Source organism: Anastrepha obliqua, chromosome 5, assembly GCF_027943255.1.
Source record: "Anastrepha obliqua isolate idAnaObli1 chromosome 5, idAnaObli1_1.0, whole genome shotgun sequence".
NCBI lineage: Eukaryota > Metazoa > Arthropoda > Insecta > Diptera > Tephritidae > Anastrepha > Anastrepha obliqua.
The window spans coordinates 82,137,460-82,198,546 of record NC_072896.1 but is presented as its reverse complement, the minus strand read 5'-3'; the positions used below and the strand labels follow the sequence as shown (position 1 = coordinate 82,198,546).

General features: G+C 37.9%; 2 protein-coding genes and 1 long non-coding RNA gene across 9 annotated transcripts; 2 read left to right on the top strand and 1 right to left on the bottom strand.

Moving 5' to 3' along the window:
* Positions 1–579: 579 nt before the first annotated feature.
* LOC129247729 (bridge-like lipid transfer protein family member 1) lies at positions 580–50,916 on the top strand. Of its 7 annotated transcripts, none has more exons than XM_054887003.1 (40): positions 580–1,218; positions 7,739–7,874; positions 7,939–8,082; positions 8,142–8,269; positions 9,215–10,647; positions 10,710–11,472; positions 11,542–11,910; positions 11,976–12,433; positions 14,321–14,542; positions 14,602–14,934; positions 14,988–15,213; positions 15,286–15,575; positions 15,649–15,766; positions 16,276–16,371; positions 20,608–21,185; positions 24,143–24,281; positions 24,360–24,557; positions 24,617–25,569; positions 25,635–25,824; positions 25,909–26,073; positions 26,133–26,334; positions 27,295–27,397; positions 27,663–27,772; positions 31,665–31,976; positions 32,063–32,400; positions 35,156–35,288; positions 35,373–35,502; positions 35,579–35,700; positions 35,762–36,181; positions 36,266–36,497; positions 36,572–37,136; positions 37,216–37,302; positions 37,365–38,066; positions 38,126–38,248; positions 38,316–40,186; positions 40,329–41,490; positions 48,585–49,245; positions 49,304–49,510; positions 49,585–49,715; positions 49,782–50,916. In XM_054887003.1, exons 1-40 carry the CDS (start codon positions 1,108–1,110, stop codon positions 50,472–50,474), a joined length of 15,354 nt encoding a protein of 5,117 aa, XP_054742978.1. In that variant the 5' UTR covers positions 580–1,107; the 3' UTR covers positions 50,475–50,916. The 7 variants fall into 7 exon arrangements, with proteins under 7 accessions (XP_054742978.1, XP_054742979.1, XP_054742977.1 ...); XM_054887004.1 differs by having other exon boundaries at positions 26,133–26,385; positions 27,717–27,772; XM_054887002.1 differs by having other exon boundaries at positions 26,133–26,385; positions 36,572–37,130.
* Positions 2,136–3,376, top strand: LOC129247732 (uncharacterized). The gene is made up of 4 exons (XR_008582573.1): positions 2,136–2,181; positions 2,257–2,390; positions 2,821–2,994; positions 3,100–3,376. It is a non-coding gene; the product is annotated as an uncharacterized LOC129247732 (long non-coding RNA).
* On the bottom strand, positions 22,776–23,684 carry LOC129247731 (uncharacterized). The gene is made up of 4 exons (XM_054887009.1): positions 23,554–23,684; positions 23,326–23,492; positions 23,037–23,253; positions 22,776–22,963 (listed from the first exon to the last, which is right to left on the bottom strand). The coding sequence occupies exons 1-4, from the start codon at positions 23,647–23,649 to the stop codon at positions 22,847–22,849; spliced, it is 597 nt and encodes a 198-aa protein (XP_054742984.1). The 5' UTR covers positions 23,650–23,684; the 3' UTR covers positions 22,776–22,846.
* Positions 50,917–61,087: the final 10,171 nt, after the last annotated feature.

The window sequence follows — 61,087 nt, the reverse complement described above, 5'->3', positions numbered from 1 at the left end:
AATAATTATTATATTATTATATTTATTATTATTATTTTTTATGATTTAACAATTAACAATACGCTTCTCAAACATCCTGATAATATTTTGTAATAACGACGTAAAGGAACATATTGACAATACCTGCAAACGAAATAAAATTAGATGCCAGCCCAAAAAGAAGTTCTGGCGGAATTTATTCAGTGGGGTTTATTTTTTAAGATCTGGCGAAAAGCTACCAATTGCTAATAATAGACTGACGAATTTTTCAAAGTTGCAACTTAATGTTAATTTCAGTAATAGTGTAACAGTTTTGATAAATGTTGCCTCTTTAATTTTTGACATTGTAAATATTTCGACAATTTTTGTAGGGACTCTTTGGGGAACTAAGGATTTGGGGTTGCATCGTTGGATATGACGGTCCTTACTAGTTTCACAGTTACCCACCGTCCACAAACATTGACCTTTATTGTTTCTTTGCAGGTTCACCATTGTAATCTTCCGCTATGAACTTTTTCATGAAACACAGCTAAAAACGAATTTTTTTGGCAATGATGACAGCTAATTGACAGCAGTTGTCAGTAATTTTCGCAAGATGTCGTCTAGTTGTAGAATTACGCGAGATTTTCTAATTTAGTTTTAATTTAATTTGTCATATTAATTGTAAGGGAATATTTAACGAAAAATATTGGAAACGATAGTTATAGAAAAGATCGAACGGATTGTGATAAATGAAAAGTGTTAGTTACAAGTTAAACGAAAAAGGCAGCCTTGAAGTTGCAAATTATAAAACGACAAAGGCAATTGGGCGCAGCCCCAATGCCAAAGGTTGGAAAAATCGAAGTCCGGATATCAATTTGGCTGCATTCGCTAATAAGGGTGTGGATCCACTGCTCTGCAAAAAATATTGAAAATTCAATAATTTAAGTGCATAATTATGTGAAAAATCAGCTCGGATTGTTTGAAATGTATAGACTAAATAGTGATTAATGGAAAAAAGCTACTGCGAAGTGATATGTGCGGTGCGAATGAATATTGTGATAATTCTTATCTATAATTTTTTCTTTTTTGTAAAATTGCGACTGATTCACGGATAGTTATAGAAAACGGATATAAAGCAACTTCAAGATGGAAATGGTTGTCGAAGAATCCGATAACAATTTTGGTTTCCCCGAAGCGGGTAACTGGAACAATACCAGCCACATACCACTAGAAAATATGAAAATCGATGCGCCGATGGTAAGGAGATTAACCTATACATTTATATTTATACTTATGTATGTATATACACAAAAGATCGCTCAATGATTGCATGATTATTAGTGTATTTCGGATAAATGCAACAATAATAAATAATATAATATATTTTCGTTGTTGTGATAAGCGCGTTGATGCAGCTTTCAAAGGGCACATAAAATGTTTCATAATTCAACTTTATAGCGTTAATGCAATTTCATTATAATTTATAATCAAGTATGCAAATCACAATATTTTATGATAAGAAGGTTTCTATTATTATTGTTAAGGTGACTAATTGGATTTATGGTGAACGCGTACTTGGTATCACCCGAAAATTTTTTCGTATCTGAAATATTTTTGGGGAGTATTTTATGGTAAAACAACAACAACGAAATTAATTCTTAACAGCTTCTATTGTTTACAAAATTTAAAATCCTTCAATATGATTATTTCCTTATCTCTAGACTATTGTTGGGAGGTCGATGCCTTAATTTCCTTCACAAACGTATGTATGTATGTATGTATGAACCACATGTGCATATGTGTACTTACAATATATATGTATTTGCAGAGTTGAGTGAGTAGTTATTAGAATTCTACGAGATTGTATATTCCTGCTAGACATCCAATAGCTTCCCGAGCAGAACAAAAATTGATTTCCGAATTTTTCAGAAATATTTTATCCATACATATGCACTTATATATAATCCCTGCAAACCAACGTTCACCAGTTTTTCCAATTTTACCAACACATTCACTCAATTTTTCCAATAATACCCACACAATCACATTTAATTCTGTTGTCATTTTTGATGGGTTATACATATATTTATCTCATAATTTTCGTGAATACTTATTAAACTTAACTATAGTGAGTGCGAAAGTGACAGCAAAAAACAAGTTGCAAATGTCAAATACAAAAATGAATTGCGTTTAATTCTGTGAAAATCTCCAAGCGAAAAGGTAAGTTCAACAATTTTTATTAAATTTTCCAAATATATATATATTTAAACTAATAAAATGTATTTTTATTTTCAGAAAAACATATTCACAACATCAAGAGAGTTGATATCAACAAATCCTTTACAGCTAGTGGATGTGCCGGAGATGCAGTATTTCGCCAGTCAAAACAATGGGGAGGTGTGCGTGCGCGGTTCTAACGTATTCCACGGGTAGGTGTTGATAATTTCAGCAAATAATGGTTTCTTCCTGTGCGAACTTGATTTCTGTGACTAAAACTAGGGCACTAAAAAAGGCACTTGAATGATAATTTCTTTCTCTGCCTTTGCGTCGCAGTTATTACAAAGATCCCGGAAAACTGCTGAGGCTGTTGACTCTGAAGGCTGGCACCACACGGGCGATGTGGGCACGTGGCTTCCAAATGGCACGCTGCGCGTAATCGATCGTCGCAAACACATTTTCAAGCTAAGCCAGAGCGAATATATTGTACCGGAGAAGATTGAGAATATTTACATTCTGAGCCAATATGTAAATCAGGTGTACGTTTACGGATGGAGCCTTAAGGTAACTCCATTTTTTGACATAATTTCTAGCTTTTCATGTTCACGGCATATTTACATACAACCCTTAACGCCCACTTAGAGCTGCATCATAGCCGTCGTCGTGCCTGATGTGGATGTTCTCAAGCAGTGGGCGAACGACAATCGCGTCAAGGGCACACTTTCGGTGCTATGCAATAATCCATAAGTAAAAGAACTCATCAGGAGCGATATGCTGAATTGGGGTAAGCAGAGCGGACTGAAATCCTTCGAACAGGTAAGTAGCCCAGTGCATATCTGCTTATACTAGTAGCGTATGACGTGGTAATAATATCATAATTTAAAATTAATAATAATTACAAATTTTGTATTTATTTACCAGGTCAAGGATATATATTTGCATCCCGATCCGTTTTCGGTACAAAATGGACTACTCACACCAACATTCAAAGCGAAGCGGCCACAATTGAACAAAACAGTGCGAGAAACCCCGTAGAGGAGTTAGAACTAAAATGCGAACAATTTTAAACTTTATGCGAAAATAGAAAAAAACATGCAATTGCTATTTATTTAATTAGGCATCAATTTAAATTTCTGCAAAATAGATATTTTAAATACCGGCATAAAAGCAAACTATTACCATTTTAGCCAAAACTATTCTTCAGGTACTAAATAAAATTTTATTAGAAAAGAGTAATCAAATGTAAATATTATACTAATTTATGTCAAATTACTTTAATTCGTGTTCACTTTCTAACACCAAAACCTAATTTAAGAATGTAAATATTATACTAATTTATGTACATTAAAACTAAAACGTAAACTTTTCTAATAACTAAACTAATTCATGTATATAAATAACTAAAACTAAAATTTGTTTAACAACAAACCTAATTTTATAATGTAAATATTAAAATAAATAACTAAAACTTAACGTAATTTTATAATGTAAATAGTAAATTAATATAAATAGCTGTACATAAATAGAACATACTAAAAAAATTATTGTATATTGTATTAATTTTCTTTAGAAACTAAAAATTAATTAAATAAATATTAAAATAATTCATTAAATAAATAATATTCAATAAATAACCATTTGTTTCAGTAATTTTGAAGGATTATTGTATATAGGATCCGTAAGTATTACCTACAAAATTACCCAGTTGAAGAGATTCTGTTAACTACATGTTAACAACGAAATTCACTTATTCATCAGATTCTGTTAGCTACATGTTAACAACGAAATTCACTAGTTTATGAAATTCTGTTAACTACATGTTCACAATAACATTCACCAGCCCAAAAGATTCTGTTCACTACATGTTAACAATGAAATTCACTAGTTTATGAAATTCTGTTAACTACATGTTCACAATAACATTCACCAGCCCAAAAGATTCTGTTCACTACATGTTAACAATGAAATTCACTAGTTCATGAAATTCTGTTCACTACATGTTAACAACAACATTCATGAGTTCAGAAGGTTTTGTTCACTACATGTTACCCACATCATTCACAACTTGAATGTCAATTAGAGCAGCACAGCAGTATTGAAAAATTTCTGTTAGTGCGAGCGAATAAAATCATCACACGTATAGACTGGAAGTAGGTAGAAAGTGCACGGCGTAGAATATAAAATTACTACAAAGCTCACAACTTCACAGGTGAACGATACCCACAAGTTAGCAGTGTAAATAGCAGGTAGTAGGTTTGCAGGGATATTTTGCGAGTATTTTTATTTATAAAAACATATGTATGTATACGGGTTGGTGTCGAAATTCTGTATGTACAAAATTCTGCTTTTTAAAATTCTGCTTTTTTAAAATTCTGCTTTTTTAAAATTCTGCTTTCTAAAATTCTGCTTTCAAAATTCTGTATTACAAAATTCTGTATTAAAATATAATGTTAACAATGTTAAAGAGGTAATGTAATTATTTAATTCATTATTATTATTATTTTTTATTATTATTCGAGATATTAAATAAAAAATAATAATAATAATGTTTTTTTCAGTTTCGATAGAATCCACAGTATTTTTGCGTAGAACTCCTTTTCGCGTTGGCGGCCTTCGGCCGCGCTTCAAAAAAATAACCCTCATAAGTCCAACTCCGGCTACGCAATCCACAGTATTTTTGCGTAGAACTCTTCTAAAAAAAACGAACAGCTGCGAAGAATCATTAAGAAAAGAAATGAATTAAGTCACACTACATATTTAAAAAGAATCCAAAAAAATATTGTAATTGGCCAAACTAAAATATTGTTATCGCTTAAACATATACATATGTATATTTATGGAATAAATGTTTATTTTGTTACTTCTTGTAAGACGAAAATCACAAAACTTGAATAAAGCAGAATTTTTCGCATTAAACATGCAGAATATTGAAAAAGTAGAATTTTAAAAAGCAGAATTTTAAAAAAGTAGAATTTTAAAAAGCAGAATTTTAAAAAAGCAGAATTTTAAAAAGCAGAATTTTTTTGCAAATTACAGAATTTTGTCATCCAGAATTTTGTAATACAGAATAATGACACGCTCCCTATGTATACATATATTATTATGCAAAAATTGTAATTGTTCTTTTAGTCGTTGAGCCAAAGGTTGGGTAATAATGAACGTCCTGATTGGAGCTGGTACGTAGGCCAAAAATACAACACCTAAATCTACGTTATTTGTAGGATTCTGTGAAACGTAGTGAAAGCTTCGGTTGTAGGTTAAGTTTATAGGGTTGCAGGGTAGGCCCAATCCACGTTAGAGTAAGATGTCTGTCCGAAACACACGGTTAAGTGAGCGAAAGACTCGTTTATTTCAATATTTCAATATTATTTTCAACTGAAGTTTTGATGTAGATTAGCTATGCAAAAATGTAAATCGGCATAGAATAGAACTCTTGAGCAGGTTTTGAAAAATTTAATTGAGCCTGTGCCAAATGAACTTCCTGCACGTCACCGTTTTGCTGATTGGGCTCTTGAAAAGATTGAAGAAGATCCGCTGTTTTCGAGCAAAATTTTGTTCAGCGATGAGGCGCATTTCTGGCTCAATGGTTACGTCAATAAGCAAAATTGCCGTATTTGGGATGAAGAGCAACCAGAACAGGTTCAAGAGCTACCTTTACACCCAGAGAAAACAACGGTCTGGTGTGGTTTATGGGCTGGTGGAATCATCGGTCCATTTTTTTTCAAAAATGATGATGGCCGCAACGTAACTGTGAATGGTGCTCGCTACCGTACCATGATATCGGACTTTTTGCTACCTGAAATTGAATCTAATGATCTCTACGACATTTGGTTTCAACAAGACGGAGCCACTTGCCATACAGCTCGTGAAACAATGACTTTATTGAGAAGTCATTTCGGAGAGCAGCTGATTTCACGTTTAGGACCTGTGAGTTGGCCACCAAGATCTTGTGATATCACACCTTTGGACTTTTTTCTTTGGGGATTCGTGAAGTCCAAGGTCTATGCTGATAAACCAGCTACGATTGAAGCTCTAGAAGCCAACATTACGCGTGTTATTCACGACATACCAGTCGAAATGCTCGAACGAGTGATTGAAAATTGGACCTTCAGAATGGACCACCTTAAGCGTAGTTGTGGCCAACATTTGAATGAAGTCATATTCAAAAAGTAAATGTCAAAGAATGTCCTTTCAAATGATAAATAAAGGTTTTGAACATAGTTTACATTTTTTTTTTTTTTTAACTATTGAAAAAAGCCCCTTATGATTGATCACCCGTTACAAGAAACCAAGGCGAATTAATACACGGTTGTGGCACTAGAGCAGTTGATATTGCGATTTTGTGTTTTGCTTGTGAAAGGGGCCTACTTTTTTGTTTTTCCTTTGTTTTTTTACATTCTCATAGAAATTTGACATTCAGAACACAAAATTGCAGAAACCAAATTCACGCATTTGTTATTGGTCTAGTACCACTACCATTAGAGATTTGACTCACAAGAAACCAATATATTTTGTTTTAATTATAATTTTATTGTGGTTATAAACCAGAATTTTGACTTTAAAAACAGCGACTATCTCAACAATTCGTCTGGAATGATAATTCTTCGCCGAATTTTTTTAAATAAGTGATTTCTAGAAACTAAAAAAAACCTCAAAGGTTACAGTCGGTTCTACATTACCGAAACTACCGGATTTATACCCAGTCAAGGAATGTCACTACTTTCCCTTAGTTATGCAAGTAAAATAAAATAAGAAGCTGATCATGACAAAAGCAACAATAAAATATTTGTATAGCTAAAATTCCTGTTGTTTTTGTCGTTGTAGCAGCATAAACCTTTACGGAGAATGCTGCTGAAGTGACAGTGCTTGGCCGGATATAAATCCGGGTCGTTCCGGTTATGTATAACGGACTTTTTGTGTTGTAGTTATGAGCCACCAACATCATTAAATTAATTAGAAATACCAATTTTCTATAAATGTTCTAGTTATATTTAATCGAGTAGATTTTTTCAACTAATTTAGTGCATTTTATTTCAAGAACCAATTCTCCCAGATTACGTAAGAAGGAAACCATGTATTTGCGCTCTAATGTAGTCGTTAGTTTAGGGTTTCGTTTATAACCTAAAAGGGGCTTTAGGCCCCTAACTCGTGCTGTGTTTAGCTAACGCACGAAGAGTCAAATAAACACAGTAGATAGCAAGTGTTTGCAATCAGCTGACTTTGACAAAAGCAGTGCATGCGTAAAAGCTCTGTTTTGATTTGGGGCGCTTTGTTTGTTTACATTTTTGTTTTTGGGTATGCAAATCAACAAGCTGTTTACTATGTTGCCGTCGGTAATTGACCTCAAACAGAATAAAAATGAATGGCATACTGAACGTGGGTGTGAAATAAAGCCGGTGGCATGCAACATGTTGTTAAACAAAAGTGGGGTGGTAACGATGTACGTAGGGGTGAAAAGGCAGGTAGCTTCTAAGGGCATATTGTATGATAATAAAAAAATTACAATAACAAAAATACACAAACACACAGAATAGTGATAACTTTTATTGTCTTTCGCTAGATATGGCTTCTTTGCTCTCTACTGACATCTATTACTTGGGTTACCTACATAACATTCTACAATTCACGCCTAGTTGGAGTTTTCATAACGAAAATTGTCAATCGCTGGTATATAAAAGGCGCATATTTTAAAATTGGTAAGTTTCCTTAGACAATTTGGATCGCTGAACAAAAATAAATTAATTCTTATTAAATTTATAGGTTCCGTAGCATTGAATCCGTTGGCGGGCAAAATTATGTTTCGTGATTTTGTCTATATAACATTCGATTATTCAGTGCGTGTACAGGATGGTTATTTCATATTTCGCTGGTGGCGATCATATGTTCCCAAAGATGTTTCCGAAGGTATTTTCTTTTTGATTTTCATTATTATATGACTTATTTGGCACTTTTACACATTTCAGATCTCTCCCATTCCGATACACGCCTCTCCGTACAGTTAAATGGTTTTGAACTGCACACATACAATCGCTCCGATCTCTATGATCAGCTTGAGAAAACCTTTGGACTGAAACCTTCACTTCTAATACCGGTAAAATGAAATAAAATACAATTTTGAGTAATTAGGCTACTACGTAATAACTAAATGAGTATAATTTGTTGGGTGTAGACAATATGATAGTAAAAAGCACGATTCGAAAGGAAGCTGATGTTTTAAAATGACTGTTTTTCTACTACTACTACTAATACTTCTGGAACGTTAGATACATCATTGATGCTTACTTAATTAATCAGCACGGAAAGGGATCATCGATCAAAGAGCTCAACAAATTTTAAGAAAGTTTATACAAAAACAAAACGTCAGTTTCGTCTACGCTACCGGAACGACTTGGATTTAAATCCAGTCAAGGGCTGTGTTCAGCAGTATTTCCAAAAGATATAAGAGAAATATTCTATACTATTACAACAATAAGTGTTGTTAAACGTTTCAACTTTCACAATAGAAGAGTGTTATTCGGGGTTCAAAACGGTTGTCAAAGAAAAATTAAAAAAAAATGACATACCGGAAATTGTCGATTCGGTTTGTCATATGAGCACATATTGAGTTGTATAGGAATTGAAGACTAGTCGGAGAACTACTTGTAATAATCGGCAGTTTTTTTTTAATTAAAGATTTTTTTGGGGCAGAAGCCATTAAACAGGTTTGCAAAAATATTTTGTTGTTGTAGCAGCATAAAAATTCCCCAGATTTACATACGGGGATTGCTGCTGGAGTGATAGTCCTTTGCCGGATATAAATCCGGGTCGTTTCGGTAACGTAGAACCGACTGTCGTGGAGACGAAAAAAAAAAAATATATATTGTAAATCTTTCGAAATGTTTTGAACCGTGGAAATGAATTCGAGTATTGGGTTAAACGAGTCTAGTTTGAAAAAAAAACAATAGAGTTTATCTTAAAATTTTTTGTTTTTAATTTCAAAAAGTCCTTTTACAATTTTACTAGCAATTTACTTATGTTTATCTTCATACTCCCACAGACTGATAATCTAACTGCTGAAGAGCGTTCGAAACTCAAAGAGCACACCATGAATATGGAGAATGCGCGACAAAGCAAGCGTGAAAGCGTCAAAAACTCAGAAGCCATGAAAGCAACTACTTGGCGTGATTTAATACCGGTGATAAAGATGGATATTTGTTCTGGTCGTTTTGTCTTCGGCAATCGATTGACACCTACAACTCTGTCCATTTCGGTGGAGGAGGCGCATTGTACGTACAGTACTAAACCGGCTGTTTGTCGGCTCGATAATTTTATGCATTTCGTCAAAGCAAATATCGAAAATGCAAAAGTTATGTTCGCACCCAGTCCAAAGTATACGGGCTTAGTAGATGAACCGCCTCGTTACATGGGCGAGGGATTCGTGGTTATGATGTGCAATCAAATGGAGTTGTACTTTTACATGGATGAACCGGGTGTGGTGCCAGAAGAGCCAGTGTTAATTATACTTGCTAATGGCGATGTCGTGGAACCATCTCCACCGGTGTGGGGTATCAATATCAAGTGTTTGAAAGGCACTGATTTCAGTTATGGCCCATGGGCAGATCGTCAACGTGATCACCTGTTTAAATTCTTCTATCCACCTGATTGGCAGGAGATGAAAGTTACTCCCACCCCGAAGCCAGGTGAGCTGCGAAGTTATCAATCGTTCGATGTAACACTCTGTGTGCTGAGCGAAGCCACAATCGATATACTCTTTTCGAAAGATAAAGAGACAAATGCCATGCATATCACTGTGGGTCCAGCCTCATATGTGGAGGTGACCATACCGTGGGTAACACACAGCGATGGTTATATGTCTAAAATTCAAGGGCAACTATTTCATGTCGAGGCCACCACTTCGCTGCAGTATCGCAGCCTGGCCGAGCTGGAATCGCTCGAGTACAAAGTGCGCATACACTATCCAACGCGCTGGAATGCACCGCAGGACTGGAGCATCGCTTTGACTGGTTGCAAGGCTACGGCTTTTATCGTTTACAAGCATAAATGCTTCTTTCAGGATCTCATCGAGGATTGGGCCAGCAAGGCGCGACCTGATATACTCGCCTTTGTGCCGTATACGTGCAAATTCAATATACTTTTGAATGAGTTTGAGCTTTTAACGCTGTGCAATGAATACAATTGGATTGACTGTTCCAGTGCCAATCAAGAGAATAATCATTTGGCCTTCTGTGGTGATGTTTTCGACATGAGCTTTGCGCTGCCGTTCGATGATTTCCTGCCCAAAACAGTAACCTTAAAATTTTGGATACATGGCGAGGGTTTGGATTTGAGTTTGTATGTGCCAGAGGTGTCTTCTACGCGCCCCATTGTATTGGCTATAGATGAAAATGCGCGTCTCTTGACACGCGGAGGTAAAGTCAAAAGTCGTCCTGAATTGTATACAAAAAAATGGCGAAAAATATGCCAGCGGAGGTGAGTAATCACGAAATTTATAAAATATATTAGTTTTTTTCATAATTTGCTTTTCGTTATAGTGCGGGTTGGATAGACTGCTGGACTGTGCCGATAGTAGCGCTCTCTATACAGTATGTTTATCATCCAGTGCCACCATTAGGCCCAGATCCGCAAGCTGATATAACTACGCCGGAAAAAGAAGAAATATTATTAAGTCCCATGCGCATCCCTAAAATACGGAAATCACCGGTTTCCAACTGGCAAAAGCCGGAGCAGCATAAATTCGATCCAGCAACTTTAGCGGCCGATCAAGTCACCGTCGAGCTGGAAATAGGCTCCTCGGTACTCATGTGTTACGGCAACGTATTGCGTAATTTCATAAATTTAAAAGAAAATATCTTTGGCGAAGATCAAAATTTCACCGACATGGAGCAATCAAATGTACAATTGAAGGAGAGCAATACAACGAGCACAACGACAAACCCAAAGGATCAGTTGCTATCGAAAGAAAAAGATATGGCGACAAAGTCCATATCAGAAGTAACGGTGCCGGAGGAGAAACAAAAACCGTTCGATCCACGTTTGTATCGACCTTTGGAGGTAATTGTTTCGCTCATCATACACGATATCCAAGCGCATATTATGAAAAACTGCAACGAAAATGATCCGCCTTGTCCGGTGGTGCTAATCGAACGTTTCGGTTTTGAGATGAATAAACGCTATCACGAAACCACGCTTCAGGTGTTGGTTAGTCCGTCGTATTTGATCACTTCCGATTTGGTGGTGCGTCCGAATAGAGACAAACATATAAATCAAGGGCACTTGTTACTCTCAGCGGTGCAGGTAAACCAAAATCAAGAAAAGCCTATGCGTACGTGTCTGAACTATGCATAAACTCTTTAATTTCTATAGGTACGTGGCCATGCAATGTTTAGCAATGAAGGCTGTGCACTTGACGAAGACACTTTAGAGTATTCTTGGTTGGTTGAAGTACAGCTTGGAAAATTATCTGGCAAACTTACATTGCCACAGCTTTGCAATGTTGTTGTTGGTCTAGAGACTCTGGTACTGCTAGCGGTGGATCCAGAAAATTGTTTGAAATCCCCAAAAACGGTGCGTAATTGTCATCACGGCGTGCCGAGTAACCAATGCCCGCACACTAAAGAGGAAAACAAATACAAATGCCCTTCAGCTGAAGATATCAAATACAAAATGACGCGTGTGTCTATAGATGCAGTAGATGTGTATTTAATTGAGAGTGGAACAGCGTTACATGCCTGGGTAAGTAATGTTAACATAAACAGAAATTTTATTAAAATTCCAATATTGATTATTGCATTTCTTAGGTTTCGCCAATCCGCTTGGCCAATTGCAATTTGCACGGCCAACGTGTTAAGTCTGGCATCTCTGGTTTGCTGCCGTCAATACTGCTACGCCTCTTCATGCATAACGGTAGTTCGTACTCAAATCTCACCAACTCTTACAATACCAACACTACTGGCAGCAATCGTTCGGGTAAAATGCGTCGTTCGGAACAGGATTCAATCAAGTCAGAGCAACAACAGTCACAACATAATATTGGCAAGCCGAAACGTAGCTCGAACTCGTTTTCACAACGACGCGATTCACGTGAAGAAAGCAATAGAAAATTGCGTGACAGTTTTTCGGAATGTAAACGCGCTTACGAGACTGAATTCTTCGAGAATTGGATTGAGGTTGGTTGTACTTCATTGGGACCGATTTTACTGGAGGGCGCATCGGCACTGCCCATCCCTGATCATAAATTGCATATCGTGCAGCACAAGTAAGTTTTTGAGGGTATGCAAGAATAATAAAGTGAACTACTTGAAGTGTTTAGGAAGTGAGTAGTTAAAACAAATATATTTAAAATGCAGGCAATGGCATGAATCCCAGTGTATTTCTGCCATGAAAAAGCTGCTCATAACAAAACATCTGCCTTATAAGATACACAACATAAATAGGAGAAGGAGCTCGGCCAAACACCCAATAAAGGGCTTAAGTGCCAATTATATAATATACTTAGTCTTGCCTTAAATTCTGTGACAAATTTTACAATGCGTAAAAAAGTTTCATTACTTTTGTCTTTGTTCACATTGTCTACTCATAAATTATACTCTTTTTTCCTGGAGTGGGGAGTTAAGGAAAATCGCATTGCGGTAAAAGTGCAAGAGAGATTTAGGAATTGCTGAAAAAGCTTAATATTTCGAGAATGTTTGTTTACCGCACTCAAGCGACTGAAGTGATAGAAAAAGATGTGGTGGTCCTCGTCTGGTTCGAACCAGTGCAGCCATAAATGCCGTTTGAGAAAGAATTCACAGAAATCCCCTTAGAAAACAGAAAATCATGTCCAAGGAAATGAATGTATCGACCAGATCCATGCCAAGACTGATTAGAGATGATCTCCACTGTTCATCTTTTGACAACGCGCTTGAAAAAAATTAGGCTCAACAGCTTCTTCGGCGGCATGCGATCTTTTTACAGAAGAGAAAACTTTCACTGTTGAAGAAGTTTTTAATAAGCAAAACGACAAAATCTATGCTAAAACTTGTAAAGACGCAAAAAATTTGTTTCAAGGGTTCAGCGTGTAAAGGCGTGGTGACATCTCTTCATTTCGGCGAAAAAGGGGTTAAGACCGGGGCAAAAGTGTACTAGAAGGATACCTGAGAGGGCGTGTTGAGACAGTTGAGCAAAACTCTCTTCAATGGAGAGCGTTGGATCTTCCAGCTAAATTCCGCTCCAGCCCATAAGGCAAAAACCATCCAGCAGTGGGTAAAAAACAAAATTCCTTCGTTCATAGCCGCAAAAGATTGGACGTCTGGGGAAGTCCAGATCTGGATCCATTTGAACTACAGTTTGTGGTCAGAATTGGAGAATAAGACCTATAGAAGGCCTCACAGAAATGTGGAGAGTCTCGAACAGTCTTTGGTTCGAGCAGCCACGTCAATATCCATGGAAACCGTGCACCTAATCCTTTGAAGGCTTGTGTAAAAGCAAATGGTGACCATTTCGAATGAAAATTAAAATTTTGTTTTAATATTTGCGTGGTAAAGTAAAACTAACTTCATCAAGCAAACTATTATAATTTCATATCTATTACGGACTTAGCATGTTACAGAACTTATGGCAGGACTAAGCTTTTTTTTTTTTCGTCCTCGTCTTCGTATTTGTGGTGTGCGTCTTGATGTTGTTCCACAAATGGAGGGACCTACAGTTTCAAGCCGACTGCGAACGGCAGATATTTTTACGAGGAGCTTTTCATGGCAGAAATACTCTCGGAGGTTTGCCATTGCCTGCCGAGGGGCAACCGCTTTTAGAAAAATGTTTTTCTTAATTTGGTGTTTCACCGAGATTCGAACCAACGTTCTCTCTGTGAATTACGAATGGTAATCACGCACCAACCCATTCGGCTACGGCGGCCGCCAAGGACTAAGTATATGTATATATAAAGCAGTGACTAAGGAGGGATACAACTATGAATTTTGCAAAAAACTTCTGAAATTTTTTCATATTTCGGGCAAATTTTAATTTTTTTTAACTTTATGTGTTGGAAAACTTTTGACACTATATTTATAGCCTTAAAATCGGATCAAAATGACTAGTAATCGCATCCGGTCACATCCAAATAAGCAAAAAAAGTCAAGCAGCTTAATTTTCCTACCTTTTATTTCAGTTTTCTGCGCGAACACGATGCCAAATACAAACGGTTATGGTTTTTGTGGAATGCAAACAGCAGCAATGCGACGCCTGCTCTACCACCATCAACTGGCACCGAAATTTCACGCTGTGGCTGCATTGGCGGTTGTGCATTCTTCGGCAGCAATCGCAATGGCTTGAAATTTTTCAAACCCTCAGCCCAAGATATACAGGACAACTACAACATAGCGCGTTATTTGTAAGTCGGCTAGTGAAATCAAATCAGTAAGCAAATTAAAAAGAAAAAAATACTTTCAGTATTATCAACAACAACAAGGACTACGGTTTTGGCGAGAGTATACTACATCAGGGCCAACTGGTGTTCCACACGCCACCCTACAGCTTGCATTCGGTTGCGCTGCATGATAGCGCTGATTTTAACGGTAAAGGTAAACATTACTGGCCAGCTGTGGAGTTGCGTAATGGCAGCCTCAAGAAATCAGAATTGTGCAGCAAAGATGTTGGTGGAAAACTGAAAATCGGTAATGCCATTGAAATGCCAGACATAAATGGACGTAAATCACGCGAGAGTACAGGTTCGCCGAATACGCTAGAGCGACGCAATAAACGTTATTCATACAGCACTGCTAGGTTAGTAAGAATGAGTAGTAAACAAATTTGTGACGTTGCATATTTTTTAACAGCCGACAAACCTCCGTTGAGGTGCCTTATGCGCGCCTTTTGGATAGCCCATCGAAGAAAGTGGTGCGGCAGGACTCTAACGAATCACAGTTGCAGGTAGCATTTCGACGCGGTTCGGATACAACTAAATCACAATCTCAAAACAATACTCTACGTGTGTCACCACCGAAAACCAGCATATCGGATTCACGACTAACTGGGGAAGCCGATGTTGAAGACGAGCTGGAGGTAAATTGTTTCGATATTTATTATTTAATTACAGCTATTAACGTATTTTTTTTTTTTGTATGCACCTTTAAGATACCAGATGAGATGTCACATTCGGCGCCGCATTCACATCCGCTCGAATTCGAAATTGCCGATTTACCGCTGCAAACACAGCTGTCCAATGAAACAGCTCTCACCAATGGTGGTGATCACTTGACGCGCGAAGTACAGCGCACGATTTCGCTGACATCGGAGAATCCCTCCGAGATGTTTTTCTCAGCCGAAGAGGATATATCGAATGTTATGTCGCAAGGTGGTTCCATTAAAAACCGCAACGGTTCGATAATTCTCTCTGGCAAGAAACGCTTTTCCTCAGATCTAAGGTAAACGATATGCTTTACTGAGGCAAACTAGTTTATACCGCTTAAAATTTATAAATTTCTATAAATTTTCTAGTATTGGCGCACAAAATGAGAACGCTGGCCTCACACTCTCCACCTATCGCAGCGATTTGGAGATTCACGCGCCGGAATCTAAAACATTGCCAAAGCGTCCTCAAAGCACCACTGAATTGGTATGCCTAAGATTAAGAATTGGGCGCGTTTTTACACAAAAAAAAATTCTATAATCCAACATGCCTACACCATTTTCTTACTTGATTTAGTATTGCAGCTTCCAAGCAATTTTTCTCATTATTTTCATATTAATCACAGATATACCTTCTAAGCAGTTGCAAAACTCGCAAAACAATACATTCGAAACTAAAAAATAAATCTAACTTTATTAGCTTACATATTTCCGTAAACGTTAAACTTTACTAAAAAAACAAAACAAAAAAAAAACAAATTAAATTTTAATAATATACTTCATATTTAATGTGCTAAGCACTCGTAAAAACTACCCATAATTTATATCTTTGTTATCAATTTATCAGAGAATCGATTAAGTATTTACTATGCATGTTTTTGTGTATAACTAAGCCGTAACTAAGGAACCTTAAAAGCTCCCTTACATTTTTTCTATATACCTTTATATAAAAAATGTTCCACATGCAATTCTTTTCAAAATTCATCAATTTCATAGAACGAAGACGTGAGACGTATTCATGGTCTTGCCACACCAATCAGAAAACTAACAAATATTTCATCAAGACCTGAGTATCGACATTTTATTCATGATGTGAGTAGACTTAGCGCCAAATTACATCTACTATCCAACTACTACTACTTCTTGCTACCAAAGTCTTTCTATTACCAACTTGAAATTAAACAAAATTTTTTAAATTGTTATGAATACGTTGAACAACGTCTGTTAAAATTTGTTTGTAGCATATTCTTTATAGATATTCTTTTTTCGTTTTAGATATTCGAATTTTAATATTCTTGTTCGAATTAGATAATTCTAGGCTTTGTGTTTTCTTAGCTTTGAATGAATTTTTCTACTGCATTGTTATTTATTTGCGATGTTATATTTCAAACTCAAATGCATGTACGTGAGTAAGTGTTTAATGGATTTAAGAAGCAATTTTTACAGGGAGGAAACTTCTGTTCAGGATTTTGAATTATTGCAAAGGAACTTTTATTATAGTAATTGGTTAATATATGGTAGTAATTTTGCGCTGCAATTGGCTTATTCCCACTATTTTTATTTTCAAAATTATATTTTAATCTTTATGTAAATAGAAATTTCACGAATTTTCGTAAGGAAGTCTTATAAATTAATACCGGCTCACTTCCTTAAACTTAACGAAAAATTTAACTCCATCAGCCAATAATCAATAGGTAATACTGTTAACTCTTTATGACTCTTATATATAGTCTAGTCTATAACTCTAGAAACTGAAAATAAAACTAAAAATCAAACTAAACTATCTAACCTAACTACTCATCCTAAGCCGCAATTAGCGCGTTTTGCACTTCTATCAGTCGCTGCTATTCTCTTCTGTCTCGGTTTTCATTTCCCTTAAATCATTTGGATTCCTTGATGTCTCTGCTTAGCACAGTCCTGGAATATTTACTTACATTTATTACTCTTCTTAATTTATGGAGATTTTAGCTCTGCCTTTGTTACCGAAAACGATTAGGATTTACATCCGGCCAACGTTTGCCATTCAGTAGTGTTTCCCCAAAGTGGAGAAAATGGAAAATTGATAATGTTTTACAGTTTTACAACAACAATCACTGTAGATATTTGTTATAGTTGGGCTTAATCTGTTTATGGTAAACATTTTAAGGTACGCCCGCAGATGGAAATCAAGATTTAATTTACATGGCAGCTGAGGTGCAGTTTCTGTTATTTTTTAGATCGATTGGCTTTTTAAGGTTATATATTTTTGGAATTGCAACTGAACTAACCTATCAATTAAAATACATCCGTTATATTACAAGAACAAATCTAGGATATTAGTTGTTATATTATATTATATAATATAACGGTATTTCAAAACAGTCTAGCTGAATGGAGTTATATGTAGTTACCTACAGTCTGTGTCAGAAAAAAGGAACAGCGATTATTCATGAAGTATATATGAAGTATGAAGATATAATATATATTTAACATTTTTTTTTTATATAAAAGTATGTACAAAACTGCGAATCGCAATTACTCAATAAGCCCTGTAGGCGTCAGCGTTGTCGAGTATAGCCTGACATCTTCTCGTCATGCTTTGAACCAGCTTTTCTGCGTAGCTCGTCGACAAACAGGACTAAATTTTGCGAACTTGCTTTAAATCATGGAATGGCCTTCCGGCAAGATGCGTTTTCATAATTCCCCACACATTTTCAATGGGGCTGGCGTCTGTGGACTGGGAAGGCCAGTCCATTACTGTGGCACAATTTGCTTGTTTCTCAATGTATTTTTCTGAGAGCAGTGATTTTGATGATGTGGGACGGTAGTATATGTTCGCCTGCTTCAGTCGACATTTGATGGTGTTGATACTCACATCTATTCCCTTTTTAGCTTAAGGACTGATTGTGCTTGGCGTAGTCACAAAGAAGGGTCCCGCTTAAAAAGTTGGATGATCACTTTATGCTGCTTTTTTGTCTTCACTCGCTTCAAGCCGCGCTCGGAAAAGTCATCAACATTTTTGTACACCTTATACCGCTGACATCACAACAAACTGTTTCGGTTTTTTAATCACTTTGGCAGACGCGGCGTAAGATAATTTCGTCCCTTTCGAATGCTTGCATAAAAATACCGCCTCAAAACGCTTCGCGTACTTCTCGCTCATTTTTATTTGGTTGCGTTTACGGGAAAGTTTCGAACGACACTAACCTGAGTTAGCACTGGCGTCGTAGCCCTTGAGAGGCACTATTATGCAGCAAAAAACAGAACGAAATACATATATCTTAGAGTTACAAGAAAAAAAAACGGTTCTTTTCATCCGACATAGACTGTATATATGTATATCAAAATGTTTAAAACAACGAAAGCAATCGATTTACCCACATTTTTCTGTCTGTTCTTCCATCTGCCGGCCACGGGACCCGGACCGATTTCAATTTTTTTTATAAATAAAGCATAATTTTTTCCAAAAATAATCTCCTCAAATGATAGTAGAGTTAACACTTAAAAAGTCTGCATAAAAATGTTATTAAAATAATGCAATTTGTATGCTATCTTTTATCTGTGTTGTTTTGTTTTTAAGAAATCAGCCAAATCTGGACCAATTTAGACTTCTTAGTATCATTTAAAAGGTATTTTCTGACCTTCTTCATTTCTAGGAAAACTAACGTATTAATTTTTCAATAAAGAAAATTGTCTTCTAATTGTTATATGGGATGCGCACACTGTAAGGGGGAAAAATTATAAAAAATAAAAAAAAAATAAATAAAAGAAAAAAAACCTGGTAATCATCTGTATTGCCTCTAAAACTATTATTTTCTAGAGATGTTGTTGTTGTACCATCATAACCATTCCCGATACATGGACGGAGAATGCTGCTGAAGTGACAGACCTTGGCCGGATATAACTCCGGGTCGTTCCGTAGAACCGACTGTCATGGGAACGCCAGTTTTTAGAGATTGCCAGTTTTGACTATTTTTCTTTTTTTTTTTTTTGAAACGTTCCTATATAAAAAAGAGAAATGGGCATTTGTTATATGTCAAGGAATAAAATTAAAAAAACTCAAAGGGATTTTTCAGCAACTTCAAACTTACACTTTATTATACTAAACTTTATTAAGCTACCAAAAATTGTTCTAAAAACTCAAAATTAAAAACTTTGGTATTTTAGTGAAAGGTTTGTGAACTTTTTTTTATTTTTATTTGAGCATTAAAAAAAATTAATATAGTCAAAAATGGTCAAAATGTTGATGTGCTATGGTTTGTCGCGGACTGTATATTAGAGAGTACCAGAAAAAAAGTTCGCGTACTCTCGTGCTTCTAAAGTATTTTTGCTAGTCAATTAAAAAAAAAACAAAAATAGTCCAAACAAAAAACTTTTTTTTCGAAATTGACTTGAGTTTAAACTATTTTTGTATTAAAAATTTATTTGTTTTTAATTTTTTTTAAAAGATTTTTTTTTTAATTTTTTTTAAAAGATTTTTTTTTTAATTTTTATTTTGTTTTATTTTTTTATATAGTACTACTGGAATAATTTTTAAATAGTTTTTTCTTAGCAAAAGTGAAATGATTTTTTTCGAGCTACAATTCACTAACATTAGGGTAGTACGTTAAGGAGGATACTTAAGGCCACTGAACTTTGAAATGAACAAAAAATTGTCTTCTTATTCAAAATTCGATATTTCATACCTCTAAATGCCGATGATTTAATGAAGAATGTAGAAAGGTTACCCCTAGGTTCGGCAAACAAAATTTTATTTTTCCGAAATTGACTTGTAAAGTTATTTTAGACTCAGAACTTTTTTCTTGTAAGGCTGGACAGTTTACTGTACCTACATATAACCTCAAATTTCTTACTTCAAAATAGCGCCACTTACCCTCAATTTCTTGGCATAATATTTTATTTAGTGAAAATATTTTATTCGTTTAATCTTGGGATGTTGGTAGACCAAGGAACGATTTTTTGGACACATATTTAGGTGCTTCTTGGGTCAAGTATACAACTTACATATATCAGCATGCAATAAAATTTAAAGTAGCGTTTTTCGTTTACCTTTTCGCTAGAATTTATTCTGCTTTCTTTGGAAACTCAGCGCTTGGCTTTCGCATATGCATTTGTTTGCTACTTATAAGTATTTTTAATTTTTTATTTTATTTTATTATATTTGCTTCTACATTTACTTCGCTACAAATTCTGCTGCTTTAGCTTTGAATGCTCTATCTTTGCTTACTATACTAGCGCAAAATTAGTCTGTCGCCAGTTAACTCACAACACAGTAGCTTTCTAGTACAATAATTGATTTTTTCTAAAGAAATGTAATCGTTTTTTGTTTTTCAAATTTCCTTTCTCCAGGTTGATTCTCGTGGCTCCTCCTCGGGCACACCTTCGCTATCGTCAAACTCTTTCATCTCGGCCATGTCGTCACAGGAAGACGTTGCACTTGTCAATCTGCATCAGCAAGTGAATCGGCCCATCATCGATTCACCACTACTGATGGCAAGCTATCTAAATCATTTGTCACAAGTGAAATGCTTCAATTGGACCGCTTGCGCCTTTCCATCAGGGCCAGACGTTTTCTCCACGCCCATGTTTCACGAGAACGAAGATGGCGGTCTAACCTATATTGGTAGCAAAATGGTGCCACATTTTGATTTGTACGCTTGTTGGCGTGAAATCAAAGTGGTGCCACGATATGAGAATACAACGGGCAGCAATAGTTCGGCCACATTTATGGGTGGCCCAAAGTCGCATCCGTGGGATCCCAGTGTGCTATTGAAAGAAGAAGAGAGTGACAAAACGACAAATGGTTTCGACGATGGCGAATTTATGAGTTTACAGGCGGAAGGTGCAGCCTGTACATCGGTGGTGGCGCGCTTAAAGGGACAGGTGAATGTCTTCCTCACACCATTGATGCTGGAAGGATTGCAGCGGTAAGTAGAGAAAACGTTTATTGATATATAGTTTGTATAATAGAAGTGTGAGAGCCATAACCTAGAAACCATTTGGTCAATTCGATTCTATGGGCTTATAATATTTATCATATGCAAATTATTCAATAAAATGTATAGTCACCACCATTAGCTGTAATGGATTTACATACATCTTCGAGTCATTCTTCTTCTTGATTGGCACGATAATCGCATATGCGATTTTGGCCGAGTTCAACACAGCACGCCAGTCTTTCCTTCTCGTGCTTTGTTGTTGTAGCAGCATAAACATTCCCCATTCTTACATACGGGGACTGCTGCTGGAGTGTCAATCCTTGGGCGGGTATAAATCCGGGTCGTTTCGGTAACGTAGAACCGACTGCTCGTGCTAACCGGTGCCAGTTGGAAACACCAAGTGAAGTCAAGCCCTTCTCCATCTGATCTTTCCAACGCAGAGGAGGCCGCCCTCTTCCTCTGCTACCACCAGCTGGTACCGCATCGAATACTTTCAGAGCCGGAGCGTTCATATCCATTCGGACGACATAACCCAGCCAACGTAGCCGCTGGATCTATGTCTATGTCGTCGTCTTTCTTTCAAACACTCTAAGGGACTCCTCTTCGGATGTTGCTATCGTCCATGCTTCTGCTCCATACGTTAGGACGGGCATGATGAGAGCCTTGTAAAGTGTTACTTTTGTTTGTCGAGACCGGATTATGCTACTTAGTTGCCTACTTAGTCCAAAGTAGCACTTGTTGGCAAGAGAGATTCTAGGTTGGATTTCCCGGCTGACATTGTTATTGGTGCTAATGCTGTTTCCTAAATAAACGAAGTCTTTTACAATCTCGAAATCATAACTGCCAACAGTGACGTGGGTGCCGATACGCGAGTGCGTCGACTGTTTTTTTGATGTTAGGAGGTGCTTCGTTTCGTCTTCGTTCAGCACCAGAACCATTCGTTTTATTTTATCCAGTTTGGAAAAGGCAGAACCAACAGCGAGTCATACTTTGTGTTAATTTCTGCGCAAGTTATGGAGGAAATCGGCTCCCAATCGGCCGAATTTGTCTTGATCACTTTGACCGTCCAAATTTCTTTTTCCTTGAGTTTTTGCTTAACGGTTGCCCAAACATTTTCAATACGGTTAGCATAAGGCGACTGCGAAAGCTATTCCAACATTTCAATCCCATTCTATTTTGCTGTTTCTACTCTACGCAACTTCAACTTCCATGCTTCGGATCGTTGTCTTCTTGTAAAATCCTACGTTGGCCAGTTCTTCCAAACTTCTTCGCAGCTGACCGTAACATGGCAATCCTTTTTGGTAAATTTTATTCATCAAAACTGCATTCAAATTGGCGGTAAACACAAATAAACGGCCAAATCCTTTTTCGGAGAATCAGCCCCAAATATGAACCTTAACTGGGTGCTTCACAGTTCGTTGACGTTGTTGATTATCAGCAGTACACCAGCACCGACGCACACAACTATTCGCCTAAAAAGAAAAGTTCATCCGTGATTGCCGGTCACGCTTCTATTAGACAGACTGTATATGTGTATATATATGCAATTTTATTAAAGTCATAAAATATAATTTAGAGATTATTGGAAATATTTATGTATAAATGTATTTAATCTGTTGGGTCTCGTGTGTGTGTGTGTGAGTGGGTACTCAATTGCGTTTTACGCGTATGTGCTCCTTTTTATCGCCGCCCTCCTCATTATTTTGCTCTTGATCACGCGGAAAAGAGTTCTCCAACTGACGGATGTATTCGGCATCCACCGTAGCCTACTAATGCACAAAATAGAGTTGAGACCGCATAATATACAAAAGACCCGAACACCCCAAATTAATATCTTGCCTGTTTTATTTCATGCCCATTTTCGCGTTTTGTGCGTTGATTCTCTGTTTGCTCCATGAAGGGTAATAAATTTTGTCGTGGTATCTTGAAATGCCTCAAATTGCGCGTATCTCTTTGTGGTTCATCGATATCGTCGTAGTAATTTTTGTTAATCTCATCATCAATGGGGTTATCGTCGAAGGTCCGGTCACGTGGTGGTCCCAAGGCGTAGTTTCGGCTAGCCAAGAGTACATAAATACATTTAATATCAAATGCGTGTAACATTTCAAGGATTTTCGTTACTTTGTACCTGTCATAATCGACATAATCATAATCGGGCGAATCTGGCTTGTCTATCAGCTGACTTAACATCTTCAAATCCGCTAGCGATAGGTCGTCCAGCGCCATATCGATTTCAGCATCACTTAAACCTTTCGTTGGATCGCCTTCATCCATTTTAGGCTCTGTATCTCTTCTCTATAATTGAGAGTGAACAAGTTAATCAGGTGCCAGTGGCTATTGATTTGAGCGCCCATACGTGATAAACGTTGAATTGCTGTGTCCGTCCTTCTTGCAAGCACATCAAACATACAAATATGCTGCAAATTGTTATTGTTTGAAGGTGAAACGACATTTCTTGCAAATTGTTTTGAAAACATCTTGACGTGTCTCATGATTTCCAACGCTTATCGTTTAAAAATTTTCATATGAAACAAGTACAAGTATTTCATTTTAGTGATGGGAATTGAAATTGAATCGGATCAGACACTTACATAAAAAAGGGCACCAGCGTTGGCTAATTAGAATAAGATCAGACTGACTGGGAATAGTAGTCTTGCGCCGTATTACCTCGTTTATCGAAATATTTTAAATGAGTTGCTTTTTTCTGGAACCACACAACAATTAGGACAGGAAATACCTCTTAGTCTACTTATATATGAGTATATCGTCTAGTGTATTCTTTTTACACTATTGAAAAAGAAAATAAATAGGGATAATGGTGCGAGAACCGCGCCAAACTGTCTCTCGGCCTATTTACCTATTTATATTACCTTATTTTGTGCATTTTTTTTCTTTGGCACAAAACAAATTCAAATATAATATATTTTGTTGTCATACCCCAACAGAATGGTGGAAGCCAGCATACCCACAATATCGTCACTGCATCTACTCTCGGTGGTCAATCACATACACGCCTCATGCATTGCAAAGGTGCAGAACGATAATATACTCAAGCGGGATCAAAGTTTGAGTTACTGGTCACAGGTGATTCTTAGAAATAAAGATATTTTTCTGGAAATTTATTCATGCGCTATCGCTCTTAATTTTCCAACATTTCTGCAGGTGCATTCGAATTCGAAACGTTCAACTACAGAGCGCAACTTACAAGGACCCGGCGACTCATTTCTAAGTGATGTCTATGAAGAGAGTATATCGACAAAGACGCAAGGGTTGATTGTACTACCAAAGGTTAGCATAACAATGCTGCAGTCGTCCATCATTGAAGAGGTTATCTCAGTGGCAGCGTTGGATAATGTCCAGGTAATTCCCTACTCCATTTTTTTTCCCAAACAATTTTGCCGTAACTTTGGCTTTTGCAGGATCTCAGTTGCGTCTCACTTCTGACATTCTACATCGAAGGTGTGTCGACCAAATTCCATTTGGGTAAAACTACACGCGCATCCATGCACAATGTTTACATACAGCAAACTGTGCAATCGGGCAATAGCCACAAAAAGGGTGGCATTATGAAAGGTACACGCGCGCTCTTAGCGCATTTGTCCTCGCAAACGCGTCCGGACAACATACAAGGCGAGCCCATACTAATTGAAACGTCCGAAAAACAACTGGAAGAGTTGGTAATTACGCTTGATGTGGGGCGTGCGCATGCGCAGTTACGGCGGCTGAAAACCGAATCGAGCTGTGTCCAAGAATCGCCTATAATTGTTACCGCCATACCCGAACACAAAAGTAAGGTGCTCTTTGAATTGGTTAAAATGCCTGAAAGTACCGGAGGTGTTGACGGCATAGGCTACATAATGTTCGAATGTGGCTTGGAGGGTGTGGGTGTGAAAATAGTGAAACGTTCACATTTTGAGAAGTCTGAAAATACTAAAGAAGAACTAGCCGAAATTGCTGAGAGCGCCACAGAGGCGGTGGGTATTGTGCGTGGCGTTAATATAAGTGATTTGGTGAGCGGTGCAAGCGCAGATATTAGCGCAACATCAAAAGCGGAGGCAGCTTGGCGCTTGATTACCAAAAAGCCGCCAACACCTAAAACACCCAAGGAGAAATTTCAAACTGCCTTGGAAAGTATAATTGTGCCAGAGCGCACGGAGAGTATGAGCGAAAATCGGAAATCAACTACGAAACCACAGGCCGATGAAGAACAGGAAAAGGGTAGAAATAATGGCAAAGAACCATTTGAGCAGAAGACACCAAATGTGAAGGAGACTGAGAAGAACTCCTCATGCGTAATTGAGCTGAAATCGGTGTGGTTCAACTTCGCAGCGCCGCCTTGTGTGCCGATCACGCGGAAAATTGATTTAACCAGGTGAGCGCATGAAAATAAAAATGTTCCCCATGGATTAAAAAAAAAAATGTAATGCTACTTTTCAGACTCGATTGGAATCTTTTGAGTACTGCTTCACCCGCCATCACCGCCTGGATGAACCCCAGCAACCGCTTGGCCATCAAGATTGTGTCGCTGATGCGCGCTTTACACACGCGGCAAACAGCCATAGCCGCCTGCCTGATGGCAGATGCATTGGACAATGAGAAAATAAAGCGCAGTCCCAAAATTAAAAAGGTTTGTGTTTTGTGATGAAAACAAGAAATGCATGTTTTCGTAAAAATTTAAGCATTTACTAAATAAAAAAAATGTATTCCACAGAGCCGCTATGCCAACAACTACACGCTGCTTTCGAAAACTTTGCAAGAGGATCCCAGTTGTCAACTTTGCTATATAATGCAGAAACTAGTGCTAGACGAGGGTGTGCAAAAAGTCGAGCAAATCTTCAAGCAAAGCGATGTGCCACATTTGAATACATTGCGACAGGTTTAGATTGGCTAAAATCATGCTAATTTGGTTTTGGTTTTTAACTAAACATATTTTAGGGTGTCATTGTGCTGAGTCGCCAGTGGAAGAACACACTTTACAATCCAATTCTATTTGAGCACCAGTACAAGAATAAATTGGCACGTCCCATCAATGTGACATTTTCCTTCCCGCAACAGGAGGAAGAATGCGATGATGCTGAATGTGAAGGTGAAGCCGATATGGGTGCATATGCGGGTGTCGGCGATAATCCGGAAGAGAGTGAGAATGCTTTATTACTTGGGCAAACACAGCATCATCGAAATCATATTGGTATTTTTGATTAACCACCTCTCAACAAACACTACCGCGTTTTCCCCTCATTAAGACTTAAGACTTTCGAGGAGATTGCGTATACACTTTATTTTCTATGACTATATTCTTCTCTTTTCTTACTTTGGACTTGAAGCTACGTAGGCTTTATTTACTACCTCATTGGCTGTAAAAATATTTGAGATCAACAACAACAATGCATTTTAAAAACGCAATGTAAACTGCGTATTTCTTTGCTGTGAATATTTAATGCTTCTACGCGTTCTAAAGTTCTTTGCAAGAAACAATTGAGTACATTTCAGTTTATGGTTGAAATCTGTAGCTCTCCCCACTCTCACTCTCTTTAAATTGTGTGAAAGTTCATCTTTGCAAGCATGCTTTTGTTTTATTTATGTTATATTCTATGTTGTGTGGGTGTCCACTTTGTCTGGGTAATATTTTAGGCGCTTATTTTGTTATTTCTTTCATCATTACTTGTTTTTTATATCAAAATTCTTGTCAAGCACTCTTTCAGTTACGTAAAAATTTTGTGTTTGTCTTCACCTTGTTTGTGTGTTTTGTTTCACATCAAATTTGGGCCATCGCTGAAATGTGCTGATAATACTTTTCATATGCGCTAACTTTTTCGATCTAATACTCTGCACTTTCAAATATTTCTCAAGCTATATATCCAAAGTGTATAGTTTTGTTATATATACATGATTGTCTGACAGCGTTTACACACTTGTTTGATTTTTGGTTGGTTTTATGATTGTTTCAAGCTTTGTTACGGTACACTGTTGCACATGCCACTACCGCGATTGCAGCTCAAACAGGTGGCACTCATGTCTATAGCACAAACTATACTCAACTCGTTGGTTATTTTTGAAAGTGTGTGGATTTCTAATTTAAAGATTTATTACATTTTAGACACCTCACAGTTCGGTATGGGCTTTGCAAATGAAGCGTCGCTACATGGCGCGGCACAAAGGTCAAACTCCACTTCACCAAATATACATTCAACGCGCAAAGGGTGAGCATTTTTTTTAACATTAAATTAGTACCTTTAAATTTGTTTGATTATAACTGTTAATATGTTCAAAATTCATTTTATTCTCATTTTGTATATATGTACGAACTTACATTTGTCTCCCGTTTATCCGTTTGATTGGCTTATATATTTACATATGAATTCATGTGCGCTGATTTTTATGCCATATGTGGGTTTGTCTGTTCTGTTGTGCCAATCGCTTTCACCAACGAATTTGTATACGTAAATGCATGCATTGCTTTCGCAGCAAAGCGCTTAGTAAGTGCTCGAATATTTCACATGGCAATTCATCTCGTTCTAGCATACAAATGCTGCCAATAATTTCTGGACTAGTGGAAAAGCAGGTGCCGGAATTCGGTGAGTAATTGCAAAATTTTTGATTGTGTAAAAAGTTCGGTAAGAAATTAAACAAAAAAAGTGGAAATTATAAATTGAAAAAAAGGAAATAAAATTAAAAAAAAAAATTTAAATCAAAATTAAAAAAAAGAATTAAATTAAAAGATTAAGATTAAAAAATTAAAAAAAAAACTATATAACTTATAACTTAAAAACAAGTTAAAAACTAAAAAAAAAAAATCAGAAAATAACTAAAAAAAATTAAAAATTAAAAAATAACAACAAAAAAAAATTTAAATTTAAAATTGAAAAAAAAAATTAAATTATTAAAATTAAAAATTGAAAAAAAAAATGTATAAATTGAAACAAAATTTTGTTAGTGTACTTTATTAAATTCACCACAATATTTTTATATTCCCCATAATAACGCCATCAGCGTGAAGCTTCTTCGGTTACTGAGCAAATCAGTATTAAAAAATGGAAATAAAAATAAAATTAAAAATTAAAAAAATTAAATTAAAAATAAAAAAAAATTTAACTTAAAAACTAAAAAAAAAATTTAAAAAGGTAAGAAAAAACATTAAAAATTAAAAAAAGGAAACAATTATATTAAAAAAAAAAAATTAAAAAAAAAGTTAAAAATTAAAAAAAAAAATTTAAAATTAAAAAAAAAATTTTAAATAAAAAAAAAATTAAAAATTATAAAATTTTTTTAGTGAACTTTATTAAATTATTCCCCATAATTACGCCATCAGAGGGAAACTTCTATGGTTACTGAGCAAATCAGCAATGAATAATTCCTATACATAGGTTGGTTAGGTTAGATTAAATTGGCTGGCCGAAGTCACGCAGAGACCAGATTGGTCCATAGCGATACCAGGTCAGACTCCTATTTTAGCGAAAATATACATCACTCACGATGCACAAGATCGTACGGTCACAGCAAGATCCTCCTACAGAGACCCTCGCTGCTCAAAAACAGACTAGGCTACACAGTCCCCGACCATAACTTCAAGAAAAACTTTACGGTACGTTTTCCATCGAGAGTCGAATGGGGCAAACGGAGGGTGAGTGGAAGATATGGTATTGAAATCTACACTGACGGTTCTAAGATGATCTGTGGTGTAGGAGCTGGCTTCCAATCGGAACCGCTCAACCTATCTCAGTCAATTCGACTTCCTGACTATGCCAGCGGGTTCCGGGCAAACCTATTAGCAATCAGAGAAGCATGCGAATCACTAAGACACTACAAAGAAATTGGTGCAAGAGTAGCTATTCTTTCAGACAGTCAAGCAGCTATCAAGATCATTTTCCATTTGATCCAAACTAGTTTCAAAATGTAGAGAGTAGGAGCTAGAATTGCTTAGTCATTGGCTTGCAATTACTCTGATATGGGTTCCCGGTCATAGGAACATACGGTATAATGAGATAGCGGGTGAGCTAGCAAGAAAAGTTTCGGCACTCGACATAGCAGAGGCGGTGGCAGTCGCCACCCCACTCAACACAATAGAAGCATCCATTGCTTCACACTATCATGCTTTAGACGAAAGAAGGTGGAAGCAATTAACTACATGTATTACAACAAAAACACATGACCGTCGTACAAAATCCAAAAGACGAATTACCTGTTAGGATGTTCTCGACCAAACATTTCACGCATCACTGCAACCCTTACAGGTCAGAAGGAAAGTCTTTTCCACTACTTATGTGGATGTCCAGGGGTAGCTAGGGCAAGACTTCGCTCTTTTGGTAAGCTTTTCTTACAGCTAATTAATGAAATCTTATCTCACAAAATGGATCTCACTTAGAAGCAAAAAAAAAAAGACATCATCACACGAGAACAAGGTAGTAAAACAGTGCTGGTCACTAGTTAGGATTATTTCAGTAGAAATACTCAACCACTTCAACAACAACAACAACAAGATGTCCGTACTGTTCGCGAATTTTAGGAGACGCTCAAGCTCCAGTTCAGGGCTACATTCCAGTCTTTCAAAACTGAGAGCACCCAGGTGGCCTAGCTCAGTTTTCGAGATAAGCGGACAGTGGCATAGGAGATGCTCCAGGGTTTCTCATGTACCCGGCTCATTTCATTTCCTTCCAAGCATCGTTAGGAGTTAGATTTAGCTTGTAAGCATGCGCTGCAACTAGCTAGTTCCCTGTTAGTACAACAACTAAAGTTCTACAGTTCCTTCTATCGAACGTTATAACCGATTCAGTATACCTGTCATCATATGCGCGTTTAACCACGATCCTGGTAACTGTGCAATTGATTAAACTAAGCCATCTGGCTTTCGCTTTTCTCAGCATGCGCTCCTCTAGTTGTTTTTGAATTGTGCACAGGGGCTTAAGTATCGCGCCTTCTTTAGCTATTTCGTCCACTATTGCATTTCCCTCTATGCCCCGGAACGCAATATATACAAAGTCTGCGATTACGAGCGAGCTTTTTAACTCTCCGTTGGCCACCCGGGTCTGGCCGGACTGGTATTTTGCCAATTTTGCAGCTCATCTGCCATATGCGAACGTACTTTTACTGTCGTATGTAAACTATTTCCTATTCCCAATAATCCACATCTTTAAAATTTCCAAACACTCTCACATCGTGCTTCGTTTTGTATATCCAGTCTTTTTCAAATCGTACTACACTGTTCGGCAATAGATAAAAAGTTCCCTACAAATTCCTCGACCGCTTATATGATTGTTGTTGTTGGCAATCTTCCTCCTTATATGACAATCTTCCCCAAGGCTCCATATACATTTCCAATCGTTTAGAAATGTTCTGAACATCCTCTTCTGGTAGTTTCTTCAGAACGCAAGCCTCTTTCTTTTTCATCGCTAAAAATGGATCCAAATCTTCAAGGAATCCGCTGAATAAGATAGTCAACCTAAACTGTTTATTTGATTATTTACTAGTAACTTCTTGGATTGAATCGGCGTTTTGTCTCTATCTATGGTCTATAGTTACACTTAAAATTTTAAACACAAAAAAAAAAAATAATAATAACAATAACAACTATAATGTCAAATAAGTCTACACATATAGTTATTTGTAGCAAATGAGAGAAGTACTGTATTTGAAAGAGTCGCTGGCGTTTGGCCCACACACACTTCTTCTAAAGCAACGTTAGTTTCGATATTAAATAGTCACACCTCGTATTGAAATGGAAATATTTTTTACTAAATAATCCGATTGTCCAAGTCATTTGATTTATATCTTTAAAATGCAATGTTAGAATATACAGGGTCCGCCATATAACTTTACGGAATTAAAAATGCTCTAAAAAAGAAACTACTCAATATTTTTCCAAACTGTTTTTTTTTATTTTGAAGTACAATCCTTCCGGTTAATGATGGAACACAACTTCATTCATATGGCTGCCTCGGCTAACCATGCACCATCCCATACGATCGGTCCAATTTTTCAACACATTTTCGATTTATGCGGCTGTATTTCAGCTATGACATCGCATATGTTGGTCTTCAGCGCATCAATTGTTGCTGGTTTGTTGGCATAACACTGGTCTTTGACGGCATCCCAAAGATAATAATCCAACGGCGTCAAATCGCAGCTCCGAGGCGGCCAAACCATATCGGTGCTTTTCTTCTTCCCATTGCCGTACGTAATTTTCGTACACATTCTGCAACATTACCATGATTTTCAAAGTAATGTCGCAATATTTCCCAGCGTTCTTTGAGCGTATACACAACCATTTTCGTTCAGCGGAAGAATAAAACTAATGTTCTGTCAAATCAGATGATAGCTAAGTGTTACCATTCTTCAAATAATACCTAGTTCAAACCCGTATCGATCGATGGCGGGCCCTATATTAGCAATTTGTTACTGAACTTTTTAGAGAACCCAATATTAAATATTTTTGTCAAATATGTCATATAAATCCCCATTTGAAATTTTCAGAGTATGGCGCATTGCAGGAGGGTTCATTGAGTTCTAGCAATTCAGTAAACAAATTTTGGCTTGGACCAGAGAATCAAAAGGAGGACTTGTACTTCTGGATGGCCAAACAACAGGAGAATAAAAAGAAGGAAAACTCTGTTGAAAAGGAGATAATACGGCCGGCGCCGGTGAAAGTACCCGGTGTGGGCCATACACGTGGTGGCATTTTGCAGGACTCAATAAAACTGCTCGATGCGCATTTGATTTTCGAGCCATTGCTCACATGCTTGGGTGTAATGCCGCAACAGATGATCAACAAATTTGCCAATGCGGGTAATTATTATTAATTTATACATTTTAAAAACCAAATATATTATTATATATTATTTTACAATGCGGGTCAATTAAAACCATTGCAGACATTTCATCCTTGGAGAATTTCGGCACCAATCTCTCGCTTATCGGCACCTTTGACTCGATACGTGTCGATATTGTGGTTAGCGAAGCGGGTGATAAAAAGAATAAATGTTCCAAATTGAATAAGAAATCCAATGGCACAGGTCGTCAATCGATAATGATGGATACGCCATTGTTTTTGTGTGAACGTGTCGGTGTTGAGTTGGAGGTGTTGAAGAAGTCCGATGGCATGGTGGATCAGGCGCGTCAAAATGTAATTTATATGTCGCGCAGGCAATTGAAAAAACACACAAGCACCGTTATCAACTTAAGCCTTAACATACGCTATATTTCGCAGCAAGTAAGTAAATGAATTTTTAACCAATGACACCACTCTTCAGTTCGAATATAAGTAATATGATTTGCGTGGTCGAAACTAATTTTTAAGCACTGAAATTGAAATTTCCGTCCTTGTTTCATGTACTTGTCATTCCATATTCTTAAAATTATTATTATATTCTAAAAAAAATATTAAAATATTTTATATATTGAATTACAGTACCATTTACACTGATCATACCATGATCAGATTAATTTTCCTCTGAATTTTAGTAATGAATTTTTGTCTCATCGCTCCAAAGTACGTTATACCATTTTTTCATACCGCCTAATCCACACCATAACTTGTGCTCTTGAGTAAAACTTTTTAGCTTCCTTAAATTTACTTGTTTCAACCACGGAGTTTTACGAGCTATTCTGCCTGGTTGGTAGGTTCATGCTGTACTTAGTCTTGCCATAAATTCTGTGACAAATTCTCAGAAAAAAGTTCCGTTATTTTTGCTATTGTTCGTATGCATTGCCTACTCATAAATTATACTCAGTTTCGTGGCAAATTTCGCTTGTTAACAATGGAGTTTTGAGCTAAGAAAATCGTATTCCAGTGATTGCATTGCAAAAGTGTGGTAAAAGTGCAAGTGAGATTTAGGAATTGCTGAAAAAACTTAATATTTCGAGAATGTTTGTTAACCGCACCCAAGCGTCTGAAGTGATAGAAAAATATTTGGTAGTCCTCGCGTGGTTCCAGTGCAGCTTTAAAAGCCGTTCGTGAAAGAATTCGCAGAAATCCTCTTAGAAGGCAGAAAATCATATTCAGGTAAATTAATATATCGACCAGATCCATGACAAGACTAATTAGAGAGGATCTCCACATGAAAGCCTTCCGTCGCTCAACTGATCAACTTTTGACAAGGCGCTTCTAGAAAATTCGACTCGACAGATGCAAACGGCTTCTTCGGAGGCCGTTTACCGCCATGAAAATATTCTATTCATAGATAAGACAATTTTCACTGTTGAAGAAGGTTTTAATAAGCAAAACGGCAAAATCTATGCCAAAACTTCTAAAGACGCAAAATATGTTGTTCCAAGAGTTAAGCGTGGTCGCCATCTAGCTTCCGTAATGGTTTGATGGGGAGTGGCTTGTAAAGGCGTTACATCTCTTCATTTCTGCGAAAAAGGGGTTAAGACCGGGGCAAAAGTGTACCACAAGGATGCCTTTGAAGGTGTGGTGAAGCAGTTGAGCGGTACTCTCTTCAATGGAGATCGTTGGATCTTCCAGCAAAATTACGCTCAAGCCCATAAGGCAAAAACCAGGCAGCAGTGGCTAAACAGCAATATTCCAGGTTTCATAGCCACAGAAGATTGACCGTCTGGAAGTCCTCCTACAGTTTTTGGTCAGAATTGGAGAATGTGGCCTGTCGAAGCGCTCATAGATATTTGGAGAGTCTCAAATAGTCTTTGGTTCGAGCAGCCACGCCAATATACATGGAAACCGTGCGTGCTGCAATAGCTAAATGGCCTAATCGTTTGAAGGCTTGTGTAAAAGCAAATGGTGACCATTTCGAATGAAAATGATTTTTTTTTTGTTTTTTAATATAACCATGATTAAATAAAACTAACTTCGTCAAAGAAAGTATTATAATTTCATATCGATTACGGACTTAATTTGTAACAAAACTTATGGTAGGACTAAGTACAATCGATACCGTTCTCGCTGATAATGCGTTGTTGATTTCGGCTGCAATGACCTTTCATGACCTAAAGGGATCACTCTTGGCAGGATTCACAATTAAATTATCAGTAGAGCAAATCGTTTTCTTTCTCTCTCACCTCACCCCCTTCATAATGGTATCACAAAGGACGAATCTTTCTTCGTCCAAGTGTGCCCATTTCCTGGGCAACCACACCAACCTAACCTAATCTAAGTCGTTTTCTTTTTACCACCACGTCGTTCTGTGGATTTTTTGAGCTTAAGCGGTTAGGGGTAGTCAGAAGCCCGAAAAAATGATGATTTTCAATCATTTTTTTTTTTGTTTTCCTAGTCAATTGCTTTATTTTCGAAAAATAAAAGCATAGCATTAATACATCATGTCTCGACTTGACTTTAGCAAAATATCAAAAAAAAAAAAATTATAATTGTAAAAGTTATCGCTGTTTGTGTGGCTCCTGTTTCTCCAGAAGTCCCTACAAATTTTCACACAATATCTTTAAGATATTATACTTCAGAAAATTAAAAAAAAAAACACAAAAAATCCAATTTTTTGATAATTCTGCCTACCCCTAAAGGCATTACAAAAAAATTTGTTGAACGGTCTCGACCGACTCAGCGATAAATTTGTACCAATGTTTTTTGTTTTCGAAGACTGAAAATAAGCCTGACAAACTGACAATCTGCTCGTCAACTGCGCACGACCCATCTTTGAAATAATTCTGTTAAATATTAATTAAAAACGAACCACCTAATTCGCTACTTACGTTACATTCAATACTTTTCACTTAGTTAAAATGCCTAAGTACCTATTTTAGTGGCCACACAAAACTACGCTTTACGAAAATAACCGCATCTGTGCAACCAATAACGCGACTTAATATAACGGGTCTTTTAAATTCCCAACGTAGCAGTGATGCCATTTGTAGAAAAGCGAAATTTCAATAATAGCTTTAAATTTTTCCGAGCGGTTCAGGCCAATCGATTGATAAAGGCAGCGTACCTATTGTAGTGACCTTATGTGTATTTAACATCAAGAATATGTAACGAAATATTTCTGCATATACCATAGGTCAACATGCCTCTATTGCGTCTACTGCATCAAATCACAAACATGTATCAGAATGTTAAGGAGGCGCAAAATGAGTTTCATCAGCAACCGGATTTGACCAGAAAGTCGCATGCCAAAGATGAATGCAGCTTAGGTGAGTAAAATCAAAAAAAAAAAAAAAAAAAAAAAAAAAAAAAAAGAATTAAGGCCACTAAGATAATGCTTTTTAACATTTTAGCCTCAGAACCGAATGATATTGCGCCCTTCGGTTCTGTATCGGATCGCTTTGCACATGCCGAGAACTCCTCTGATGAACGTTATGATAAGTTCAATGAAATGATATCCATGACACATCCCATAGGCGGCAGGTGAGACTATTGAAATTATGAAAAATGTTATTTCATACACAAACTTACAAATGAATCGCTTATGGAAATAATACAGAGTGCGTCCCAGTGGCATTGGCCCTTTAATACAGCTAACCCCATCGCCAAATGCCAGAAATCGACCATCTAGTTTCGCCCAGAAATTACGCTCAACTGGCAAGTCTGTTAAAGGAAAACTAGGTAATTTTCATTATTTTAAAAATGCTGCGCAAGTTTAACCCGTCTACTCGTAACTTCTCAGGCTACACCAATCTAAATGAGGCCAACTCTTCGCCACTACGCGATAGCCCCACCACTTCAGTAGGTGAGCAGCATATATTCAAATTATCGCTGGAGTCCAAGGCCTCACTTAATGGCGCCTGTGCAACGAGCGTTAGCGGTGACTATAATACAATAACCAAAAATGGCTTCAGTGACATACAGCCGTTGCTGCAGACGCCAAATTGTTGGAAAACAATTTACAATTTGCTAGAGCTGTATGGCACAATGCCTGAAACAAAGACGGTTCAGCGCAGCTCTATGTCTAATGAGGCTCACGATGCTGCTAAATATGGCGTAAAGAAAACTCCTGTGGGTGGCTATATGCGGCAGGATACGCGCAACGACGAAGACGATGCCACGAGTGCACCAACACCTTTGCCGCAGCATCGTGAACTTGTGGGTAAGTGTAGTTATTGTTGATTTTTGTATATTGCAAAAAATGTGAGCCATTAAAATATACGCTACTATAAATTTCCTATCGCAGAGACCCTGTCGCAAGAAAAGACTCGCTTAGTTGTCTTTGGTGTTGCGAAAATTCACAAGACGCGTTTAATGGCGACACTGAGTGGCTTAAAACTGGAAGCTGAAATCACTACATTGAATGGCAGCGCTACTTGGCGTAAAAAAGCGCGCCCAGTCTCACTAGAATGCTCACTAACTGGGCAGGTAGGACGCACTATGATTGTACTTTTGGAGGGTGTTGCACCAAATCAACAGTAAGTCGCTTGGCGCTGCTGTTTTTGAAGTAACTATAACTTAAACACAACATTAATTTCTCTATTTTGTATAGAACTGTGGTAAAAGTGACTGTGGGCAAGTGTCAAACACTCTATTCTAGTCTGACAAAGCGCGGCAAAGATAAGAACAGCGGCTTGCTCTCCATCGGTCCTGTGAACATCGAAATACCACAACATCCCGTTGCACTTCACGGCATGATGACACGCAGTTCGAAACAGCTCAGCTCTACACTGCAAGAGCTCCGTGTCGGACGGAATTCTGGCCGTTCTGCGTCGCGTACGCACAATCCAGACGAACCAGAATCTCCATATCATTCACGCGCTGCCGGCAAAAACGTCGATGCGAAGGAGAAAACACAGCCGCAACAGCAACCCAAAAAGAAACACGTACCACCCCATAAACTGCCAGCGCAGCAAAATGGCCTGCTGCAGCCGTTGGTCATGCAGTTCAATATTCTACTGCATAGCTTGTCGATAAACGCAGCACTCTTGCCTTCGCTACAAGCGCAATATCGCATGAATTGTGTCAGTTCGACGGGTGTGACGGGTAATCGCGCGAAATTCGTTATTGATTTGCCGACACATACGCTCAGCTTCAATACGAAAATACAGGTGCGGGTGAGTAGATATATTCCCTCACACTTTCATTCAATCAATTGCGGTAGAGTGGATTTACATATTTGCTTGTTTTTTGCAGAATGAGATGAATTTGCCATCGGAGGCTTGCATTGCGCTGCCTCCAGTGCACGTGAGCGCTGAATATATACCTGAACATCGACAAGAGGTACGCATGCAGGCGTGTAAAACTAAATCTTTTCAAATTTTACCTGACTTATTACTTCCTAGGAGACAGAGCGCGTCGAGGGTATTATATTGCGTCGCGGTGGCTATGTGAATGCCTCAGCAGAGATTGGCGAATTCGAGCGTTGCTTAACAACCGATCTGCTTAATCATTTAGTGTTTGTGCAGAAGGTTTTCATGCGCGAAATCAATGAAGTACTACAAAAAGTGTATGGCGGTGAGAAACCGGTGCCGCTCTGGTCCGAAGATAGTGTAGATACAGCTAGCGTACAAGAGTCCTCACTGAAGCGTATACTCTTTTCCATCAACATATCAATGAAGCGCATACAATTGACCGCTACAACACCTTGTTCGTCAGCGGTGCGCTTTGAGACTGGTACGTTGGAATTGCATTTGTCCAATCGTGTTAAGAATTTGGGTGAAGGCAATGATCGTAAAATGTTTGGCAAGGCCCACATTGATTTCAATCTCTCGCTTGGCCAAATTATACGCAACGTAATTTTCGATGAAGCTGAACCGGAGTTTCAACAGTACGCATTCTTCCACACGACCATCGGCTTGCGTAACGCCTTCCAAGATGAGTTGTTGAATGAAGACAAAGAATTGGTGTTGTTGAAGCTAAAGCGTCCACTGCTCTACATACAGCCGATAGCTGTAGACAAGGCTATTTTGGTGTGGTTGAACTATAAGAATGCTTATGAATATTGGGCGGAGAAGCGGGCCAACTTGAATTATGAAAACTCACAGGTAATTGGTGATGAGCTTTAAAGGTTACACTATTTTCATACGCTTGTTTTTAAACGCAGACTTTTGACCGGGTAGCCTTTGGGCAGATAAGCAATATTGCCGCATCCAATTTATCCACATTGTTTCTACAGTTGACCGTGGAGGATATGGGCATATGTGTGCCATTAAATCAACCTGCAAATGTAAGAAAAATTCGCTTTTGTCAAATTTTATAAAAACTGATTTTAAATTTAAATATATTTTCAATAGCCCTGGAGCACTCGCTCTTTTCATGACTTCGAAAGCAAAGGCGCTGTTGTGATTACCCTAGAAAATACAATTATATCTGCTTGTAACTCCGGCTCGCTTGTATCTAAAGGCAAATTTCAAGGCTTGTGTCTAAGGTTTGCTGATGACTTCGAAACCACACTTGACGATTGGAAACCAAACGCCAATGAGCCCATTATGAATGTGTGTGTCGTCTCTGAGGGCACTTATGAGGTTTGTTCGCGCACCACTGCTGCTAAGAAAATGGAAAACGCCAAATGGCTGCTCAATGTGAAGTGGCAAATGGAAGGTGTGGACATACATCTCGACATAAATATCGGCAAACAACTCTCCTCACTCGGTCACACGCTTACAATGTTGACGGGTTTTGAGGAGGACGATACCAACATGGAATCGCCGGATAGCGACGAAGGCGATCACAGTTGCCGGGACACCTACGTGCGCCGTCGTGAATTTGATAATCTGCCATCGTTCGTGTTCGATCCGACCATCGATTCGAAGAAGCGTTCTTTTATGATGGAAAAGGAAATGGCTGAGCAATTGAAAATTATTAACGATTTGCGCACGCTAGGTGCTTCTCATAATACTGTGGCGCATGAAGAGCGTCGTTTGCAGGAATTGCAAGCGATTTGTTACAAATACTTTCGTCGCGATATGATTCAGAAATGGAAGCGTCCTTCTTTGCGACGTCCAATGAAAACTTCCAGTCGCTCCTATTCATTCATAGGCTCCTCAGGAAATCGCGAACCTGCAGATGATAGTCTGATGCCCGGGCCCTATACCGGGCGTCGCTTGGATCCCATAGCATCTAATGATGAAATTTCCAGTTTACAGAGCACCCCAGTTTCGGGGCACTCAAGAAGCGCTTCGTTAAAAACGTGCCCTGCCAATCGTGTAACCTTCTCCGAATCGATGCGTCAGACCTCGCTACCCAATGCTGACACGGACAGTGAAGATATTGATTGGCGCACACAGGAAGGTCACGGCGAATCGACGCCAAGTGAAATGGATATTGACGGCACCTCGGTGGAAATGCGCAAAAAGCATGGCTACCAACAGAAACAGCAAGAACCTAATATCGATTTTGAACTGGATATTAAAGTACTTGTCAATTCGGGCAAATGTGTGCTGCACACCAAAGAATCTACCGAGGATCGTTTAGTTTTAAGTGGCCCAACAACGGTGAAGACACATAAACGTGAGCGTAGTCTCGGCAATGATTGGGGCAGCCCTACGCCATCACGGCGTCAACGCGATAAAAGCAAGTTGCGCTACAACACCTCGAGCAATGCAATGTTATCTGATCTTACAATATTCCACATTCCCGGCTTGGATGTCAAACTGCACTATCAGTCACGTACAATGAATGATTTGGCGGATAATACACGCAGCGTGAGTGGCGAAAGCCATCATTCAACCGCACGGCGTATGGGCAGCAAACGGGCTTCGTTGTTTGCCTGGATGACGCTACAAAGTATCCCTGAGGAAACCATTATATCGCCACATATTTTGGAGTTCTTAGAACAGACTTTAGAGCCGATACCGACCAAAGTGCCAGATCTTGGTGGTGCGCAAACACCTTCAGCGAACCCGGTTAACTTGGACATATTGCCAACGAATTATGTTACCTACGCATCGTTCCCTGTGGATGTTATTGTGTACTTTCACATGCAACCATCCACCTTCCGCTTCTCCTGCTTACCGGTATCGCGTGTGGAGTGTATGTTGCAGTTGCCCAGCTTGGACATAGTATTCAGCTCTAAGCGTTCGGGCGATGAGGAGCCAGTACAGCAAGAACATGCGCTGGACAAAACCACAGTAGAAAAGGATAAAATGCCCACTGGTGGCTTAAGGTAAGCCGTTTCACTGCTAGCTCACTTAGTTTAGATTAGATTAGGTTAGGTAAGATTAGTGCGGCTGTGCCAGACGATGACACAGTTAAACATGGCTGCCTTTGTAATGATTTCTTTCTAATTTATTTTGTCTTCTTTGTAGTGTGACCGGTTGTCTGGCCGATTTCAATGTCTATATCTTCCATCCTTACGGCGGTAAGAAAACCAATGTCAAAGAGGCCCAATTCTCACCACTCTCCGATAGCGAACGCAAAGATTCTTTGAGCATAAATGTGGAATTTGTGAAATTCCAATTGACGCGTTGCCGTAAAGTGTATGTTGAGCCAGCTGTTATGAGCAAACGTGCCGTGGATCAGTCGCGCGCGGTCATACGTTTTTCGACTATTGTTGATATTGGCAGCGCTTCCTTCAAGTATGATATGCGTCGTCTAACCGAGATCTTAGCTTTTCCAAAGGCTTGGTACCGACGTCGCATAGTGCGTCGACTCTTCCTTGGCGATTTGAGCATGCAACACATGGCCGGCACAGAGCCTGCCACACCCACTGGCACACCATCTACCCCCAAAGATGCCAGCGGCAGCAGTGGCGCTTGCAAGATACCCGGTTATGAATGTGCAAAGTCCCCTGCAGAGGCGTTCTATGGCAAGGACAAAATGCGACTCGATTTCGATTCGCAAACATCTTCACAACAGCAGTCGTCACATACGGGTGCCGTACGTAAACTACGCTCGTTGGGCAAATCTTCAAGTGCGGATTCCTCAAGCACACCGCCATCGGAAAAAAATCAAATTACCGCTTGGGAGACGCTGGTTTTATTCGCTGTAAATTTCACCAAATTAAATGTACAGATGAATATGGGCAATGTGATGGGCAACGTGGTGTGGTTGACCAAGGACTTCCAGTCGGATGGCAGGCTCTCTATTGGCAGTACTGGCTATAAAAATATGTATATTGGTATATATTTGGGTGGATCGTCGCTGGACGCCAAAGGTGGCATAGTCGGTGGTAGCTTTGAAGTGAATAAAATCAATACGCGCTTCCATATTAAGGAAGAATCGGGTGTGGAACCCTACCACACCATACGTTTGAGTTTTATGGCTTTGGAGCTACGACTCGACTATATGGGCACATCGGTATTAATGACGCGTATTAGTTCATTTTCGGCAGCAATGAAAGACGAATGGAAGACGTCGATTAATGCGTTGACAACGACAGATTATGGGGGCAGTGCGGTAACTGTGGGCGTCCACACCACTAAGCCTCGAGCTATCATCTTCATACATGGCGATCTATCTTGGGATCAGGTAGGAATTTACATTTATTTATTGTTTTACTATAAAGTTTATAGTATAAACCCTTCAAAATTATTGGCGGGCGTTTCCACCGCAATAGAGTTAGTTAATTACTAATCTTTATTGGCATTAACCAGTTGACCAGAGCTGTATGTATATTTTTCTTAAGCGTGTCAGCAGCAATTTTAATGTTTATTTGGTTTGCTTGTTAAGCATTGACCTTTTCCAAATAAAATGAGTAATTTGGTATTGTAGTATTTCGTACATTTTTTATCACTTAAGGGGGAGCCTGCTTTAGAGGCTTCAAAAAATCAATTTTTTCGTGGATTTTTTTGGGAAGGAAAGAAATATTCGATTAAAACGAAACTTTCAGGTTTTATTGTTATATATTTCAACAATCTTCTCAATTTTTTTCATTAAAATATATGTCATATTATGCCTGGTGCAAGCATTTTGCCGAGGCGCCTCGAGTGTGCATGTGTCGTGCGGCAGTCGACAGGTCGCAAATTTCAACTGAAACCAAAAACACAAAAAAATGTTTATTTTAGTATAGTATAGCTTCTAGTTAAACCAAAAGTGAGAAATTCAATAATTTTTCGCTAATTGAAAAAAATTTTTTTTTTTTTTTAAAGAAATTTACTTTAGGTTGTTTGAAAAGTGGGTTAATCATAACTTTCTTAAGGTTTTTTAGGTTCAACTAGAAGAGAATTTAGTTCCGAATACAATCAATGTTATCTCGTTTCGATAGGACGTTAAACTTTTTCCCTTTTTCCGCCAATTAGGAAAAATCGTAAAAATAAAAAACCGAGAAATCGCATTTCGGGCGATCCGGCCGCTCGCATACCTGCTCGACGCTTGCTCACAATTTCTTCTGTAACTTCGAAAATATTTTGAATTTGCTCCTGAAAATTTGAGGACACATTCTTGGATAGTTTGGGAAGACATTTATGCAAAAAAAAAAAAATCGATTTTTTGAAGCCTCTAAATCCGGCTCCCCTCTTAAAAATATGCTTACACTCATGGATAATAAAATAGGTGTGCGACATTTGATTCGGATTATAAGTTTTGAAATATTGGTGAAAATTGGCAAAATTTGCATAATTTCTGGACCAAGCTGTTGGATTGTCAGCTAAAATTTTATAAAAAATTAACAGACATTAAATAAACAAAAGAAAAATAGCCGAAATTGGTTACAGTATCGCGCACCTAATTTATTATCCATTAGTGTACGTATATATTTCTGTGATAAACAATGCTATGAGGTTAGGTCCGTTCGGAGAGAGAGTTTCCAACAACAAAATCATGGAAATTTTTAAATCCATCGTATTATTGAAACCTAAGCAGACATTTGCCCACCTCAACTCCATTATCATTATTTGCATAATATTGATACTTCATCACACAAGAAACAGAGTGCTGCTGAAAGATGTATGGGCTGTCACCGCGTACACTATCAATTCAGGGTTTCACTGCCGTCTCTAGAACTTCCATATATGCAGCAGAATTCACGCGAAATCATTGAGTAAAGAAGTGCGGTGACAAGACAAGTCTTTTGTTGCCCACAAATTCGTCAGAAAAAAATTATAACATCTTAGGCGCTTCAGGGTATTTGATTTTGTTGGAAGGCGCTTTCATTGGATGAGTTGCTGTTTTCGTGTTTGCGCCGACATGCAATGTCTTCTGTGTATTCTTCTTCTTAATTGGCGCGATAACCGCTTACGCGATTTTGGCCGAGATTAACAAAGCGCGCCAGTCGTTTCTTTCTCGTGCTAACCGGCGCCAATTGGACACACCAAGTGAAGCCAAGTCCTTCTCCACCTGATCTTTCCAACGCAGAGGAGGCCTTCCTCTTCCTCTGCTACCACCAGCTGGTACCGCATCGAATACTTTCAAAGCCGGAGCGTTTGTATCCATTCGGACGACATGACCCAGCCAACGAAGCCGCTGGATCTTTATTCGCTGCGCTATGCCTATGTCGTCGTAAAGCTCATACAGCTCATCGTTCCATCGTCTGCGATATTCGCCGTTGCCAACGTGAAAAGGTCCAAAAATCTTACGCAGAATCTTTCTCTCGAACACTCCAAGCGTCGCTTCATCGGATGTTGTCATCGTCCAAGCTTCTGCGCCATACGTTAGGACGGGCATGATGAGAGTCTTGTAGAGTGTTAATTTTGTTCGTCGAGAGAGGACTTTACTGCTCAATTGCCTACTTAGTCCAAAGTAGCACTTGTTGGCAAGAGAGATTCTACGTTGGATTTCAAGGCTGACATTGTTATCGGTGTTAATGCTGGTTCCTAAATAAACGAAGTCTTTTACAACCTCAAAATTATAACTGTCAACAGTGACGTGGGTGCCGATACGCGAGTGCGCCGACTGTTTGTTTGAAGACAGGAGGTACTTCGTTTTGTCCTCGTTCACCACCAAACCCATTCGCTTTGCCTCTTTATCCAGTTTGGAGAAGGCAGAACTAACAGCGCGGTTGTTAAGGCCGATGATGTCAATATCATCGGCATACGCCAGCAATTGTACGCTCTTATAAAAAATTGTGCCTGAGCGATTAAGTTCTGCGGCTCGTACGATGCTCTCCAACATCAGGTTAAAGAAGTCACACGACAGCGAGTCACCCTGTCTGAAACCTCGTTTGGTATCAAACGGCTCGGAGAGGTCCTTCCCAATTCTGACGGCGCTGCTGGTGTTGAGCAACGTCATCTTACATAGCCGTATTAGTTTTGCGGGGATACCAAATTCAGACATAGCGGCATACAGGTAACTCCTTTCCGTACTGTCGAATGCAGCTTTGAAGTCGACGAAAAGATGGTGTGTGTCGATTCTCCTTTCATGAGTCTTTTCCAAGATTTGGCGTATTGAGAATATTTGGTCGATGGTAGACTTTCCAGGTCTGAAGCCACACTGATAAGGTCCAATCAGTTGGTTGACGGTGGGTTTCAGCCTTTCACACAATACGCTCGCTAGAACCTTATAGGCGATATTTAGAAGACTAATCCCGCGGTAATTGGCACAAATTGCAGGATCGCCCTTCTTATGGATTGGGCAGAGCACACTTAAATTCCAATCGGCAGGCATGCTTTCATCCGACCATATTCTGCATAGGAGCTGATGCATGCACCTTACCAGCTCCTCGCCGCCATGTTTGAATAGCTCAGCCGGCAGTCCGTCGGCGCCCGCGGCTTTGTTGTTCTTTAGCCGTGATATTGCTATTCTCACCTCGTCATGGTCGGGTAACGGAACGACAATTCCGTCGTCAACGATTGGGGTATCGGGATCTTCACATTCTCTATGACATGCGCAGCTGTCACCGTTTAACAGGTTCGAGAAGTGTTCCCTCCATAATTTAAGATTGCTCTGTACGTCAGTCACCAGATCGCCGTCTTTGTTCTTACAGGACAACGCCCCGGTCTTAAAACCTTCTGTAAGCCGCCGAACTTTCTGGTAAAATTTTCGGGCGTTGTTTCTATTGGCCAGCATCTCAAGCTCCTCGCACTCACGTATTTCGGCCTCTCGTTTCTTCTGTCGGATAATACGTCTCTCTTCCTTTTTCAGCTCTCTGTAGCGATCCCACATGGCTCGCGTTGCGCCCGATCGCAGCGTGGCTCTATAGGCGGCATCTTTTCTTTCGGCGGCAGCATGACATTCCTCGTCGTACCAGTTGTTTTTTCGGGCTCGCCGGAATCCGATTTCTTCTTCGGCGGCGGTACGTAGGGAACGAGAAATGTTGCTCCATTGCTCGCGCATGCCGGTGTGTTGGGCAGTGCTCTCCGAGAGCAGGAGTGAGAGTCGAGTGGCGAATCTTCTGGCTGTCTGTTGTGATTGCAGCTTTTCGATGTCGAACATTCTTTGCGTAGGTAGATGTACGTTTTTTGCTGCACAGAGGCGTGTGCGCAGTTTGGCTGCAACAAGGTAATGATCCGAGTCGATGTTGGGTCCTCGGATCGTACGTACATCTAATACACTAGAAGCGTGTCTTCCATCTATCACAACATGATCGATCTGGTTTCGCGTTTTTCGATCTGGAGACAGCCAGGTAGCTTGGTGAATCTTCTTATGCTGGAATCTGGTGCTACAGACTACCATGTTTCGGGCCCCGGCGAAGTCGATCAGCCTCTGTCCGTTACCGGATGTTTCGTTGTGCAGGCTGAATTTTCCGACTGTGGGACCAAAAATTCCCTCCTTGCCCACCCTGGCGTTGAAGTCGCCAAGCACGATTTTTATGTCGTGGCGGGGGCAGCGCTCATAGGAACGTTCCAAGCGCTCATAGAAAGAATCCTTGGTCGCATCGTCCTTCTCTTCCGTCGGGGCGTGGGCGCAAATTAGCGAGATGTTAAAAAATCGCGATTTGATGCGGATTGTTGCGAGACGCTCGTCCACCGGAGTGAACGACAGTACTTGGCGACGAAGTCTCTCTCCCACAACAAATCCGACACCGAATTTGCGCTCCTTTACATGGCAGCTGTAGTAGACGTCGCAAGGTCCTATGTTTTTCTTACCTTGCCCCGTCCATCGCATCTCTTGGATGGCAGTGATGTCAGCCTTTACTCTCACGAGGACATCAACCAGCCGGGCAGAGGCACCTTCCCCATTAAGGGACCGGACATTCCAGGTGCATGCCCTCAAATCGTATTCCTTATTTCGTTTGCAGGGGTCGTCATCAGTGTTGGGAGTTCTCATCCGAGGCTTTGTTGCTGTTTTCATTGGGGGGGCTTTTTAAGTGGCGGGTCCCAAACCCAGCGCACAACCAGCTATGCTGGGATGCTTCGCCTTCTCACTTTAGCTCACTCCCGAACGGCTGTTCGGAAGCTAACCAGAGGATACGTGGGCTAATCCCGGACGTTGTGAGCTGCTTGAACCATATGTAGAAGAATCGTCCTGGCCACTCCCAAGTGAATGGCGATCAGTAACTTTCCCCACTTGCGTGGACTTCTACACATGGAACCATCCTGTGTATTACGTAGGCCTTATATCGAAGATCTTAATGGACAACTCGACGCATAAGACCCCTCGCAAGGGCTCTCATTGATTTTGAAGGGTCCTCGTCAATGGTCGATTCTGCAGATAAATTCTGCAGATCAAACAGTGTCAGAACGTTCCTCGTATTTTTCGCGTTTTTCAACAGATTCTGCATTGCCACCCGATGCTTGTAATACATGGCGAATCTGATGAACGAATGAATGGGGTGCAATTAAGAAAAGTCGAGATCTCTAAATCGGTGTGATTGGCACCTCTAGCGACGATAACTGCATGTCTCTTCATTTCTGAGTTAAGTTGTAGTCCTCCATGTCTTATTTGAAAAAGAGCAAACGAAAAACAATGGTTTCGGGAAGTTATAGCCACCTACACTTCCCCAAATACTATATGCACCCCGTACAGGATTGCCCATATTCGACGGACCCATGTGTTTTTTCCAATCGACGAGGCTTGTCCGCAGGCAACAATCTTTGCGTCCATTGAATCTTATACGGGAATAAATGCAAATATTCCAGATGATTCACATTTAAGTTTTATCGGGGAGAAGTGGCGTTAAATACCACTTTAACAAGCTTATTTCGATTTTGATATAATTTTGCATACTTAGCCTTGAAAAGAGAAATATCTTTCACATACAGTGGAGGTTAAAATAAAAGCAGCGCTATAAATTACCAAGTGCCCATCGTTTCCACGACAGTCGGTTCTACGTTACCGAAACGACCCGGATTTATATCCGGCCAAGGACTGTCACTCCAGCAGCATTCCCCGTATATAAGTATGGGGAATGTTTATGCTGCTAGAACAACAACCAAGTGCCCATTGGGGGTTTTTTTTGTTATTTAATTTTTTCTGTTTTTTGTTATTTATTTTTTAATTAATTTTTTACATTTTTGTTATTTATTTTTATTTTTTTGTTATTTTTTTATTTTTCTTAAATTTATTTCATACTACAACGAAAACCACACATACTTTGTACACAATTAAAAAAAAACTAACAACTTTTCATCGAAATTTAAAATTTTTTTGTCAGAGTTGTCAGAAAAATTGTGGATATGCAGTTTTATATATTAGCCCCTTAAATTTCAGTCCAACAAAGAGAAAGTTTAAAGTGACGCAGAATTCAGGTAGATTTTTGATAAGTTTTTTTTGTTAATTTATTTCTTTTGTTAATTTTTTTTATATTTGAATAACGACAACAAAAACATTCTACCAAAATTGAATGGGTTACAAAACCGCATATCCAGAATTTTTCTAAAAATTTTCAACTAAAAAGAATTTTCTTTGAATTTGATACAAAGTTTGAAAATTTGAGTTTAATGGTTTTGTTGTAGTATGAAATAAAAAATAAAATAATATATAAAATAAATAAAACAAACTAAAAAAACAACAAAAAAAAACTTTTAAATATCAAAAAATAAAAAAATTTTAAATATTAAGAAAAAAAAAAATAAAAAACAAAATAACAAAAGATAAAAAATATTAAATATTTAAATATTAAGAAGAAAAGAACAAAAAAATATATAATATTTAAATATTAAGTAAAAAAGGATTTTCTTTTGATTTTCTACAAAGTTCGAAAATTTGAGTTTTATGGTTTTGTTGAAGTATGAACTATATTTTTATAATAAATTAAAAAAAAAAAATTAAAAAAAAAATAAATAATAAAAAAAAAAATAACAAAAAATAAATAAATAATAAAAAAAGTAAATAATAAAGAAATAATAAAGAAAAAATAAAATAAAAAATAACAAATATAAAGAAATATTTAAATATTAAGGAAAACAAAACAAAAAAGGAAAAAATTACACAAAATAAAAAAATATTAAATATTAAATAAAAAAAGAAGAAATTAATAATTAAATATTTTGAATAAATATTTTGATCGCCACTGTAGGTGTGTTAAAATGGGTATGCGCAGTCTCATTCCAAGTGTGATAAATTTACCTACACGTGGCGCTTAAAAAACTATCTCTATTTTATAGTCTCTGTGTGATGCCGTTTCCAAGATTCGTTCTTGGCAAAGGTCGCCCTTCCTGTCTGCTTCAGTTTCATAAAAGTTTTGCTTTTATGATATAAGACAGACTTATTGTAATAAATAATTTTTCTTTCTCAATTTTTTTTAGCTACAAATAATGATTTCAAAATCCACCACAGCTGATTTGCTAAAAATGTATTACAAACTCGAAGAATTCTTCACTCAGCAATTCAAATCGTCGAAGCGTGTATTTTCTAGCCTCGAGCCACGTTTGCATGAGCGCAATGCGAGCATGAAGCGCAGACAGAACCGCGACAAGAAGAAAGCCACAACCAATGGCGCTGCTGATCCTGTAGCCGCTAATCTGCCCGACCTCAGCAACACCGATGCGCGGCATCATCGCCACTGGCAGAAACCTTTGGAGCAGGCCATCGGTCTTGTTGTACCGACTTTGGTGACGCGTCTACCACGCAACGGCAACGTACTTGGTGGTACTGTGGAACTGCACGGTAACAACATTTCGCTGGCCTGCTTCCACGGCATCAACTTCAAGTCAAAATCGTGGGCTTTGTTCAGTTTAAAATCGCCCTCAATAAATTTTGCCACGGAAGCGCATCAAGCACAGGATACACACGACGTGTTTGTAACGCAGACGCTCACATCGTGCTTGGGCCAAACGACTGAGGTGCAGCAGCAAAATCACTCCATGGCTATTGTCAGCAGGATAACACGCAACATTATCTTTCCGCCGCAATTCAAGACGCTGAACGAGTGGTTCCACTATGCGTTTGCTAATAGCGAAATTGATTGTGAGTAATTGAACGGTGATTTTTATTTTACTTTTTTCACATTACACTTACATCATAGCGGTTGATCGTTTCCCTATATTGGAACGTGATCGTGAGATTGCTTCGAACTCTATAGAGCGTACGCGTGCGGCAGGCGCTAGCGCAAGCAGTTCCTCGAAAACGCAGGAACACAATCACAACCGCGAGGTTATTTTTGCGCTACCCAGTTTACAGCTGAACTTCAAGACTGAACACAGACAAGGCGCAAGCACGCCGGAACCGACAGGTAAATAAACCCACAAAGCAAATATTGCACTCAAACAGCCTTTGTAATATGTTTTTCTTTACTGCCCCCCACAGAAACTAAGCCAGAGGTGCTCTGCAGTTTCATAACCGAATTCGATGATCATATATTTGTGACCGTTGATGCCGATGCATTCTTCTTCCTGCACGATTTGATAACATCGTATGTTAAGGAGAAAGAAAAAGTCGTATGTTGCCATATAATCCTTGGTCAAACTTCCAATTTTTATTAAAAAATTGTTTTTTTTTATCAGATTGGCGCCCAGTCGGTACGCGCCGCTTCGCCAAATTTATCACAAAACTTGAGGAGCCAATTAAAACCCTATGTCACCGACGAAATACTCAAAGATGCAAATAAAGCGTCGTCATCGTCCAATTCGGGTATTAATTCCGCAACTAATCTCGCTGCGGCCAGTAATACGTCCATTAACGTTTCGAATAATACATTAGATCAGAGCAGTTTACATTCCATCAGCAATAGCAAAACGAATGTTGCCGCTGCTTTTTGTGTTGACACTAAAGATGCTGCCACATTTGCATCGACTTCACCATCAACATCAACAGCAGCAGCAGTTGGTGGTCTTACTTCGCCCACTGGCAACACATCAACGTCGAATGCGGCCAATGGTGGCGGCGGCACAAATGGCAATCCTATAGATTTGGAATCATTTGTGCGTGATTGGCGTCATTTTGAATGCCAAACGTGGCATCTGGAACCGACTGTGCGACTGCTCTCGTGGGCAGGCAAATCTATTGAGCCATATGGTATTGACTACATATTGAATAAGCTTGGTTTTGCGCATGCCCGCACAACCATACCAAAGTGGTTGCAGCGCGGCTTCATGGATCCGCTGGATAAGGTGCAAGCGCTGATGATGCTGCAGCTGCTGACAATGGTGCGAGAAAATAAAGTGGAGAATGCACCAAAATCGAAATCGTCAAAATAATTTAATCTTAATTTAAATATAATTTAAGTAATAGCGAGATATTAGGTTATATTTGAGTGTAAACGGTATAGCAAGATTTAATTAGAATGTGAACAGTAGAACAAGATTTAATTAGTCTTGTATGTTTGATGTGTGATGCTGTGAATATGCGAAGTTTTGTAAATGACTAGCGCGAATTCGTTTTTCTGAATTTTTTTTTTAATGAAAATTATGCAATACTTAAAGTATTATTGAAAGTGTAATATTTTTCTTCGAAATTTTTTGCATAATATTTATTTTGTTGGAATTTCGTAGTGTGATAAGTAAATTGTTGATTATGTTTTTCTAAAATTGTGGAATGTGTAAGCGTCAAATTTTAATGCAATTGTAGTTTATTGCAATTTTCAATTAGTATATACGAATAATCGATAAAAAAACATACATACTTATAACAAATATTATACATCTGAGGAAACTCAATGAATAAATAATATGCAATAAAACATAATTATTGAATACGTATTTTTTTTAATTAAAAAAAGAAAATAGAGGGCCTCAACAGTTTTAAAGGGCTATATACAGTATGAGTTTTCAAAAAATGGATTTATTTTTTTTTCTTAATGTACATTTATTTAAGAATATAGTACACAGAAAATTTAATATCGTGCCGGTGAATATTTTCGAAGTTACACACAAATTTGAAAAGGAGTTTCAGAGTGCTTGAAAGTGCTTTTCAAGCTTTAAGGGGTTATACTCGTATACCTTGTGTTGGACTAAAAAATCGAAATTTTTTTATGGCATATTCTAAAAGTACATCATCTTAAAAAAATATAAATTCAAAAAATCATAAAGATCGGAGCACTAGAACGAAAGTTACAGACCGTGGAAGTGCGCGACCTTATCCATAAATGAAGTGCACGCAAAACTTTAGACGCGATTATCTCGAAGTCGTGTTTTTTGAAAATTACCGTCGCGTTGATCATTATTTATCAAAAACTATTTGACCGATTTGCATAAACTTTTTTTTCAATTATTCGAAGTTATAACCTTGTGAATCTGAACGGTTCACTTTTTATAAATAAATATTTGCATAGTTCGCTGGAATCAATTTTTTTTTAATTTTTCAGCCCCTCAAAAACCGTTTTTTTGGTGCAAAGCGGTTTTCATATCGAGAAACACTTTTTTTTGGGTAAATAAACCGTTCAGATTCACTAAAAAACATTTTTCTACAAGAATCATTTAATTTTTTTGATTTCAGTTGATCTGCTCATGCGCTACCGTGATCACTGCAAGCCTCTTCTAAAAAACGGCGTTTCGGGGGAGGGGTGATATCTACAATAAATAATATAATTTTTTAGAATAAAAACACCAAAATGTATTCATCGAGAGTTACCCTTCGGTATGATATATGCCACATTTGAATAAAGGTTCTAAAAATATTTAAAAAAAATTATGACAATCGTCCATATATAACCAGCAAGGTATATAAACCCTTAAACGCGTTTTTCTCAAAATGCTGTTCTTAAAGTCGGTGACCAACATTACTCGAAAACGGCTACACCGATTGGTCTCAAATTTTAACACGAGCTTCTTAAATATATTTTTTAGTAAATAATCGAAGATTTTTTCTCACCGATATATATTTTTTTATAAACAATTTAAGGCGGAAATTTTGGTCAAAAATCGATTTTTTTTGAGAAACCGCCATTTTGTCAAAAAAATTTATTTTGCTTATTCCTTCGATTTATTACAGACTTAACATTACTTTAATGAAACCTGTTTGGTTTTTTAATTTCAGAGGATCCAGTTCAGAGACATAGTGGTCACCGCAAAAGTATTTTTTGAGAGGAGCTCCCGGAGATCAGCTGTAGCTCCTTTTCAAATAAATATTTTTACCATACTAAGTCTTAAAATACAGTTAAAAGATAACATAATATGTGTACACATTTTTTGATCAATAAATTTGAAAGTTTTCTCAGAAAAAATTGTGGAAAATTCGTTTTTTTCGGCCTTCTAACTTGAATTAATGAACTCCTGACTTTGTGAAATTGACTTACTTAACTCCACTTGTGAAGGAACTTCGCCTGATACTAAGCAACTTCGCGAATGCTCCCTCAAATGAATTCATATTTGGCTTAGATCCGACTCGACGACAACTAATACGCTAAACGCCTTAGGCAGGGCATGGAAGGCTCCTGCAATAACGACAAGAAAATCATAGGATAAAAAGTAATGTAAAGAAAAAGAGAAAATATTAATGAAAGCACGTTGCTTGGTTTTAAGAAAATTCTTAAGGCGACTAATTTCTATAATGGGAAATATACAGAGATGATTCCACCTCGTGTTGCATATAGCTACTACAATATAGATATGAAATGGGGCTAGCAGTCAGGTACTGGGGACAGTGTCCAGTTGAGATTAACCTACAAACTTACGACAAATAAAATGTTATGACATCATTGGTCCCCCAGGATGCACCGATCACTTGTTGAGCGGGTCTGAAGCTGGCCTTAAAGCCACATATGCTGGTCTTTGCGCATTTTAAAACTAAAATTTTCTGTAGAAATTTGTTCTCTGTTCATCGCAGCATTCAGTGAAATTGGATTAACTGGTTAGTGAATTTTTTAAGACTTCAAGCAACGAATGGAACTATACACAGTGATATCTTCTGCTATAGGGTCAGATAAAGAGAGAGAGAGAGAGAGATCATAGATTACAGACGAAGAGAGCGCCAGTAGCCAACTATTGTCAGTATAACTCAAATTTAAATTAAAGAAATTCTGTTGCTACAGAAACTTTTGAAATTTCTTAAGCTTAAGGGGTCCTGGTGATGTAGAGCTCTAAAATTTAGGGTATTTTCAGGAATTTTTTTTTATAATAAAAAAAGTTAAAAACGATATTTAAATTTTTTATGCTTCTTATTTAACTACTTTTACATACAAAAATGAAAAAAAAATCTTTAATTTTAATAATTTAATTTGGCGCTGAAGTTGACCCTCCCGAAAAATGTTGCCCATTTCGGCTTTTCTATTTATCTGAAGCACAAAAACCAAAAAAAATATTTATCAGTATGATTGTAGCTATGCCGCTACTATGATAGAATAAAAAAAATTGACAAAATATCGCTTTTGAATTTGACACTCTCGATTTTTTTAAATTTCTAGACCACCGGGTCCCTTTAACAGAGCACTTAATAGCAATCGAGATATTGGTGTAAATATCATAACCCACAACACTGCTTCAATATTAAATGCTACCTGTTGAATTTAGTACCAGTTTTAAACTGGTAAAAAGTGATGCAGTTGAGGACACTCTCCAGGGAATCGCCATGTAAAATGCATTACTTGTTTGCATGGAATATAGAAGTCACGCGTATTAAGTTCACTAGAAGCGCACCTACTCGAGACTTCAGACAAACATCATTTTCGCCATTAACAGCATTGCAAAGGCTGTCTCTCTTTTTGCAAATTTTCAGCATGTCCCAAAGCTTTGGAAATGGTAATCTGGTGCTTGCTTTATTGGGTGTTTGGCTGAATACAACACCTCTTCCAACTTGTAGTGTGTGGCTTGATGTTTTCTACAAATGGAAGGAGCTACAGTATTATACCTCTTCAAAACGGCAGATGTTTTTTAATGACACACTCTTTCATGGCAGAAATATAGTCGGAGGCTTTCCATTGCCTGCCGAGAAGCGACCGTTATTAAAAAACAACTGTACTACCTTTTGGTATTTTATGGCTGTGGACATGGGGAGTATTAAACCCAGACTTTACAAAATGGTGGTCACACACAAACCCATTCGGTTATCGCCTACGTTAAGAAATCATACATATAGACATAAAAAACCTTCTCTTTGAATTTCGACTCTCCTTCCTGGATCTTAGTATGATACTTGTCAGCATTACAAAATATGCGAAAGATAGAATAGGATAATGCTCCTCTGTGGCGTTCCTTAAAAAAAACTTACTTACCGGAGGCGGCAAAATGAATAGGTGGAATGATAGACACGTGATTGTGGGGTAATAGGGGGTACCAGATCACATCAATAACTCAAACGTTTTCGGAATATCTTCACAAAGTTTTCGGAATATCTTCCCAAAGATTCAAAATACATTTTTTTTTCCATCAACCGCAACGCAATTTTGCCAGTGCTTGATGCACCTCTCGAAACCTTTCTGGAACTCTATTTTCGGTATAGCCATCGGATCCGTTTTGGGTTTTTCCATTTTTTCCTTTCGGCTATTAAAACCCGGTCCGCGTAGGGGTTTTTACCTAGACTGGATCAAACAGAAAAAAATCGCTGGATGAAATTTTTCCATTTTTGGTCAAAAATTCACGGATAATAATAGCATTGTGTGACGTTGCGTTATCATGGTGTAAAATCTGCAAGTCATTTACCCACAAATCCTTTCTTTTCTAGCGAATTGCTTCACGTAAACGGCTCAAAATAATGGTCCTTATTAACTGCCTGGCATTCTGGCAAAAATTCATGGTGCACAATAAAGTTATAATCTATAAAAACTGTGAGCATCGCTTCCTTTTTTGACTGAAAACGACGTTGTTTTATTGGCCTGAGTTCATTCAGAGCTCTCCACTCACTCGCCTGATGTTTGGAAATCATGTCAGCCTTGGAAATCATGTCTTTGGCGATATTGACGTGGCCCCTTTCTGCATGAAAGTCAGATCCTTTAGGTCTAATTTCGCAGCAACATGTCGCAAATCCAAGTCATTAATTACAATGTCCTGAACTGATTCATGAGCAATATTCAGGCTCTCTGATGGTTACTATTCTTTGCGGTTATTGATCAGCTTTTCTGAAGTTTTCATGCCACTCATGAACGGCTGTTTTCTTTAGAGTATCATTATCGGTTTTAGATTAAGGATGTGTATAGGTAAATTCTTCTTCTTAATTGGCGCGATAACCGCTTACGCGATTTTGGCCGAGTTTAACAAAGCGCGCAAGTCGTTTCTTTCTCGTGCTAACCGGCGCCAGTTGCAGAAAAGGTCCAAAAATCTTCAGCAGAATCTTTCTCTCAAACACTCCAGGCGACGCTTCATCGGATATTGTGATCGTCCACGCTTCTGCGCCATACGTTAGGACGGGCATAATGAGAGCCAGAGGAGCCAGTATATCCCTAATTGGTTTTCTCAACATAGAGAATACCACTCCTTTCTTTTCGGGGCTACAGTGTTTGTGAGCTAGCGGATTTGCTAGATGGTAAGTTGATGAACTATTTTTATGTGGATACTTTTATAGCGCTGTTTTTTTATCGAGTGAGGACTTAATTTCTAGAGGTTTCTGGCAAGATTCTTCGTTTGACTTGAATGCTGATGTTACTATCAGTATTAATGTTGTTTTCTATTAAATAATCAAGGTCCTTGGCAGGTTTGAAATTATAACTGTGTTGTGGATGCCAAGCAACATTCCATTTATTTTGGCTACATTGACTCGTTTAGTGCAGAAAGAATAAATGGACGATGTCGATACTACCAAAATACACATAGAGTTATAAAATCTTATACGCTTCAATCTTAGCTGAGGGATTCAGTTATGGAACTCATAAAACCTTCTTCAAGCTTGTCAGAAATAATACGATATGAATTTGCTCGTTCTGAAACTTTGTTTTGTATCAAAAGGATCTGGGAGGTGTTTCGTAGATGTTCTGATGGAGTTTGTGGCTTTGTTCAACGCTTTGTAGGGATTTGAGGTATAGCTCAGAGAAAGTGACACGCGCCCTGAGGCAACTCTTTCGAAAAATAGAAGATTTACATGGAACGACGTAGGGGTAGAGGAGAATATTGAAGATGATTATGAACAAATTAATAGGAAACGAAAATAAAATTTTTTATAGTGTCGGCGTCGTTATTTTGTAGCCATAGCTCGTATATAGACATGACTTGTTTGGTTACCCAAATCAGATGCAGCGACATACTTGTATAGAGAACTCACTCTCGCGCCTTAGAATAAGGCCTTGACATCAACTAAAAATAGGTGTTGGTCTCATTCATGGTCTCATTCATGGCTAGATAATAGATAGATATAATATATGGATGAAGGTTTTCCATTCGAACCTAAGATTTTTTGCGCCTTCTACTCTTCTACTCTTTACAAATACCTCATTATCTTATTTCAGTTTTTTCAATAAGCCTGGTTCATAAGGTACTGGGCTTGAGTGAGCATTTTTACTGAATCAAGCCGAGATGCGTACTTATTTTCTCGGAATGGCTTCATATTCGGGAGGAAAGTGTGACGATATTCCTGCAGACGCATGTCAGAATCGACAAAAGTGCTTAGTCCCAAGCCAGTGCAGATGTCTACGCGGTCTGCAATGACTGGCAAATATGGCCGTGAGCATTCTCAGTTTGCCATAGTGAAGTTTATGAGACGATTAAATCTCTTCAGATTATATCCTACCAGTAAGAATTTTGCTTGTTGCAACCTTACAGTTTGGTGCCGTCTTGAGTTCGGTCTCAAGTCATATCGATAAGGTTCAATCATTTCATTGATGATGCCTTCAAATTAAATCCGAAATTAAGAATACTGATTTTAGGGTCACCCTCCTTGGCTTAGTAAACGCGTTACGATTGTGCTTGATAGGCAATAGGCTGTGCTTTGCTCCTTTCGGCATGAGCCAATGTAAGTTGTAGTGGTCATGATTAGCATAGCATAGAAATTAGAATAAAAGATACCACACATTTTACGCGTCGCTGGTGATAGAGGTATGCTTTTCTCATCACGTTGACCCTTTCTAAGTATAATTGCCTTCCGAAGTGACTTTCATTATTCCCTTGAATATTTTATTTTTCCACTGATGCCTTTTTTGCTTTTCAATATTTTCTCTCTTCTCGCCATGTAGTTTGCTGTTTTCGTTTTAATTTATGCAGTTCTCTTTTGCCTTTTAAAAATTTGTGCTCAAGTTGCGTTTCGCTTGTGAGACGGGCTAAAATGAGCTCAAATAATACTGGAAGGGTTTAGCCAACAAGGAGATATATACAATGGCAATACTGCGTGCTGCATACAAAAAAAAATCATATGTACAGGGTGAGCCATTTTTTACATTAATGTAATTTTAATTCATTTAATTACATTAATTCAATAAGAATGGGAAATATGAAAAAAATATTTCGAATTTGCAAAACAAATTATGAGGCGAAATGCCAAGCGAAACAAAGAAGACAATAGGAGTGGTTGTTTTTCTTGTGGTAAAAGCTTACTGATCCTTGCCTCATTGTCGACAATTACATCTAAAGTTAGGCCTCGGAAATAGCCTGTTTTTTTTTTTTTTATATTTGTTTATTTATTATCAATTAATATTATTAAGTACTACAATAAACAATAGTATTAGTATATTAGTGATGTGTCGTACAATATCTCTAGACGAGCTCTCAAGTACGTATATTATCTGATGTCTAGTAACTTTTCCTTAGTATTGAAATTCATTTTGTTTTAACTTACAAGTTATTAAATATTTTGTATCTTTGATGCAGGGAAAAAGGGAACAAAAACGATGCATAGATTATTGTTTATAATAAAAGGCTTAAAAGTAGTAAAAGAAGGTAGTCAGACTAGAAAGGTGGTATGAATTAGTGTTGCGTGTCATTTGTTAACCACCAACAGTTTTTAATAGTAAGGGTGGATTCGATTTTGTCGCAGCTTGAAATATATGTATCAAAACGTTTATTATTTGCATTAAGTGTTTTTGATGTGATTATTTTATTGTTCGCTCTTCTGAATATGTGATATATTATTGGCGTGTGGTTTTCGTTTTGTATAAAGCCATTTTTGTCGAGGTATAGGAAGGATTCGGCAGGTGCAAATCCATTAGAATTAGCTAGTGAGAAATAATCGTCGCTTTCGTAGTAAAACGCTCTTATTAATATGTTTTTGGTATTGTGTAGGCAACGCTGGATATGTTTTCTTATTAAATTAATAATATGACAATCAATTCTGGGCACTTTCGCTGTGTTATAAAGCTTTGAGTTCGGTATGTATTTGGTGTAGTTACTATTTTGTGATCTATATAAGGAAGTACATGATCGTAGTATTCTTCTCTCGAGCTTCCTTAGTCGTTCCATATATGAGGGTGAAATGTTGTACCAAATTGAGCAACCATATGTGAGTATCGGTCTTACCAGGGTTTTATACATTAATATTTTGACTTTCTTGTGTAGTAATTTCGATGAAAACATTTTTTTATAGATATGGAAGGCTCTTGCGGTCTTCTCGACTTGGAGGTTAGTGTGATCGTTATAGTATAAAAATTTATCAAGGTGAATACCGAGATATTTGACTCTCTCTGTGGTTTGAATAGGGATTCTGGTTTCATTAGATATTATATTTTGATTTTTCCATTTTTTTCTGATATTTGAGTTGCATCTTTTTATGGGTGGACGAAATAAAATGCTTTTGCATTTCTTTGTATTTATTTTAAGATGCCAGTTTGCTGTAAAATCTTCTACGATATTGTATTTCAGTTGTAGATTTCTGTTAATATCCTCTATTGTTCTGTCTGGATGGTAAATGACAATATCATCAGCAAAGGCTATGATATTGTCTATTTTATCCAGCAAGTCAAGTATAAAGAGATTGAAAAGTACTGGCGCATTTACTGTCCCTTGTTGCAACCCATTTGCTATATTAAATTCGCGCTTACTTTTCATATTATTTATATGAACTGAAAATTTTTTATTTGACAGCATGTTATAAATGAGAATGGCGAGGTGAACCGGGAATTTATAGCCTATGAGTTTAGTCATTAGGCCTTCGATCCACACTTTGTCGAAAGCTTTTTCAATGTCTAAGAAGCAAGCTCCTGTGACATGTTTTTTATTCCAGCTCCAGTTAATTTCGGAGGTCAAAAGGTTAATTGCGTGTATAGTTGAATGTCTATATTTATACCCAAATTGCTTAGAATTCACTAAGTTATTGGTTTTAGAGACCCTATTTATATTTATGTTGATTACGACCTCAAAAACTTTACTAATGTTTGATAACAAGCTAATTGGTCGGAGATTTTTCAAACAGTTTTTGTCTTTCTCTTTTTTTGGTATCACGATCAGTTTAGCTGTTTTCCAAATAGGAGGAAAATAGGCATTATTCAACATGTTGTTGAATAGTGTGCAATATTCTGAAATTAGTTCTTGGGATAAGTTTTTCAGAATGATGTTAGGTATTTGGTCTAAGCCTGAGGACAGTTTACTTTTCAGATTGGAAAATATATCTGAGAGATCATCGAAACTAATAAAGAAGTTGCCTGTTTGTTCTTCGGTTAAATTATTGGCTTGTTTGATGGCGTCAAATCTTGTTTTGGTTGCTCGAAAGCTGTCGAATAAAGTTTTTGTTTCTAAAAACTTGTTGAAGCATTCTTGCACCTGTAAGTGAACGAGATTATCAGGTTTAGATTGTTTTGAAGAATGAATTGCTTCAAAATGAAGCCCTACTATATCGGGTATATCTTCACTGTTTTTGATGTAGTAGTTGCCTGTTGTAAAATTTTTTTCTAGCAGATTGCAATCGAGGCCAGCTTTTTGAAGTATATCTGATGAGTTAAAAGGAACGTTTATGTGACTAATTGGGTTGTCGTTTTTTAGAAAAGTTCGTTTAATTACTGAAAATTTTGAGGGGTCGGTATTCTTAAGGGAAACAAGTGTGTGTTCGAGTTGATTATTAAATTGAATCCTTATATTGTCATTAATTAATTTTTTGATAAGCTTTAGTTTTGTTTTTTCTTGTTGGAGAATGTTAGGAGGGAGGTATATTTGTAGACGGTTGTGTTTTTTGATGTTAGTAAGAATTATACTTTTTTCTTTCAGTAGTGTTTTTATGATAGGTAGGTTTACAAGAGTATTGGTAGAATTTTTTGTCTTAACTTTTGGTACATTTTTTTCTACAGCTGCTAAAATAATTTTATTTAGTTTAAGCAAGTGAAGATCAATTTCGGAATTAGTTAAGTTTCTATCGTTTGGTGCCAAAATCTCTTTCTGAAGCTGTGTGTTCAAGGTATTTCGAAATTTTTTCCAATTGGTTTTTTTATAGTCCAATGTTCTTTGGATTGGATTGCCTGCCAAGTTAGGATAGAATGTGCCATCCCTACGAGTAGCATTGATTTCGATAGCGCAATGGTCGCTATCATAGTCGATGCATTTTAAACAGTTAATTGTATCATTGACCTTTTGAATATCTATTCTATGATCAGCAATACAAATATCTAGGAAAGAGTGGGTTCTTTCATAAGACGGGGTTATGGAGGCATACATATTACATCTAAATTCTATTGCATTTAAAGTAATCCAATCTTTTAAAGCGTTGCCTTTAGTATTGTTTTGCGTGTTTCCCCAGTCCGAGTGCTTACTATTAAGGTCGCCTGCTAATATGTAGTAATGATCTGGGTTTTGAAGGTCAAGAGCTTCAAATATTACATTAAGTTCTAGCCTGTTTCGTCGGTGCGGGACCTTAGGCAATGCGGCGTGAACATATGCTGAGAATGCCGGAATCGATTCTGCAATTTAAGCTACTGTAGGGTAATGAGTGTCTCACGAGGCAGCCGAAGCTCTTTGTGTACGATTCTCGTGCTCACTGGAATGAATCTCCATTTCATTACATGTCGAAAGCTTTATTCTTCCAATGGAAACTT

Coding starts and splice junctions, on each gene's coding strand:
- LOC129247729 (XM_054887001.1), top strand. CDS start 1,108: ATGGAAATGGTTGTCGAAGAATCCGATAACAATTTTGGTTTCCCCGAA. Junction 15,767..16,275: donor CTCAAAGCACCACTGAATTG/GTATGCCTAAGA, acceptor TCAATTTCATAG/AACGAAGACGTGAGACGTAT. Junction 16,372..20,607: donor ATCGACATTTTATTCATGAT/GTGAGTAGACTT, acceptor TCCTTTCTCCAG/GTTGATTCTCGTGGCTCCTC.
- LOC129247731 (XM_054887009.1), bottom strand. CDS start 23,649: ATGTCGTTTCACCTTCAAACAATAACAATTTGCAGCATATTTGTATGT. Junction 23,493..23,553: donor AGCAATTCAACGTTTATCAC/GTATGGGCGCTC, acceptor TCTCAATTATAG/AGAAGAGATACAGAGCCTAA. Junction 22,964..23,036: donor ATGGGCATGAAATAAAACAG/GCAAGATATTAA, acceptor GTGCATTAGTAG/GCTACGGTGGATGCCGAATA.